Genomic DNA, 60,705 nt, shown 5'->3' with positions numbered 1-60,705 from the left:
TCAGATCATAGATAGATAGATGGATGGATGGGTATTGTGGAATGTGGTGTTCTTTTTTTTTTTGACTACTATAGTATGTTGTGATGGTGGTAGTGGTGGCATCACCATCAATGGACACATATTAGCCATCGGCCCAAACAAAACACAAACATGAATTTTGGTCGTCAGCTATGGCAATTTCTTTTTTTTTTTGTCGTTCAATAATATCTCAACAAACAAGGTGAGAGCGCAACTATCATCATCATCATCATAGTTGTCGATTGGTGGTAGGTCGTCGTCGTGGTCCACGACAGAAAACTTTTCGAAACCAAACGAAAAAACAGATCGACTTGAATTTCAAGTCTTGCATGTTTTTTTTCCAAAAAAAAAAGAAAAGAATGTGACCATGTTTTCTAGTGTGTGTGTATATGTCTATAGACCAAATGCACATATATACATGTGAATACAATTTTTTTTTCGCTTTTCTTATTCTTTTTTCATTGAATTTAATCATTCATTCAGATTCAGTCATTCAACAAGTTCATATCGATATTTGTTGTGTATTTTTTTTTTCTTTGCCATTGTGAACATATGTGTCTGTAATTTTTGTGTGTTTCTAAATTTTGAATGTTTAAATTTTTTTTTTTAAAAATTTTTCCTGTATTCAATGTTTTTTTCGTTTAGAAAAGATTTTTTGTTTTCGAATTAAACAACCACATGATGATTCTAGCATTCGATATAATCGATTGTTGTTGTTTTTTTCTGTAATTTTTTTTTTACCCACAATAAAATGAATCCAAAATCATTGAAAATGAAATCAATAATTGATGATGATGATCATCATTATAACCATCATACAATGATGATTACATCATCATATAGAACTCGTGGTCGTTACAAACGTTTGATGATGATGGATTCTTATGATCATCATCAAATGCAGCAGGTGTTATCACCATCATCAAAAAAATTGCCAAAATTCATCTCATCAAGTCATCGATCATTATCAACATCATCAACATCGAATATTATGTTATTTTTTGTATTGTTGTTATTATTTTTATCAAATTCATTATTGTTATTATTTTGTGCTGCAGCTGATAATCATTCAAAATCATCATCATCAGAATCTGGTCAATTAGAATTAATATTTTCAGTTACTGAAAATGTACCTGTTGGATCATTTATTGGAATAATTAAATCACCAAATGAAGCGATTTCGATTGAACCACCATTTCTAATTGTACCAATACCGGATGGTGATATTATTGATCAACAATCATCGATCATATCGACAAAACAAACATCAACAACAGCAATTCAACAACAACAACAACAACAACATTCATCAGGATCGGTTGATACTGATCTTAATATTGATCAATCAACAGGTGAAATACGTACGGCAATTGAATTGGATCGTGAACGTCGTTTATATTATTCATTTATTGCCATCTCATTGACTGGTATCAATATTCATATTCGAATTGTAAGTAAAAACAAAACAACAACAACAACAAAAAACATCACCAATGATACAGTGTGTGTGTGTGCATATATGGATGATGATTGTTCAGTTTTTTTTTTCGTTTCACAAAAACAATTCCAAGATGAACGTTGATGACCATTGTAGAGGAGATGCTTCTGTTGTTTCTCTATCAAACAATTTTTCTCTCATTCATACAAATTAAAAAATCTGAAAAAAATTTTCTACATCTCTCGTGGATAATAATAGATTTTTTGTTCTGATTTATTTTGACATTTTAAGGTTAAAATCTTTGAAAATCTTTTTTCTCGACCATGTGTATTTTAGATTTTTATTTTTTTTCTGCCAAGACAGGTAGCATTCTTGTGTGTATGGACAAGATAACGATGATGATGATGATAATGATGAAAAATTGACTACAACCAACCATTCTCTTGTTCGACAATGACAATGACAACATAGCGTAACAAGAAAAATAACGTGGTTTTTCAACCAAAAAAAAAAAAAAAAAAAAAGAAAAAAAACTTAATTCGATTCGATTTCTTTCTTTCTGGTTTTTTTTTAATAGACAAGAGACAACTATGTATGTATGTATGTATGTTAAGGTATTTGACCGATTTTTGATTTCTTTTACGTTGTTTGATTTTGTCTGATAATTGTGATGATTGATTGATTGATTGATGTGCGGTGGTGGCGGCTTTGGCGGTCATTCGTTCATTCGTTTTATTGAATGACCACTACTTATTTCTATGTATATTCAATTTATTGTCCGATGATAGATTTTTACATTTAGATTCAAATGATCATCATTTTGAAATTCATATTTTTTTCGGGTTGAATTTTGTTTTGTTCATCTTTTTTTTACATTTGACATTAATTGAAATTAATTTATGCATAATTATGATGATTACGAAAATTTTCTTCCAAATGGAATGATTTGGAATTTTGCTTCCTCATTTTTTTTTTTTTTTTTTGAAATCAAGATAATTTTTTTTTCTGGTTTAACTTTATTTGGAATCATTTTTGACATTTACTATAAACCGATTTTGATGTGTGTGTGTGTGCGTTTGTTTCGGGTAATGATGATGATCAAATGATGTTAATTTAATTTGAGTTTTGTTTGAGTAGATTGATGAAATTTGGAAATCCGGAAAAACTTGGAAAAAAAATGTGAATGACCCTGAATGAATGAATGAATTGAATTGAATGGAATAATAAAACCACGTGCTAAAAGTGGAAAAAAAACACACATACATTTTTTCCATTTGGTATCACATGCAATTTATAGCCTAGATTTGAATTTTCGATTTTTTTTTCTTTCCTTTTTTATCATCAATAATAATGATGATGATGATGACCCAAAGACATGATGTTTTTTCTTATTTCTAAAACCAATCAACCAATCGATTGTGGTTGTTGATATTTTTTTCTTTTGGTGCCTGTGGCTTCTGTATCCATTATTCAATATTATATTATATGACCACATGCTGTTTTTTTTTTATTTTGCGCCATAGGAATGATGTTTTTTCTTCGTTTTGTCTTTTGTTTATCATTTATTGCTGGTGATGTGTTAGTCTTGTTGTCTTGTTTAATTTCATTCGAGTTTTTTTTTATTCATTTTCGGATTTTTCTTTTTTTCCCCCCCCCATGATTCGATTCAATTCAATTTGATTCGATTCGATGATGATGATGATGATCGTGGTCATCATCATAATGATATAAGGCTTGCCAATATTTGTGATGTGTGTATGTGTGTGTGTTGGCTACTGTTTTTTTTATTTCTTCTACTTCTACTTCAAAGTTGTATAATCATAGGATTTTGATTCATTTGAATTCGATTTGTAAATAATGATGAATAATAATATTAACATCTAATGGCTAATCATCATCTTGTTTGTTTCTAATTTTATTTTTCTTTATTCACAGAACATTGAAGATGTTAATGATAATGCACCAAGATTTCCAACTCGTGAAATTGAACTTGAATTTCCGGAAAATAGTAAACCAAAAGATGTTAAACGTACATTACCACCGGCTATCGATTTGGATCGTGGTAAGTTATCATATCATTATCATTATCATTATTATGGGTGGTCATTTGTGAAAAAAAAACATATCAATAAAAATAATTTCATTCAACTTTTTTTTTCTCTCCACATTAAGCAATTTTTGGCACACAAACCTATCGTATTGTATCGGGAAATGTTGGAAATGCATTTCGTTTGATTAGTCACCGAGAAAAAGATGATATACTTTATCTAGATCTTCAAGTAAATGGTGTTCTTGATCGTGAAACATTGGCCAATTATAATCTTATTATCGAAGCAATGGATGGTGGTCAACCACCATTGAAAGATCAACTATTGGTTAAAATTGCTATCGTAAGTCATAATTAATGAATTAACTTTGATTACAGATTAACCTTTTTTTGTTGAATTTTTAAATGTTAAATTTTCATTTTTTTTCGAAATTTTTTTTCATTTGTATACTATAGCTTGATCATAATGATTGTGAACCAATATTTAGCCAAAATCATTATTATGGATCTGTATCGGAAAATGTTACATTAGGTACATCATTGCTAAAAGTAACGGCCATCGATAATGATGATGGTGATAATGGTCGTGTTGTTTATATGCTTCACACTAAACAATCTAATTCAAATCCAACATTATCATCATCATCATCATCATCGTCATCATCATCAGCCATAATGGGTAATGGTGGTGCAACGATAATGGATAGTTCATCATATTTTGCCATCAATCGTCATACTGGATGGATATATGTTATAAAACCATTGGATTATGAATCACAAGATCTACATGAATTAGTTATAATTGCACGTGATCAAGGTGTTCAGCCATTAGAAACATCAGCATTTGTTTCAATACGTGTAACCGATATTAATGATAATCAACCGACTATAAATATTCTATATTTAACATCAAATTCAAAACCAGAAATTGCTGAAGATGCCAAAATTGGTGATCTTGTTGCACGTGTTTCCGTTAATGATGCCGATATTCATGCTACATCATCACATTCATTACATTCATCATTTTTGAAAAAATCATCATCATCAAAACGTTTTTCACCATATAATGGTCTTAGTGTTTCATTGTTTGGTGCATCAGATGGTGAATTTGGTTTGAAAACCGCTGATCAAATTGTTTATCTAATTGTTGTCACCGGTAAATTGGATCGTGAACGTAGATCTAAATATCAATTAACAGTGATGGCCAGTGATAAAGGTTATCCACCACAAAATACTAGTACAACATTTGAATTAGAAGTGACCGATGTGAATGATAATGCACCTTATTTTGATCAATCTGTTTATCGTACAACATTATTAGAAACAGCCGATATTGGATCCAAAGTATTTCAAATGTCAGCTAATGATCGTGATTCAGATTCAATGCTTACCTATGCATTTTTAATACCCAAAAACAACAACAACAACAACAACGACAACAACAATGATGATGATGATGATGAAATGATTTATTTCCGTGCATTTAATGATAAAAATACAACACATCAAATGACAATGAAAACAAAATGGTTTCAAATTGATTATCGATCTGGTTTAATTACCACACATTCATTGATTGATTGTGAAATGGATCCTGAACCTGAATTGATTATTATTGTTTGTGATTCATTAAACATTGATTCAACTAAACAAAAACAACAACAACAACAACGAACAACGATAAATGAAAATAATCCTGATCATCAAATAGGATTCACAGCGACAACAACATTGATCATTTCAATCAATGATGTAAGTTTTGTTCATTTGATTTTTTTTTTCAATTTATAATTTGACAATTTTTTTGTTGTCGATGGGAAAAAACACAAAAAAATTTTTTTTTCTTTTAATTCTAAAGATTTTTTTCTTCTTCTTCTTTGCTGTACCCAATAATCGTAAAAGGGATGAAAAATTTGGTCATAAAATTAGGATTTTCTTCCAAAACACACACACACACACATACACACGGTGATTTTTCTGTGTGAACCCGGTTTTCCCGTTGTTTTTGATGCAACAAAAAAAAACAATTGAAAAAAACCTATGTGAATGAAAAAGTTATCATTATTTTTTTCAAAAACAAAAAAAAAATAATACACATTAAAAACTGGTTCGAAAATCGTTTTTTTTTTGTGTGATGAGGAACTTGCTGAGCTATAAGCCATATTGTGTCGTTTTGAAAAGAAAAACAAAAACAAAAACAAAAATAGACTTGAGGATTAAGCATCCGGAATTGAGATGGAACCATTTTTCAATTTGTTTTGATCTGAATCAAACAAGTTGCTGTTGTTATAATATCAAAATTACTTATTTATCACATACCTGAACCGAAACTAATAATCAATTTTAGTTTAGTAGTGGTGTTAGTATTGGTGTTGATTATTGATGTATTCTCTCTTCATTCATTCATTCATTCATTCATGATGATAATGATGGTGGTAACTCTACTACTACTATGCCATGTTTGACTGGTTTTGAATTTGAATCATCACACAATATAAATTGTTTATTATTATTATTATTATTTGCAATTTCAATTTTCAGGTTCTGTTGTTGTTATTCTGTTGTTTACAATCACACAATAAATATGATTTATTCATTTCATTCTGAAAAAAAAATTAAATAAAACCAGGTTTGATCATTACCAACGGGAAATATATTTAAAAAAAATGGATTGAAATTTTGAACGAACAAAAAAAAAATTCAATAATAATGATGGTGACTTTTTAAGGTCAAAGACATATATTAAGGGGTTTGCGCTACCATGGAATTTCTCTCTACCCAAATTGTAATAGTTTTTTCATTCATTTCACACACATACACACACACACACAAAAGTTGATTGAAATGTTGCATGTTGAATTGATTTTTTTCTTAAAATCAAATTCTGTGTTTTTTCTATAGAGCAAAAAAAAATCATTTGTTTGTCAACATAATTATCATCATCATTTTCATTGTTTGAGGCGTTAATGTTACCTATGTTACCTGTGTGTGTGTTTGATAATTAATTGTTGTTGTAATCATCAACGCTTGCTGATGGGTAATAATGGATAGCCATCATCATCATCATGATGATTGTGATGGTGCCTTGGTGGTCTCTCACACTTGTTGCTGTTGTCATCAAACAATGACAAATTTTTTTTTCTTCTTTTTTGATTATCATTCAAACATTGTTATATACATTGTAGCACATTGTATTCATTCTATCTACATTTGATTGAATTATTCAATTCAGTTCTATAATTAAATTTGAATGTTTTTGCTCGAAAATAAAAAAAAAAATTGTGTGTGAAAAAACGTGAACACCAAAAAAAGATGTAATCTATATATGACTACAAAATAGGAATAGTAGTAGTAATAGGAAGTGTAACCCTTTTTTTTCTTCACATCTTTCATTCATATAATCCTTGGTAAAAAAAAGTGTTTGGAATCTATTATTATTATTATTATTATTATTGCAACCTACATTTTTTTTTGTTTCTTTCTTTACCCTTAAAAGTTTATTATGAGATTTATCAATTTAAAAAAAGCCGATAGTATTTTATCATTATCATCATTATCATCATCATCCATAATTAATCGTTATAATAATCTTCAAAGATATAACTTTTTTTTTCTTTTTCTGGATGCTATCATACACAAACAGACACAAATTAAATCACTAAAGGTCAAAAGTATACGATGATGATGGTGGTAGCATTCGATCGAGATTATTGTTGATGATGATGCTCATAAACATTGCTTTTAGCATCATCATCATATCATTTATAGTACAGGTTTTTTTTTATTTTTGTTGATAAAATGAATCTTTGAGAAATAGTCGTAATGGGGAGAAATAAAAAGTTAAAATGAAAGGTAAAAAAAAACAACAACATACACAAAGGCCGTGAAAAAAAACGTGTGTGTGTGTGTGTGTGTATCTGGAGAACCTAAAAAGAGAGAGAGATAGCGAGACAAGAGAAAATTATGATGGATGATTGTAAATCGAAAATTAGACATTACGATTATCTTCTAAATTTCTAATGTGTCTTCTTCACTAAAAAGATTCACATTAGAAACAAAGATGGTATATCAAGATCCAGACATATAGACACACAGACACACACATATATAGAATGATGATAATGTCCATAAATGACGTAAAATTCTATCTTTGAGAGATAAAAATCTGATAATCAGAAATTTTTTTTTATATATAAAAACATCATGACAACTTTACCTTTGACCTTACCTTTTATGCACAGAATTCACTTATAATTTTGTTTTTTTTGTTGATGAAGAAAAAGTCTGAATTTTTTTTTGTTTCTAATCTAATTTTAATCTAATCAAAGCTTCTGATGTTGATGATGATGATGATGATGATGAATTCTTAGAATTTTGTCGATTTGTGAAAATTCATTCATCTTTTTTCTTTTCCTCTCCAAACATTTACAAAATGACAACGCCCAATTACAATGCCAAAAAAAAAAACAAAAACAAAAATGTGTAGTGGAAAAAGAATTTCATTCATTCGAATACTTTTTGGCAAATGAATTTCTTCAACATCATCATCATCATTATTATTAGGCTGGTGATGATGATGATGATGATCATCATCATGCCATCATTCGATAGCCATTATCGTTGAATAGGTTGGTTGATTGAGGAAAAGAAAAATTTTTCTTCTTTCTATGGTCGGTCGGTCGGTCACAGTCGCCACACCAACGAAAACGAAGAGAAAAATGAACGAAACTCACGAATTTGTTGCCTGAAAAAATGATGATGATGATGATGATGAAAAAAACCTGTATAATTCAAGCTTTAAAAAGAATCTTTGGCTCTCGCCTGAGTCTTGATGATCATAATTTTTTTTTTTCGTTGGTATTTTTTCATCAAAAAAAAACAAATTCTTTTCTGACCAACCAAGAATAACTTTTTTATTTCACAAAAAAAATTTTTTTTTTTTTAATCTCGTTCCTAATCGAACACTATCATTTTTTTTTGTTTTTTCTTCAAATTAATTAATTATCCCTGACTAATTAATTAATCAACTCACCATTTATCATCAATTTTCTTTTGTTGTTGTTGTTTTTTCGCTTTTTTCTTTTCTTGATGATGATGGTGATTTCTGTTATCATTTGAACACCATATTTATTCTATTCAAATTTTTTTATTTAAAGATTATGTAGTTGGCCAGATAGAAACTAAAACGAAAAAAGAAGAAGAAAGAAAATGTGGTAAATCACTTTGATTTTCTTTTTTTTTTTTTTTACTTTTTCCACTTGTCAGCGGTGATAAAAAAAAAATCTTTTCATCATAAATCTTTTATTTTGTTGTTGTTGTTGTTGTTTTTTTCTTCAATCGTCTTATTCTTCATTATCTATGGATGAGTTTTTTTTGATGTTTAAATTATTCGTTCGAATCATAATTATGTAGTTGATTTGAATTTGAACTCGAATTGCGAAAGAATTTGAATTTTGAAAAATTACAGATTCATTCACAAAGTACGAAAGTTATTCATATGATGATTCGATTTGTAATTTTTTTCTTTCTTTCGTTTTTTTATTTATTTATTTGAAATCGATTTGATTTGATTTGATTGATTGAAACTGATTTTTTGTTTTGTTTTATTTTCATTTTAATTTTTTTTTAGATCAACGATAATGAACCAATATTTGATCAAAGTTTTTATAATGTATCAATCATTGAAGATACACCTGTTGGTCATTGTTTATTACGTTTACAAGCAATCGATGCTGATTGTGGCATAAATGCTATGGTAAATTATTCATTAGAATTATCATCACCAATGACCATGATGATGGCCGATGATAATGGTAATAGATTATCATCACGTAAACCACGTCTATTACAAAATAATGATGGTGAAGAAAAATTGGATAATAATCATCAACAACAGCATGAACATTTACGTTTATTTGATCATTTCCGTTTGGATCCGAATACCGGTGAATTATGTTTGAAAAAACAATTGGATTATGAATCGATTCGTGTATTCGATTTACCAGTTATGGCAACTGACCGAGGTAAGTAGTTTTTTTTTCTTCGCATTTTTTCTTCGCAAAAAAAACAAATTTCATTGTAACATAAATGAAGATTTCATTTTTAACATAGTTGAGAACATAAAGCACACATATTATTCACACAGTAGTAAAGTTGATTCAAAAATTAATGGCTTCGTAAATCCAGTTATTCATCCTAAATTTAATCATTTCTTCAAATTGCTATTAATTTTCTCGCTTTTTTGTTGTTGTTGTTGTTGTCATTCTGGTATTTCTCTTTTTTTTCTTACCTTGAGATCATCACGACCAAGATAACAACAACAACAACAAAATTGAGGAAGTAACAATCTCAACAACAACAAAAAAAAATTCGATGATTCAATCAAAATTGAATCGATAAGTTGGACAGACACACACACCATAGTCAGGAGAAATGATTGAATAATCGAGAAAAAAATTCCTATTATGAAAATTATTAATGAATGTGAATTGAATGGGAAGGTACAACAGGTGTGTGTGAAAATTGTTTTTTTTTTTTTTGTGTGAATTGTCACCAATAAAAAAAAACAAAAATTCATTGAAAAATCCCGTTAACATATACAAATGATTGTTATTACCGCACACTATATATAATTATAGCATTTTCATTTTGACAAATTGTTTTTTTTTGTACTTGACAAAATGTCTAATTTATACGATGATGATGATGACAATTTTCTGTCAACGAATATGGATAATCATCATCATCATCATAATAATTATGACATTTGTTCGATGGATTACTGCGTGTATGTGTGTGTATCAGAATCCATTTTTGAATAATCTTTTTTGTTGTTGTTGTTGTTGTGGTTGAATTATTTTCCTTAACCGCGCCTTATCCATCCACCATACCATTACCACTACCAACATCAGGCTAGTAGGCTATCATTATTTGCCATCATCATCATCATCATCATTTTGATTTTGTATGGCTATTTTTCGATGATGATGTCATCATCATCGGATGTATGTTTGTTGTTGTGACATTGACAAAAAAAAAATTTTTTGTCTTATCATTCATTGTCATCATCATCATCATCTCAATCATAATGATTATTATTATTATTATTATTATGACCAATTTTTTTTTCAATTCAGGTCATGACATTTTAGCATGCACAAGACAAAATGTCATAATTTTTGTTTTTTGTTTTTTTTTGTCTTTTCTATAAAACTATAAAAAAAATAGTGGTAGATAATAATAATTTAGATTAGACATTTTTTTTATCGATTCTTGTTGTCCTGTTGAATATTTAGATGTCTGATGTGTGTATTTTTATTTTTTTTTTTTTTGTTTGTTTTTTTTTTTTTTTTTTTTTTTTTTTTTTTGGTTGAAATTTTCCAGATATATCTGATTATGATGGAAGAAAAAAAAATCAAATAAAATGTCATTCGGTTGGCCGATGGTCGACGATGGTGACATTTGGCTTGAAAGTAATAAAAAATGTTATGTAATGATGCCTTAAAGCATGAATGATGATGATGATGATAATGTAGATATGCAGTCTCGTTTGGTTTGGTACACACGAATGCTGTTTGTGTTTATGTGTGCACACAATGTGTTCAGGGTTGGTTTTTTTTCATGAAATTCTTCTTATCTTTTCAAGTTCGTTTTTTTTTTTTTTTTTTTGGTCCTCGACGATATTTAAAAACTTGAATTCACATTCGGTTCTTTCAATATTCCCAGTGAAAGTCTATTTATTGAAATATCTGTTATCTGTCTCAATGATCATGATCATTTCTTATTCGCATTCATTTTTGTTGTTGTTGTCCATTCTGATCAGATAACCACATAGTCAATAATGGTGATGATGATGAAAGAGATGGCCAAACTAAGAAAAAATTATGGAAATTTTCTCAATTTTCAAGCTAAAAATATTTGATTCTATCCTTTTTTTCTTGGATCATCATTTCTGGTTCATTTTATTTTCATTGATGTCACCTGTTGATTTTTTTTTTGTTGATCTTGTTATCATATTTTTTATCCTTCATCATCATCATCATCTTAATATTGAATTATTAATATCTCAATATTTTTTTAAAAAAAATTCATATCTATTTATCTTGACTGAAATATTTTTACAATTTTTTTTTATCTGCAACATAATAAAATCATCTTGCTATTTTTTCTGTTTTTACCAAAAAAAAAAAAAAAAAAAAAAAAAAAAAACACAGACAGACGATCAAAAAAAAATGAAATATGACAACATAGGATAATTTATGAATATTCAAAAATAAAAAAAAACAGATAACAACAAATATAGCAACAACAAAATGAATGGCTTTTGGATTCAAAAAAATCTCTGATTCCATCATTCATCAGTTTGTTCACTCTATGATGATCATGGTCAATCATCATCAGTGTTAGTGTGGTGGAAACATTGTCTTCATATAGACACATTGCAGGACCTCAGGAGGGGGGCCATTGCCAAAAAAAAAAAAAATCAAGTCATTCATTCATTCATTCATTTAGTCAGTCAGTCAGTCAGTAAATAGAGTATGTTTGTGATATAATTCAAATGTAGTCAAATCTCATCTCATATATTGGTTTATAATGTAATTTATCCTCGATGATGATGATGATGATGATGATGAAATGTTTATGAATTGTAAATTTCAACACCACAGCAGGTGGTAGTCACAAATGATGATGATGATGAGGATGTTGTTGTTGTTGGCTTGTTTGATATTTTAACCATTTTAAACCATGTGGCTTTTTTTCTATTAATAATACACATAATTTTGTGATTTCATCTTTTGATTTTTATCAATTCACAAATCCTAAGAAATTGATACATACCATTAATTTTTATTTATCTTTTATCATCATTATTAGCACAAAAATTGTCATAATTTTTTTATTTTTTATTTTTTTTTACTTTTTCAATCATACAGGTGGATTGTCAACAACCGCTATGATTAAAATCCATGTAATTGATGTAAGTAGTAATCCAATATGATTTATTTCATAGAAAAGAATAGATATAAACAAAAATTAAGATTGATGTGATTCACTATTATCATTACGGTAGCATCATAGTTTTCATATATCATGTATATATAAATTATATATTCCCATTATGAATTGATGTTGTTGTTTTTATAACATAAAAGGATTACATTCAAATTTGATTGATTGATTTATTTATTGTTTTGGTTTTTTTTTCACCTACATAGGCCAATGATAATGCACCAATATTCTATCCACGTGAATATAAAGTTAGTGTTGGTGAAAATGTTCAACCATCATATTCATCATCACAGTCATCATCATCGAAACAAATTAATCCATTAGTAATTGTGGCTGCTACTGATCTTGATTCACCGCGATCATCATTTGGACAAATTGAATATGAAATTAAAATGGGTAATGAAAAAGATTATTTTGATATTGATCGAAAAACAGGTGAAATTTTCCTATTGAAACCATTATCTGCATTACCTGGATCATTGTCACATACACAATATAAATTAATGATAACAGCACATGATGGTGGTGGTCGTGAATCATTGGAACCAGCAATGGTTTTAATTTCCGTTGTTCCACAACAATCCGATTCAATTGGCCATTTGATTCCAGCACCGATATTTCTTCAACGACAATTTAATTTTCAAGTAATTGAAAATGTAGCACAAGGTGCTATTGTTGGTACTGTTCGTGCTAAAATTGAATCATCCATTAATGACGATGATCTTCATCAGGAAGAACCAATTTCATATTCAATCTATTCTGGCGATCCGGATGGCTATTTTACTATTGATCCAAGACATGGAACAATCAGTGTAAAATCATCATTGATTGACCGTGAAAAACATTCCTATCTATTAGTGAATGTTCAAGCCTATACTGGTCGATATCCTGGTCCATATCGTTATGCTCATACACAGATAAACATAACCATATTGGATGAGAATGATAATGTTCCAATGTTTCCTAGTCCAACATTGAAAATTAGTGTACCAGAAAATATACCAATAGATAATGGTACCGTATTCGTTGCGTATGCAATTGATTATGATGCTGATAATTTTGGTCGAATACGTTATCAACTTTATCCAGCTACTAATCACGATAGTGATGATCGTGAACGATTTCCATTCACAATTGAAGAACATACTGGACATGTACGTTTACGTAGATCATTAGATTATGAAACAAGAAATGAATATCAAATACGTGTTGTTGCTATCGATGGTGGACAATTAAGTTCAGAAATGTTGGTACATATTTTCATACAAGATGTAAGTATCAATGTTATTTTTTTCACATTCAATCATTCAATCCACTCCCCTCCATATATATTCAATATTGAGTGAATAATTTAATCATCAAAAATACATTAATCAATTTTGAAAATGAAATCGTTGTAAGGAAGGATTGCCTGATAGGTAGATAGATAGATAGATAGATAGGTTGAGGATGTTAAATCATCCATTGCATAATCATCATCTGTGATTTCATTGCATTGATAATATAATCTTCTTTTTAGATCTAATTTCCATAATCAAATTTTTTTTTTGTTTTTTTGTTTTCTCATCTTTCAAAGTTCTGCAATCTAATTTAGAAAATTTAATTTAATGATAATAATAATTTTCAATAAGATTTTTGTTTTTATATCTCTAAAAATCAACATTTCTCGTTAAAAGCTTATCCCTATCATCATCTTTTTATTCATACGATTCGGCTATCTTTTTGTTTCTTCTAATAGTTTTCTTTTTTTCTCTCTCTCTCTCTCTCTGATGGTTTTTATCGTTTAATTCAAATTTTAATCTATGTATAAGCTTTCAAGTTATCTTTCTCTTTTGTACATTCTTTATTTCGAAATTATTGAATTTTATTTTTCTCTCGTCGGAAACTGTCTGTTGTGTCCATTTGAAATGTGTCAACCCCATATTCAGAATTTAGCTTGCACATAGAGAGAAAAAAATGATGATGATGATGATGAATTGAATGAGATATAGTTGGCGGTGGTGGAATTGTTTTATCATTATTTGTAACATTTGGAAAAAAATTTGTTTTTTTCCCATCATCATCATCATCATAAGATTATATCATTAGATATATGTGTTTGTGTGCGTGGTGTCCACCTGAAATGGATCGACGACCCTTCGGACATCATAATCACCAACAGCGATAATATAATGATATCATCTGCTTTCTTTTCTTGAAAATATTTGATTTTCAAATTCATGTCCATATCCAATGGGCAATGGGAGAAAAATTTTTCTCTTTTCAATTGAAAAACACAACTTCATTTCAAATTATTACCACCACCATCATCATTATTGATCTTTATCTTTATTGTTATGGTTATTGTGTTTATCTTTTTTTTAAATCTAATTTAGCTAATTTTTTTAAAGCTTTAAAAAAATACATATTACATAGACAACATATCATCAGGGTATGGATTTCTTCTATAATAAAGAAATATTCATTTCCTTTCACTTTATATTATTATTGGGTAATGTTTATTATTATTATGATGATGATAAACAAAGTGAATTTAAAACTTTGCAAAAGTGCAATGGATTCTTTATGATCCTTTCAATAATTAGTGATGAAAATCATTTCTTTAGACTCTCTCTCTCTTTAGTCATCATCATAATCATAATCATTATTTTTTCATTTAGCTTTCAAGAACAGCGATTTTGATTAAAAGAATGATGATGATTTTATTTATTTATCAAATGCCGCCAGTGTGGACAATATTTTATGATGTTGATGTAATTTTTTCAATGATTTTTTCTCAAATCTTGTTTTATCATTTTTGAATGATTGGTGAAAAAACATGGTGAAATTTTGTTTTGTTTGAATGACAATTTATTTACCTAGTTCTATTATATTTATCATTGAATGGCTAGAGCCGGATTCTTTTCGATTTCCATTTTGATATGGGTTATTAGTTGATGCATAATATAATCACATTTTTTTATTTTTTTTTGAATCTTTCAATTTTTTTTGTTGATTTGAAATACGATCACGGTCATGGTGATGATGGTCATCATCATCATCATCAGATGAGAAAAAAAAATTAGAAAGGCTTGATAATTCATGATGACGCCATATAGCCTTTATTATACAATTCATCATATTATGTTATAGTTTGTTGATTGAACAATGTTTGTGATGAAATTAAACTCATCATCATCGTCATCATGGCTCGATGTTGATATTTTCCATTATTTTTTTTTTTGCCAATAAAATCAGAACACAAATCTTGTTCACCCATTGTATAATTTTGGTTTCACAAAACATTGATTTGATCTATCTATTTGAAATGCCATTCAATGTTTATGTTTAGTGAAGAAAAAAAAAATTCCCGAATGACCGCGAATCGAAACCATGCATGTTTGCATGAAACTAACAATAACATTCATCTTGTCACACACACACACACATACATACATAATGATGGACATCAAAAGAAAAGATTGACAGTAATAGCTTACCTCATCATTGATGATGGTGGTGATTTGTGTTTCTTATTGGTAATATGATGATGATGTTCGCTCCTATAGGTAGATCCTCGATCTTGTTTTTGTTGTTGTTGTTCATTTTATGGCTACACAAAAAAAAGTCAATTGAAAATTCAAACCAACCAAACAAGTGTTGTTGTTTATACTTCAAGAGGTCGAATATGCTACTATTGGGTCATGTCATGTAAAAATAAAAACGAAAGAAAAAACATTGCCAATAAAAAAAAGAAATCCAATTTAAAGCAATTTAAATTCCTTATCTGGTTTTTTTTACTTAGAAATAATAATTGCTGTTCATCAAAAAGATCAAGGTTTTTCCTTTTTACTAAACTAAGAAAACCCCATGTTTGTATGTGTGTGTGTGTGTTTGATGCTGTCATTTTCAATTTCATCCATAGTCAACTGTACAATATTTTACGATCATCATCAATAGCTGATGATTAACCAGAAAAAAATCAGTTATAAATAACAACAACAACAACAACAACATTCTTAAAAAATTGAATTGTATAATATAATGATAAATTAGGAGTTTATCGTTTTATATTTAATTTACTCTTTTTTTCATTTTTTCAAATTTTTGATGATCCATGATCTAATTGATTTTCTTTTTTTTCATCAATCAAATACTCATACACAGGTGAACGATAATGCACCGATTTTCGTTGGTACCGCTCAATTATTAGATGTGTCGAATAATAATTATCAATATCAACAACAACATTACATCAATCATCAAACGTTCAAGAATAATGTACATCGTCAATCATCATCATCATCATCGTTACCGTTATATCGAATTCAAGTACAGGAAAATGTCGCAATTAATACAAATATCTATCAGATTAAAGCTACAGATGCTGATACTGGTAATAATGCTCGATTAACTTATTCATTATATCCGATGATGAATGATGGCCAAAAAAATGTTGATAATAATAAGCAATTACAATTACCAATTGATATTTCACCAAACAATGGTCAACTATTTGTACGAGATTTATTGGATCGTGAAACATTGGATCATTATGAATTTCTTATAACCGTTACTGATCATGGACTACCGAAACCATTGAATGCTACAGCTATTGTTCACATTACCGTACAAGATACGAATGATAATCGACCATATTGGAAACAATCAAAATATGTATTCAACATATCAGAAGATGCAAGTGTTGGAACATTGATCGGTCAAGTATTTGCATTCGATATGGATCTCGGTGGAAATGCATCAATAGTTTATAACATTTCGCAACAACAACAAGAATCCGTAAAAATGTTTGGTATTAATCCATCAAATGGACAGATTTATTTACGTTCAAATTTAGATCGTGAATCAAAAGATCGTTATGAATTCAATGTTGATGTTCGTGATCAAGGTACAATAGAATCATTGTATAGTGAAGAAAAAGCTACCATTATTGTTAATGTTTTGGATATCAATGATAATCGTCCCGTTTTTGATGATAATGATGAAAATGATGATGGTAGCAATAGATTGACCGTGCCTGTTGGTACATCACGTAAAAGCACCATTGCTACATTCCATGCATTTGATCCAGATTTTGGTGATAATGGAACTGTTTATTATAGTATGGCGGATGAAAGCGATCTTTTCACTATAGATCGTCTTACTGGTGCTTTAATTACTAAAACTGATATAAAAGAAACATTGAAACGTACAACGAGAAAAATTTCATTACTTGCAACCGATGGCCAAGGCAAAAAATCCAAAGTCAAAATGATCGATATTGAAATTGTCGATAAACGTACCTTGAATATTGATCTGGATTATGTTGAACAATATAATTTCAATGCTAAATCAAATGAAATTGATTATGGATATCGATTTGGTTCGATAGATTTACCAATGAAATTGATGCAACAACATCAATGTAATAATCGTTTCTTTACAAATTTTCATTATCAAATTAAGAATGGTTTGCCATTTTTCGTCGAAAATGTTGATACAAATGAACCAAAACTACATTTAATGACATTCGATCGTCTTAATCGAACAGCAAAAAATGAATACAATCTATTACTTTGCATTGATTGGTCACAATGTTTAGCTGCATTGTTGGAAATTACTGAAATCAAAATTCATCATCATCAAATGATTCAATGTGATCATTATGTTCGAATCAATATCCAAATTGAATCTAACGATAATGTTAATTGTCTTCCATTACCGATTGAAAATCCAGATCTATTCGATGTTAAAATACCGTATAGTCCAAATGAATCATTTAAGAATCACGATTTACTATATTTAAATCATTCAAATTGTCCAGCTTCGAAAATCGGTGACATTGAATATGAACTTTCTAGTCCAATAATCAATGATGATGCATTGAATCGAATGTTTTTGATCGATTCAAATAGTGTTTTACAATTTAAACGTTCACATGATACAACATTAATTAGCCAATATCTACATGAAGAATTTGTCCTATCTTTGATAGCTAAAAGGCATGGCAAAATTATACAAAGTGTACCTATACGAATGAAAATTATCGATTCCGATCAATCACAATTGGGAAATATTGCATTTTTGAATGAAAAATTTATTGAACTAGAAGAAGATTGTTGTCATATTGGCTCACCAATCATTCATGCTCGAATCAATATAACACATGATGATTTTAAAGTACGATATTTTCTAGCTAGCCATGGACATTTAATGTCAAATGATGAACAATTTACATTGAATTCGGATAATGGTCTATTAAGTTTGAAACGTGAATTTGATTATGAAAGTAAACATGAACATCGTGTCAATATTACTGCTGTGGTTTATGATTCGAAATTATTGCCAATCGCCACAATTTCGAATATCATTAGAATAAGGTAATTAACCTTCATGTTTTTTGAGATTGTTAATTGAATTTATCTATTTTTTTGAAAAACAGAATACTTAATACTAATGATGAGCCACCGATTTTTTTACGACGATCATATGAAAAAGAAATTATTGAAAATGCTCCAACTGGACAATTGATCGTTCAGCTTGAAGCTAAAGATTCTGACCAACAATCATCAAACATTACTTATTTGCTGCCTAAAAGTTATCGTTATGCCGATTATTTTGATCTCGATTCAAATAATGGAGAATTAAAATTGATGAAAAGTTTAGATCGTGAACAAATCGATCATTTCTATGTACCCGTTTATGCGTTTGATGAAAATTTCAAACACCATACTTCAACATTAGTCAATGTTAAGGTAAGATTGTTTTTATTGAAGAATTCATTAATTTAAATTCTCTTTTTTTGTCTAGGTTATTGATATCAACGATAATTCACCATATTTTGTTCAACCCAATTTCAACATTAAAATACCGGAAAATGTAAAACCAGGAACCACCATCTATACACTGGTGGCTATCGATCCAGATTTCACTGACCATAATAATCGATCAAGTAATTCCGGTCTTCAATATCGTATTTCCACCGGTAATGTTGGCAATAAATTTGTTCTACACGAACAACGTGGTGAATTGAGTATCAATTCTCAATTAGATCGTGAAATGCAATCAATGTATAGTTTAATCCTAGAAGTTTCAGATTCTTTGCATACTTCTACTTGTAATGTTACCATCGAATTATTGGACGTAAATGATAATGGTCCTATTTTTGAGAAAAGTGATTATTATGCCATTGTCAATGATGTTTCATTTGGATGGATTGATGTTATCACTGTACGAGCTATTGATTCTGATGGTGATAAACTTCTTTATCGTATTGAAAATGATTCCAATAATTTAACAAGATATTTAAGTATGAATTCAGAAACTGGAGAAATTCGTTTACATTCATCGTTTGTAATTCCAATATTCAATCAATTGGATTCGAATGTTTTTACATTCGAAGTGAGCGCCATAGAAGCTGGAAAAATTGCCTATCAATCATACGTATCGAAAACTAAAGTACATCTGACATTGATTACAAATGGAAATCATAATTCATTTGTTGATTCATTCAAATTGATTAAATATCCATATGTAATTATTGTGGATGAATCACGACATAGTATTCGTATTAATCAGAAAATTGGTTCCATTGAATTTACATCTTATCAAAATTATTTTAAACATGAAAAAAATTCAAATATATTATCATATCGTGTATTGAATGGTGGTGAAAGTTATCGTTCATTCAATGATTATTTCACTATTCAACCACAAACCGGAGCTATTCTTGTGAAACGTTCATTGAATTATAATTATTATGAAGCTATCATTGAAGTGACACAACATTTTGATCATCATCAACAACAACAATCGATCAGCACATCAACTTTGTTACAAATTTTCATCGGTGGCATTGATGATCGTAAATTTATTCAATCAATTCATCTGGATTCATTGGAAGTATCGGAAAATCAAATAATCGGTTACGATATTGTTAATCTTGGTTCATTCATACATAATCATCATCATCCACAATCATATAATTATCAAATATTCTATGCAGATATTGATCGCAGTTATTTCGAAATTTACGATAAACATCTAAAATTGCGAAAATCATTAGATTATGAATCACAACCAAATCGAATTCAGGTTTTAATTTTCGCTTATCGTCCATCAGATACGAATTTATATGAACATTCTTATCTATACAATTTGACCATACATATTGCAAACGTGGATGATAATTTACCTCAATTCACACAGAAACATTATATTGCTACAATCAGTGAAAATGAACAAACGGGCACGTTTGTTGCACAGGTGAATGCCATCGATATTGATGATGAATCTTTGATTTTTAACAAAACAATCGGTACACGTCATTATAGTTATTATATTGTGGATGGTAATAACGATATGGCATTCAGTATTGATAATGATGGCGTCATCAGAACAAATATTGTTTTAGATAGAGAAATTCATGATCGATATCAATTGAAAGTTATTGCAACCGAAATGAAACAAGATTTTTTCGGTGATTTTTTGGCTGATGAAGCAAGCTATCAACATTTAACACAATGTGTTGTTGAAATCATCGTTATTGATCAGAATGATAATGTACCGGTATTTCCACCGTATAAAGAAATTTCCGTTAGTGAAGATGCTGAAATTGGTTCGGCAATCGCCACATGGACTGCTAATGATGTTGATATTCATCCAACATTAAGTTATATGAAATTAAAAACAAATAATGATTTGAATGAAGATGAAGATTGTTTCGAAATGGGTCTTTATACGGGAAAAATTTATTTAAAATGTCCATTGAAACCTTTGTTAGGTGGATCTTCATCTGGATTATTGGTTCGTCGTATTAAACTATTGCTTCAAGCATCCGATCAAATGCATACAATCGAAACGGATATTACTATCAATGTTAAACGAAATTATTCAAAAATGGCTCCAGTATTTCGTGATGGGGCAAATTTCTATCAGAAATTAGATCTTGATGATAAACATTCAATTTTAATGTCCGACATTAATGTTGAGTTATTTCGTGCTCAAATGATTGAAGATCCAATGATTAAACGAAAAATTCTGTTCTCATTGAATTCAGAAGCAGGACCGGAAGGTTTTTATATTGATCAAACACGTGGAATTATCTACAATAATCGTACGATTCGTTATCGAAGAACCAAATTTGTAATGTTAACAGTGTTTGCACGTTATCAAGATTCCATTGAACAGGCACAAGCATCATTGGTATTGAATTTCAAACATAATGAATTAACATCATCATCATCATCAAATTATTATAGCAAAAAAGAATTATCATCATCATCTACAAATAGTTATACTATTGAAATTGAAAGTTCACAAATTGGTGTGCCGCTCTTGCGACTATCGCGACGATCACATGCTAATTATGTCATATTCAACGGCAATAGTAATAAGAATTTCATCATTTTACGTGGTAGAGAATTGGTTCTTATCAATCGTCCACTGACTGATCAATATCTGTTGAAAATCAAACCTATCGATGATAAAAGATCGTTATCAAATTCTACAATCATTTTTGTTCATATCAAAGTTCGTCCATCGAATGTAAAAGATTCGACAATGTTTGCCAGCCCTTTTAAATCGCAAGTGTTTGAATTGGAAATTAATGAAAACGAAAAAATTGGCGCTGAAATTCAGAAATTGAAAACTTCACCACCTGTTCTACGAACAATTTCACAACAATCTGAAAGCGGTGATAATTTTCATTTTCGTATTTTTAGTGGTAATGATCAAAATTTATTCCGTTTCGATTCGCGTACTGGAATGTTGATAGTGGATAAAAAGCTTGATTTTGAAACAAATCCCATCTATCGTTTGGGTGTGGTTGCCGAATCCTATCAATCTGGTGCACGTTATTTCACCATAATCAACATAAATCTTATCAATTCGAATGAATATTGTCCACAATTTCCAACGAATCATTTTAAATGTTTGATTGACGAAAATGTTGCTATTGGAACAAAAGTTTTACCAATCAAAGCTATCGATCAAGATCGTGATCAATTGAATTATACCGTGATGAAATTAAGCGAATGGAATGATAGTCCATTTAGATATGATTCAGATAGTGGTTTTATCATTACAGATGGGAAATTAGATTATGAATCAAAAGCATCTTCAGTTTATAAATTTATTGTTAAAGCAAATGATCTAAGTGGAAATAATCTGTATGGCGGTAATACAAATGATTTACAATGTAATACGGCTGAAACAATTATCGAAATACAAATTGGATCAATCGATGAACATAGTCCACAATTTGTAAATGATTCATATGATTTCAAAGTGGTCACATCTATTACACGTTCTCGAGTGAAAATTGGACAAGTATTGGCAATCGATTCGGATTCTGGTCCTGATGGCATCGTTGTTTATTCAATCAAAAATATATCACCACAAACATTATTGGAATTTGTTCATATTAATTCAACTACTGGAAGTATTTCGATGTCTCTCTACAATGCTAATATTCCCAAACAATTTTCAATGATTATATCGGCTCAATCTGGTCGTATGAATTCATTAAATTCTTTAACGGTCGTCAATGTTCGTCTAACACTGATTGGTGATGATAATAGTGAAATCGATTTGGCCGAAGTCATCAACAATATAGATGCTGGATTAGCGATCGCTGGTGAGCAGATTCCAACACAAAGAGACGCACCATTGCCTGGTTGGATTATATTCCTGATTGTATTGCTTCTATTGATCACTTTTGTTTTAATGGTTAGCGTTATCGTTATTCGTATGCATCAACAGCAACAAGAACAACAACATTATCTTACCGGTCATTTAAGAACATTAGCTGGTAGTGGTGGTAATCATCATGTTGGATCATTATTTCGAAAAATTGGTTCAGGTTTTGTAGAAGGTGTAGTAGGAGTACCAGGCGATCCGAATATACATTCACCTGCATATTCGGTTGCTCATTATGGAACAACCGGATCTGTTGCGCCAGTTGCACCACCTTGTTATAATGATGTTACAATAACAACAACAACAACACCGAATAATGTATGTGGTGGTGTCCCAATTATTGAAGGACATTCAGCTTCATCTGGTCGTGGTTCAGCTGAAGATGATGCCGATCTAGATGATGTTGATGAAGAAATTCGTATGATTAATGAATCAAGTAATTATTATGATAATGATGATCCTTCAGAAGAACCAACAACCATAGCTGAATATCTGGCACGTTTAGGTGTGACAAATCATTATGAAGAACCCGAGAATACATCATCGGTTGCCATCGATGATGATGATGATGTTGAATCAATCGATGTTATCAGCCAGATAAGCAAACTTGGACCATCAAAGCAAGGAATGACGAAAAGATTAAAATCACATCGTGGAACATCTGGATCAACCCATAGTGGTAGTACAATTAATGCACCAACAACAAGTAACACTAGCACAGCGATAACAAATTCAGGAAATATTCATATTCCAAATAAATCATCTACTTCATCAGTTCATCATCATAATGAAGGTGGTGAACTTGCTGGTTCATATAATTGGGATTATATTCAACAATATCAACCTAAATATCAGCCATTATCATCAGTGTTTGCTGAGATTGCACGATTAAAATCTACTGATGCATTGGTGACAATGGATCAACATGGAACAACAACAACAACAATGAATAATGATAATAATTTGAATAATATGTCACAAACATCATCATCATCATCAACGACAAAAATTCGTTCAAATCATCAAGAAATTCCATCATCGATGACAAATATGTATGAACATCATCATCATCATCATCACAATCCATATGTAATGGCTGATTATCGTTACCAGCAACAGTCTAATAACATTAATAATAATCTTTATAGTAGTGGTGGATATGGAACTGTACTTTCTAATAATGGTAGTACTAATCTATCACAAAAATCATTCAATCATCCTTTTACACAAAAACAACAGCAACCACAACTGCCGCCTACAACTTCTTCGTTGGTCGATCAAACATTATCTTCATCATCGTCGTCGTCATCGTCATCATCATCGTCATCATCATCGATTTATAATAAAGCAACGAATAATGGTTCTAGATTTCTATCTCAATTTCGATAATATTGATCAACTATAAAATGTGATATACTTATCAAAAGGTGTGTTTATTTTTTCATTTTTCAAATGAATGAAAAAAAAACTAATTCTATTGTAAATAACATGTAAATCATTTTTATTCACTATATATAATAATATAATATATGAATTGTGATATTTGTATGAAGATTTATATTTTGCATATCTTGTAATTTTATATTTATTTTCAAACTAAATATATGGATTTTTGTACAATTTGTTTTATACATACAATTTTTTTTAATTAATAAAAAAAAATAAAATTTTCAAATTGTGCAATTTTTTATTCCACCAGATGGTAGTGTTTGTCACACTCATACATCATCAAATCCAAATGAGATTTAATAATCGAATTTAAACATTAAACGTCGACTATATGACAAAAAAGATTATCTTTGATTGATTGATTAACATTTATATAACCATCTTTAATTTGATTTTTATTTCATTAAATTCTTGATCAATTGATCATTTGATTTTTTTTTTCTTTCTTGTTCAGTGATGAATTTTGTTTGAATTTTCTTATATATTCCGGTGCATCATCACTTTGGAATTAAGTTATGTCATCATCATCATCATCATCACCACGTGATTCGATTCTCATTTTTTTTTTGTTTTGTTTTATTTTTGGTTATTATTAAATTTATAATTGTTTCACATTCATTCAATTCTCCAAAGAAAATTCGATTATGGTAACAATTTTTATTCGCTGATTGTGAATAAAATGGAAATTTTGCATGACAAGCTGCTACTGAACAAAAAAAAAATATGATGATGGAATTTTTTCTCTGCTTTGCTGTTTCTCTTCCCCTTGCTTTCTCTCTCTCTCATATGACAAGTTTTTCATTTGATGACAAGAATAATTCTCGACTGATGATACATTTTTTTGGCCTGAATAACTTATTGATAGTAACAAAACATTTCATTTTTCATCAATTAATTATGATTAATTTAATAATTCATTTTTTGTAATTTGGAATAACTAAAGTGTGAGTATATATGTTTAAAAATGAGTAAAAGACGAATGATAAAATTCCAAATAGCGATTCTTTGAATAATAATTTTTTTTTAATTCATTTTTTTCAGATGTTTCTCGAAAAACAATCAAACAAGATAATACCATCTGGTTTCATTTGAGTGTAAAATAGTATAACTGATGATGATGATTCATTTATTACACATTCGAAAAACTATCGATAGTCGATGGTACAAAAAAAAAGAATTGTTTCATCCAAAATCTAGTTACTAAAACATGAATCGATTACAAAATATTATTGATTTTTTTTTCGGGACAAAATTGTTATCGATTTGGCTCATTCATTATTATCATTATCGAACGGCATCCAATTTTGATATCCGACCAATGAAGAGATATGTGTGTATGTCGCTGGTAAGTACAACAAAATTGAACATCATACTCATTTTGATATTTTTTTTTTTACAAACTTCAGCAAAAACTAGCCACTTTGATCCATAAATGACCACACAAACATGGTCATCATAATGTTTCATGGTATATCCATTAGTGTTTCGAAAAAAATATCAATTATGTGACAAAGCTTATTAAAACTATCAATTTAAACCATATATATAACAACAACAACAATTCCAAAGATGATCCCGAATCCATTCAAATAACGTCAACGAAGGAAATTGAGATAAACACTGGAAGAAATAAAAATCTCAGAAAATATAGTAAGTAATATAGTAACATAAAAACATACTTAATGTTTGTGTGTGTGTGTGTTTTTCGTCCACCACCACCACCACATTACATATATATACGTTTATTGTTATTACTGTTATATCTTGGTATATTGATGGTTTTTTTTTCTTATATAACCACATTTGACAATCATCTTCTGTGACACAGCTGGTTGGTTCCACACATTTTTCTTTTCACGTCCATTGCTTTATCTGCTGTACGCGTGTGGATTGATAATCGAAGACTAATATAAATCACAAATCAAGAAGAAATTTGAAAAATGAATAAAGGATATATATTCAATTTTCGGTCAATTGAAAAAAAATGGTTTGCTTTCCTGAAAAAACCATTTATTTATTTATTTTTTTTAAGAATAATTTTATTGAAAATTGAAACTTTCAAATAGACGACGAGAATGGCTTACAAATGACATCTGCCTATATATATTCATATTTCAAGAAAATGAAAGTGAAAAAAAATCAATTTTCGTTTTTTACACAAAAGCCAAAATGAAATTTTGGTTATATTTTCTTCCGTCTGTGTGTGTGGTGGTGGTGGTGTGTGTGTATATATAAATAATACCAAGGCAACAACAATGGTCATAATTAAAAAAAAAAATGTAACAAAGAAAAAAAATCGAATAAAAAAGAAGACGACAACGGCTGGAAAAAAATTGAACCAAACAGAAAAACAAAATCATATCTAATCTATCAACTGAAAAATAATTTTTTTGCGTTCTTATTAAGAATTTTAGAATCTGAATTGAAGTGAAAAAAAAACAAATTCAAATCATAATTAATCAAAAAATAAGACAATTGATTTTTTGAATCCGACAAACAAACAAACAAACAATCAATCGATCGATCGATCGATCGATCGATTGTAACAAAACATTCATCCAATTTTGTCATTTGTGATTTTTTTTGGGTGGTGGCAAAGCCATTTATTTTTATATATATTAACAAGACAAGAAAATTGTTTTTTTTTCTCAATTCATTGATTGACATTTTCATTCATTCATTCATTCATTCATTCATCATGAATTTTGAGAATAATATATATATATTTATGACATACAAACAAACAAACAAACTAAATATATATAGAGAGATGATTATGATGATGATGATAGCAGAGAAAAATTTATCATTAAAATTTTTGTTTTTTTTTGTTCTGTTGTTACTGCTGACATCTAATCTGCCACTACCATCATCGATTTACTAAATGGTAATGGGCCCAAGTAAAAAAAAAAAATCTATATATGGTTTTCTATTCTGGATTCTCTATTTTATTTTTGGTTGGTCTGTCGGTCGGTCGGTTGAATTGTCTTTGTCTTTGTCTCTCTTTCTCCCGCTTTGTCCATATTTATATAATGAAAATGATTTTAGTTACAAATGAAAAAAAAACTTGAATAAAATCAAAAATAGTTTTCTGGTTAATGATTAGTTTTCTTTTCTTTTTTTTTTTTTTTTTTGATTGAATCAAAAAATACATTTAGATTTATAGATCAATGAAAATGTATTATTAGTGTTTCGAATAATATTGATTTATGATTCGTATCAAAATTTGCAATCTAATCTAATCTTTAATGATGTGGAAAAAAAACTGAATTCAAACTGCTGCATGAAACGATATCGTTTATATTTTTTCCAGTTATAAGCGTTGACATATTTTTTTTTCTTTTAAAAATTTATCCAATGTTTTCAGGTGTTATGAACATGAAATTTTTGTTGTTTTTTGTTGTTTTGTTTTTGAATTATTTCTATAGGAGAAAAAAATTTCGTTTTTGTTTCTGTTCTCCATATATCTATTGCGTACACAAGATATATAACAGGACATTAACCAAGACGACCAAATAAAAATTTACGATTCTTGTTATATGAACTATTGATGGTGGTGGTGGTGGTGGTTGTTGTGAACTAATCTTTTTTTATTTGTTTCTCCAATTAGATCCTGTATGTTTTTGTATTGGTTTCGGAGCATGATCATCAAGAAATTCTGGTGGTAGTAGCCGTCAACTAAAGAGCAGTAGAACTTCTTTTTTGTTTGTTTGGAATGAATGAAAGTTAGGTCTGGTGAAACAAACGAAAAAAAAACTGTGTCGATTCTATCCATATCATATCCGACCGACCGACCAGCCAGCATTTGAGGAATGTTTTTATTTACTGCAAATTCTGCTATGCACAAATGTATTACTGTATTTATAATGGGAATGAGAATTTTTCCTTTTTCTATTCGGAAAAGCCAGAATTGACGACCAAGAAGCAAATGAAAATGAGAAAAAAAGCCAGGCTCCTGAATCGATTTTCTATATATTGAAGAACTAGGAAATACTATGTATGTGTATATGTGTGATGGAGAATGAGAAACCGACCAAAAAATTATACTTTCACATCGACCTAACCAACAAAAAATCCGCACATACACAGACCATCATCATCATCATCATCCTGAAACCAAATGAAAAGAAGAATAATAATAATGAAAAAAACGCGAAACACACACACACTCTACAACCAAGAATAAAAATGAGTAAAATTGAATGAGTGATAAAGAGAACCAGAATGGAAAAAAAAGAGAGTGAGTGAGTGAGTGAGAAAGAGAGAGAGAGAGAGAGAGAGAGAGAAAAAAAAATCAAAGAATCAAGAATCCAAGTGTCATCATAGGACAATATTTATTTGTTGAAAGTTACATAATACAAAATTGAATAAGGATTATAATGATTAAATGATGGTGATGGTGATGATGATGATGATGATCACCATGATCACCACCATTGGTAATGATGACGATGATGATGATTTTAGAAAAGAATGATCAACATTTTTTTTTGTTTATAAAAATTCAATTCATCCAAATGATGATGATTATTAATGTGACTGACACACATAATATGAGACCGTATAACAATTGTGATTGCTGAATTCATTTTGTTCTCATTTGTTTTTATTTTTTGTTTTGTTTCGCTCATCATCATCATCATCATTCATTCATTCATTCATTTATTCATTCATCGATGGCGGTCAACATTTCAAACAAATTGGTGGTCATACTCATCATCGTCACATAAATTAAGTTCGTAAACAAAACCATCAAGATGAAATTGAAATTTTTTTTTGTATGTGAATCTGTTTCAAAATGTGATGTCGATTAGTTGATTTATTGTTTCAGTTGATGATGAATATGATTTTTTTTTTGTTTTGGCTGTGCAATTCGATTGGCTATCGACAGATGATTATAACAATTTTCATTTCGCTTTGGATGATCTCGAAGACCCTTAGCCATCGTCATTGAAAATTTAATCATCATTCAACAATAAACAAAACCATTCCAAAATTTGATCCGAATACGAATAATGAATTCATTTTAATCGCTTCAAATATATTTTTTTTTTTTTGATAGAAAAAATTTGCGTCAAAATTAAATATATGTGAATTGATAACATTTAACGCTGCCAACCAATTTACAACAAAAACAACAATAACAACAACAATTCAAAAGAATATTTTTATTTTCATTGAAAATTTTCATATTCATCCATCAAACAAAAAAAAAATACCTGAAAATTAGCTTAAACCAAAGCCAAGACCAGTGAGAAAAGTTCCGAATTGTGCCAAAACATAGAAATATATTATTGGTATTGATGAAACATACACACACACATACACACATATACATTCAAAGAAGAATGGTAAATTCTTATTCATTTTCTCCAAAGAAAAAAAACTACTAATCTAATGCATTTTCTCCTATAATCATTGTTCATCATCGATTCGATCTACAAACAACAATCATCATCATCAATTATTATTATTATCATCAGGAAATTGCAAACCAAAATAAAAAAAAAATTCTACTAAAATAGCAAGCAAAGTAGACGGGAAAAAAAAGCTCAATCCACATTTTTTTTCATTCGTGTTTATTATTTTTTTTTTTTTTTTTTTTGAAGAATCCATATAAAATTGCTGCGATAACATCAAATGAATTAACAAAAGAGAAAAACAAGAAAGTTAAACATTTGTGACATTCATCTTGGATCATTTATGACAAGTTGATTTTTCCATCATTATTCATCATCATATATATAAATAGTTTCTCTCAATCAATCAACTCTGTTTTATCTTGTTTTATTATATGAATATTTTATTAATTATTATTAATTATATATAAATAGAACGAAAAATCTAATTTAATCAAATTCTTTTCAATCATGGCCAACAATGTAAACTTATCACGGATATCCGGATCAACGGTTGAAAATCCTAGCCCAACATCTGATTCCGGTGTTCCATATGATCAATTTGGTCATGGCCATTATTTTTCAAAGAAAACATTCCATAAACCAACTTATTGTCATCATTGTACCGATATGTTATGGGGTCTTATTGGCCAGGGTTTCATTTGTGAAGGTATAGAGTAGAATTGAATTTGCTTTCTATTTTATCAAATCTAATTTTAACAATTTTTTTTTCATCAAATCATTTAATAGTTTGTAATTTTGTTGTACATGAACGATGTTTAAAAACTGTAGTTTCACCATGTTCAACCGTTGCCACCAATGTGATAAAGGTAAAAGATATTGGAAAATTTTGCTGCAATTTTAATCAATCAATTTTATTCTCGATTTTAATAGAATCCTGTACCACATTGTTGGACTGAAGGACATTTAAAACGAAAATTTTGTAATGTTTGTCGAAAAAGAATTGAAGATCAAAGTGCCGTTCGATGTGAAGTATGTGAATATTGTGTACATGTTGAATGTCAGGATTTTAGCGTACCTGATTGTAAAGAATGTGCCACTTATGTACCGGAACAAGAGCTCGTACGTATCACTGATCAGAATATAGTGTTTTTTTTATCTATCCAGATTCTAATTCTGAATTTTTCTTTCTCAAAACAGAAAGAAGTTGTTCAAACTCATCATTGGAGGGAAGGAAATCTTCCAGCTAATTCGAAATGTCATTATTGTAAAAAAACTTGTTGGTCTACTGAGTGTTTAGCTGGTATGCGTTGTGAATGGTGTGGTATTACTGTAAGTGAATTATTATTATTATTATTGTCTTTTAAAAATCCATTATGTAAATTAATCATCTATCAATCAATCAATATATGAATGAATCACAGGCACATGCAGCTTGTTATCGACATTTATCGATTGAATGTAATTTCGGTTGGCTACAATCAATCATGTTACCACCATTTTCTGTCAGTATACCACGTACCGATGTACCATTAGAAACTATTATTGGTGTTCAACGTAAAAAAGAATCACAAACACGTAAGATTATTAAATTCTTTTTAAAAGATGTATAGAATATTTTAATAATAATATTTGAAATTTTAGCCCGAATATTGCCAGAAGAAACACCTGAATTCGATAGACGTGGTGACAAAGATTCTGATGAATTTCCATCGCCTAAAGACAAAGACAAAGATGAAGGTATTGATGTTTTTAATGATGATTGTAAAGCAATTCAAATTGTTTTGTATTCATTACAGAAACAATCAAAGTATTTGATGGAAATGCTTCAATGAAGCGTAAAACTTATCGTACGATAACTATATCTAGAAATGCTAATAAAGATCAAATAGTAGCTGCTTGTTTACGTTCATTTCATATTCATGATGATCCTAGACATTATATCATAACAGATGCTTATGGTAAGTGTTTTAAATTTGTGTCCAGCTTACTTAATTAATTTCTCCTCATCTTTTTAATAATAATTAATATAGCTCGACCAGAAAGAGAAATTTCTGATTTTATGCCCGTACAAAGCCTAATTAGAACCGAAGGCAAAAGATGTGGTCTATTTTTTCGTTACAAACCACCCAACCCAGATGAAGGAACGATTCGTGTTTATCCTGGACGATTAAAGTAATTCAATCTAGAAATCTAATATTTTTTCATAAATTAAAAATTTTTTCTTCTCTAGTGTCACAGATACTTATCGTGTTATTACGGTAACAATCGATACCGGTGTTGATGAAGTAATGGTCGAGGCATTAGATCAATTTGGACTTGATTCATCCGATTTAAATCGTTATCGATTAGTTGAAGTATCGTTGGAGAAAGGATGTAAGTTTTAATAATAATTATACTTTGAATTTGAAACTTTACCATTTTCATTTTCAATTTTCAAGGTGTTCATGAACGAACCATGGATAATAATGAAAGTCCTTGGGCCATAATTAAAGGATTGGCTAGAGTATGTATTTTGTAATGATTGTTATCTTTTTCCTTTTTTTTCATAAATACTTTATGAATAATCTAGGAATCGATTCGCCAAAAAGAAAATACTCGATTCTATTTACAACAAGTAGATGAAGTTTATTGTTCAAGTGTAGCCATATTTGTTGGTAATCTACCGGCCAATCTTTCTCAACGTCATTATGAACGTATTCTTGTCGAGTTCCTTGGAAAACGTAAGTGTTTAGTATTTTGATACGTTTTTTTGTTGTTTCATGCCAACTTTTCTTTTTTTTTAAATATTCATTCATTCATTAATATAGCATATAAATATCGTCAAATTGGTCCAATCTATTATGAATATGGTTCAATGATATTGACATATGATAATGCCGATATCGCTGTCAAAGCTTATTATATGTTAAGAGAAAGTGTTTATGATGAAAAGAATTTATTAGTTTTATTATTACCAAATATAATGCCCGAAATGGTTCCAAAAGGTGTTCGTGTAAGTGATTATTATGACTATATCCTCTGCAAACAAACTGCAATTATAATTTTATTCTATTTTATTACTCGCGATTAGCCTTTGTTGGTATTTGTTAATGTTAAAAGTGGTGGTTGTCAAGGTTTAGAGCTGATATCATCATTCCGTAAGCTGCTCAACCCTTATCAAGTGTATGACCTTGAAAATGGTGGTCCATTACCCGGGTATGTTTATTTATTCATTACTGGATTTTATATTTATAGATTAATGTTGTAATTCATTTTGTTCATAGTTTGTACGTATTCCGACACATCCAAGATTATAAAATATTGGTCTGTGGTGGTGATGGTACCGTTGGATGGGTACTACAATGTCTCGATAATGTTGGTCAAGATTCTGAATGTCAATCACCTCCATGTGCAATTGTTCCTCTTGGCACTGGAAATGATTTGGCTAGAGTTTTACGTTGGGGTCCTGGATACACCGGACAAGAAGATCCAATAACCGTATTGAAAGATGTTATCGATGCTGAAGAGATTCGTTTAGATCGTTGGACTGTTGTTATACATCAAGAAGAAACGGGTCGTTCAGCCGATCCTACCGGTGAACGTCAATCATCGAATCAAGAAGATAGTACAGCCATTATGGTTATGAATAATTATTTTGGGCTAGGAATTGATGCCGATCTTTGTCTTGGATTTCATAATGCTCGTGAAGAAAATCCGGAACGTTTCAATAGTCGGTAAGTGTTATTCAGTCCAAATTATTATTTATTTTGATTTAATTTATTTTCAATTTTTTAAATTTTCAAATTTCAGATTACATAATAAAGGTGTTTATGTTAAAATGGGCTTGAAAAAAATGGTTAGCCGTAAATCATGGCAAAATTTTAATAAAGATATACGTCTAGAAGTGGATGGTAAACATGTCGTATTGGATTCAAAAGTCGAAGGAATTATTATTTTAAATATTTTAAGGTAAATAATCAATTATGATGATAACACATTTATAATTTTTCATTTAAAAACAACTAGTTGGGGATCTGGTGCCAATCCATGGGGACCAGAAAAAGATGATCAATTTTCGAAACCAAATCATTATGATGGAATGTTAGAAATTGTCGGTGTAAATGGTGTTGTACACATGGGACAAATACAGAGCGGTCTTAGCAGTGCAAAACGTATTGCTCAAGGTGGACATGTAAGTATTTTACACTGACAATCTTCATTATTATATTATCAATCTTTTTTTTATTATGAATCAATATTGATCAATCGAAATTCTAGATTCGAATAAAAATTTTAACCGATATGCCAGTCCAAGTGGACGGCGAACCTTGGATACAATCACCTGGTGAAGTCGTGATACTTAAATCTGCTCTCAAGGTTATTATTCTTCATTCATTTGATTAATTATATTTAATTAAAATCATTACAATTGTTTAGGCCACAATGTTGCGTAAATCAAAAATGAAACGCCGTAATACTGAACCATCATTACCGGGTGGTTCAGAACCGGGATCATCATCATCATCGGTAACCTCAGTAACTTCAACAACAACAACAACAACTGCCACCGAAGTAATAGGATCAACTGGTACACGTCGTATACGTGAAAAAGATGAAGGAGGAAAACTAGAGAAAATATTCTCCGAAACTGAATGAGCATATTCTAATTTTTTTTGAACAATTGATTGAATCAAACAGATCAATCAACAACATATGTGTCATTGATCGGTTTGATTCATTTCCATTAATTGTGATCACATATACATTTTACTTGACCTGACCTGAGATCATATTAAGCCTAAATCGACAGAAAAAAAACAAACAAACAACAAAGACAAATTCAAATCAAGGGAAGGTCAAATTGATTCAACCAATAACTTAACTTGTTTCATCCAATTTCATCATTAATTCATGTGTGTTTGAGTTTGATCTAAATTCATCATCATAACATTTGACTGTCATTACATCATTCATCCTCATCATCATCATCATCATCATCATCAATGATAAATTTCAACAAAATTCTTATAAAAAAAACTTGTAAAACTTTTCAAGAAAAGAAGTTATACTTTGAAAAATCAGCAAATTTTTTTTTGTTAATCATTTTTCTGTTTCTCTCTCTCTCTCTCTCTTTCGCTTGTTTCGTCTTAATATTTGTTGCTGTTTTCTTTCTTTTTCCTCCAAATACCGCGATGAGTACATAACTAAACAACACACACACATCCATTTGATGGTACGGGATTTATATTATAAACAGACTCACACACACCCCTTCCTTTTTACTATAATAATAATGCACAAAATCCAATCCTCTCATGCATAAAAAAAGTGTCATTATAATTTTCCAATTAAATAATTTGATTTCAAACGATGAGAAACAGACACCAATACAAACAGAAACATACGGTATACATAGAATCATCATCGAATCAAAATATAGATTTGTCTCAATGCTTCAACCAAAATTTTTACTTAAACAGTTGAAACATTATTACACACACACACACACACACAATTATTTCATCAACAAAATTATTTACATAAAAAAATTACATCGATATAAATAAGAAGATATGCAAATTTTTCAATTTATATAAATTGAATTGCCCCCATAAATACCGTTCAATCTGGTTCCTGTTAACAGACATGACTATTGACAATTTTTTTCCTGGTTAAATTCTTTCCTTTTTCACTTTCAAACCTCTTTTAAATCAATAACTACAAAAACAAAATCGTATTGTTCAACCAAGAATATCCGGTGATATCAAACATCATCATTTGTATTTTGGCTGTTTTGATTTCGTTTTGTTTTTTTTGTATTTTTTTCCCATTGCCATTATTCATTCATTTGATGTATGTTACACGGTTGATTGACACATTTACACAAGAAACAAATATAATTGGTTCAAACATTCGACATTTTTGTTTGTCGTTATGTGGGACCCTACTGATAATTTTTTCAATGAAAAAAAAACAAACAAAACATTACCACCACCACCACCACCCCCCAAAATCTTATCTAAATCCGTGCTTTTCCCATTGTTGACAAGTTATGTGTGTGTATGTGTGTGTGTGTTATTATTATTATTGTCATTTTATTATATAAAAAACAAAATTTATGGCTGATTTTCATGTCCCGATTTTTCATTCATTCATCATTTCAATCATCTGATGACCAATTGTATTTTGAAAATATTATTATCCATTATATAATATTTGTGTTTGATAATAATGTTTCGACAAACATACGCCCCTCATCATCAATCATTGTCATTGATTATGTGTATGGTCGATCAAAAGTTTTTCTGTTCGATTGATCAAACAAACAAACAAACAAACTAAAAACGCTAAACCAAACCAAAAAAAAAAAAACAATAATTACAATTTTGTAAAATATTTATCTTTATTCTTGATTATTTGATGATTATTATAATTATAAATTATTATAAATTGAATTTTAACAAGAACAAAAAAAATGTAAGTCTCGATTTTTTTTTCTTCGATAAAATGAACAAGGTGATTTGTGTGTGTGTGTGTGTCTTTGGAAGAAATAAGTTTTTACATTGACAGGAAAAAACCTTTTTTTTCTTCATTCTACATACATCATTGGCCGTGTTCAATGTTTTAGCATTCTTTTTTTTTCAATGATCTTTTAACACATTAGGTAGATCAATGTATTGATTATGTTTTTTTTCAATATTGTTCTGATCATGGATCATTATCATCATCATCATCATCATCAACATCAACATCACCGTTGAAGATCATTGAACGCCATTAGTTACCATTATTTTTTTTTCATTTCTTGATCTATTCAATAGTCTATAATGTCATTTTTTTTTCTTCAAAAATAGAAATACATACATAATCAATGATCAAGGATGAAAGGAAATCGAATAACAACAGCAACAACAATGCTTAAAGACAAGATTGTTTTTTTTTTATTTTGGTGTCAGCTATCCCAACAGCAAGACAATGTCAATTTTTTCAATGAACTTGACGTGCCAACATGTTGCATGTGCATATGTTGTGTGTGTGTGTGTATATTCGATCATTATTATCATTCATTTTTTGTTTTCCTATACATTTCATTTTTATTTTGGGTTTCCTGTATTCATCCATGTTATAAAAAGCCTGTGATCAATATGAAAATATTTTTATATCCACCATTCAAAAGTTGATAATTCTTTTGATCAAATCGAACATTGACAAACGTACAACAATAACAAGAAATTTCGAATGTTCTGTTTGACCGCATTTATTTTGTCAGGTGTGGTGGGATCTTCGATTGTTGTTTCCAGATTAAATGATAATAATTTTAATGAAATCATCAATAATAATAATAATAATAATGTTTTCGACGAAACCGATCCATTATATTGGTATGTACAAGCATATCGAAATCTTAAACAACGACAATATTCGGTACCGATACCGAATCGAGCAGCTAAAAATGTGATATTATTTCTTGGTGATGGTATGGGCATCAGTACTATCACTGCATCTCGTATTCTTAAAGGCCAACAACAGCTTCGTAAAGGTGAAGAAGCAATGCTTGAAATGGACAATTTTCCCTTCACAGCTTTAATTAAGGTAAGTGGTTCATTGATTGCTTATAATATTACCAATTCTAAATTGTCATGTTATATTATAGACCTATAATGTTGATCAACAAATACCGGATTCGGCTGCCACAGCTACAGCATTTTTATCCGGTGTTAAAAATAATTTCAATACAATAGGTGTTTCGGCCAAAGTAAAACGTAATGATCCTGATTGTGATTCCGTTAATCGAAATTCGATTGATTCAATATTTACCTGGGCATTGAATGCTGGTAAAGTGGCTGGTGTGGTTACAACAACTCGTATTACACATGCAACACCGGCTGCTGCATATGCACATATACAGAATAGAAAATGGGAATCCAACATTGATGAATCGATCATAAATGGAACCCTGAGTGAAACAGAATGCAAAGATATTGCTTTGCAATTGATCGAAAATGATCCGGGTAAAAGATTAAGTGTTATACTTGGTGGTGGCCGTAAAGGTTTTTTGCCCGAATTCATTAAAGATCCTCGAGGAATTAATGGTGAAGAAAAAGAAAAATTTGGCGAACGAAAAGATGGTCGAAATTTGATTGAAGAATGGCTAGAAAATCAACGTTATTCAGGATTGAATGAAACTGAATATGGTTACGTCAACAGTACTCGTGGTTTACGAACATTAAATTATTCCAAGATTAAATCTTTATTTGGTTTATTCAATTATTCTCATATGGAATTCGATCAATTACGTGATCGTAGTATTGATGGTGAACCTTCATTGTCCGAAATGACTGAAGCAGCTATAAGAATTTTATCTAAACATGATAAAGGTTTTGTTTTGCTGGTCGAAGGCGGTCTTATTGATCAAGCACATCATCGTGGCTATGCATCATTATCATTGTATGAAGTTTTGGAATTTGATCGTGCCATACGAAAGGCACGTAAATTGTTACCAAAACAAGATACATTATTTCTTGTTACGGCTGATCATTCACAGCCATTAGTGATTAATGGTTATTCTGTACGTGGTAATCGAATTAATGGTTTATCACGACGTAAAGATGGCAATCAATTGCCTTTCACAACATTATCATATACAAGTGGTCCAGGATTTCAAACGACTATTCAACGTTCGAATATGACTAATGTTACTCTAGAACAAGCTACACGTAAGTTTGTGTTATTTTATAATCAATTCAATTATCATTTGACTTTGCATTAAATTTTTCAGATGATCTCAAATATCGATTTCATTCGGCTATGCCGACAAAAAAATCATATCATTCAGGTGAAGATGTAGCAATATTTGGTATCGGTCCGATGTCGCATCTTTTTGGTGGTACATTAGAACAATCATTTATTGCACATGCAATTGGATTTGCTAGTTGTATTGGACCATATGAAAAAGAGATTCATTGTCGACAATTATTAAGATTATCATTATCATCATCATCTACAACAACAACACGATTACCTAATGCTGTAGCATTCATAATGGATACACCTGAAATGCTAATTATTTTTTTCATTATTGCTGGCCTTGTATTTTTCATTACGATATTAATAATCGCTCGTATCTTGTTTAATGTGACGCGATAATGACGATCGCTTTTTTATTTCATCAAATGTTTGGACCATATTCTTTTCTTTTAATATTTTATTTTCATTAAACTCGGATTAAAGAACTGATTATAGTTTTCAATTCATTTAATAATAAAATTATGGGCTAAAATTGCCGGTATTTGATTTAAAATTTATGAAAGCGCTGCCATCTATTGACAGTGAAAAAAAACTATCGTCAATTCATCAACGAGAAAACCAACGATTTGATCGAATGAATGAATTCATTGCTGGTCAATTTATCGTCAAAAAGAAAAGTTTTTAACGCCTTATCTCTCTCTTCTCTCTCATGATTTATTATCTACTCATCGCTTGGTAAGTTTTTAACGCCTTATCTCTCTCTCTTTCTCTCTCTCGAGAATAAAACAAAAAAAAAATGAAACTTTAAAATGTTTTTCACTCAAAACAAACTGGATGAATTTCGTTCAAAAGAATGAAATCAATTGTCGAAAGATGACGGGATGTCCGCAAGACCAAACGAAATAGAAAAATAGCTGTGATTATTATTACATACATTCTATATAGCTAACTACATTTATTATATGGATATTTTGATAAAAACCATTGGAACACGAAGAGTCTATATTCAATGTGTGTGTGTGTGTGTGTGTGTGTGTGTGTGTAACTGCAGTGTATTATGATGTATTCGATTTAGTCATGAAACGAATTATTATCATTATCAAACACATCGTCTGCATCAAAATGATGAACATTTCCCTTTATATAGAACCTTGTATGGATGACAAACGAAAATTCCATTTTCGGCTAGCCAATATTGGCCCTCTCTATTTTTGTTATCATTATTTTTCTATGCTGCCATGTTATTGTTGAATTCAATTGTTCGATTCCACTACCCATATTGTTCATTCAATATATCAGAAAAAGAGTTGTTTATATAATTGACTTGCTTATCCATTATTATTATCAAAATTGATGAATTGATTCATTACAAACAACGATTCAACAGCAGCAGCAGCAGCAGTATTATATGACAAATGCAATCACATACTTTTTTTTCTTGAATGAGACATTGAAACTTTTGTTCATTATTTGTTTTATATATTATTATTATATATCGTATCGGACAAATCAAATCATTCCATTTTTCAAATAATTTATTCAATCATTTCAATCTTGTGACGACAATCTTTTTGCAGAAATTTAACCATCCACAAACAACATCTTTTGATTTGATTCGAGCTTTTTTTTATAACATTTTCTTCCTTCAGATAATTTAATGCAATAAATGAAAAAAAAATTATTAATCTTTGTATGTGATAGATAAAAGTTTGATGATCATTCATTCATCCTGTACCGAATTAAATTATACGACAATTTTTCAAATTCAAATACCAAGGTGGTTACCAAATTATTCACACTAATACTAATCAACCGAACAAGTAAATATTTTTTCATTTACAATCACAATTTAATCATGCCATTGATTCATTGATTGATTGATTGATTGATCGACAAACACCATAAACGATATATGAATATAATCAATAAAGACCAATGAACAATATTTTCCTTGTAAATGGTTGTTTAAAAAGCATTTTGATAAATTTATCAATTGATTGTTTCAAACATTGACATTTATCAATGAAATAATCAATATGATTTGGTAAAAAAAAAATACTTGACGAATAAAAATAGTGAAGGCGATAAAAAATTGACATTGTCATTGTCATTTGCTTTGAGTTTTTTCTTCGTTTTGTTGCCACAAAAAGTTTGTTTTAAATTTCATATGTATAGTTGATTGAAATTTCAAAAAAAAAATTCTTGAATTCTAACTAATTAATTCATTCTTTCCATAGATGTCATTCGAAGATTCTGACTATATTTCGGCCAATATAGTGCCGGTTATTGATTTGCCGGATAATTTACGTCAATCTGAACGTGTTCAACGTATATTCAATGAATATAAGAAACATTTTGGTTCATCTCGGCCATTATTTTTGGTTCGAGTACCAGGACGTGTTAATTTGATTGGTGAACATATTGATTATTGTGGCTATTCCGTATTACCAATGGCTGTCGTCCAGGATATTATGATGGCTGTTGGTCCAAGTGATTCTGGTCTATTACATCTAGCTAATTTTGATAATCAATATCCTGAAGTGACTATCGAAGAATCGGATATAGAATTTCCTAAATCAATAAAATGGTATCACTATTTTCTATGCGGATATAAAGGCATTGTAGATAAATATTGTATAGATGGACCAGTTCCATCAATGAATGTTCTTGTTCATGGTACGATACCTGCTGCATCCGGCTTGTCCAGTTCTTCGGCAATGGTTTGTGCCTCAGCATTATCAACGCTTATCTCTTACCATCAATCTATTTGTAAGTATTGTATAAAAATAAGATCATCGTACATTAAATTAGCTTCATAGACATATGATTTATTTTTGTTGACCAATAACAAAGTGGAAAGTGATGTAAGCTGAATTAATTGAATTAACAGAATCCATTTTCGAGCTGAACATTGGTTGAATTAATTAATTCCGTTTTTTTTTGACATGACAATGAGATTATGGAATCTAGATTGACAGAAATCTAATTCAGTTTGTTTAATCACTATTTTTATTTTTTTTTTTTTTTTTTTTTTTTTTTTGATTAATATTTACCCCAGTTAAAATATCGACCCCGATTCCTAAATTGGACATTGCTTTGTTGTGCACTAAATCTGAACGATATATTGGTACCGATTCGGGTGGTATGGATCAAGCCATTGCAATGTTAGCGGAAGAAGGATCAGCCAAGATTATCGATTTCATTCCACAATTAAATGCGACCAATGTAGATTTACCGGAAGGTGTTTGTTGGTTTGTCGCCCATTGTGGTGTATCAATGCAAAAGGCAGCAACAGCCCATTATAATACACGAGTTGCCGAAACACGTTTGGCAGCTGCTGTTATTGCACGGAGATGTAAAATTGCTGGTTATAAGCTTGGTGATCAACTATGGGTAGTACAACAGGCAAGTGCTATTCCATTAGCAGAAATGGGTGAACATTTGGCATCGATTTTAGATTCGGAAAAAGAATTTTATACTAAATCCGAAATCTGTTCCATACTTGGTTCGTAATGATTATTTTGATTGTTTCAAATATTTAAAACTTTTCATCTTTATTTTTCAAAGGAATCGATTCAAATGAATTGCATAAAATATTTCTATCCCGTGTAAGCGAACCGATTGAAGAATTTAAACTTTATCAACGAGCCAAACATGTTTATGAAGAAGCATATCGTGTACAAGAATTTCGAAAAGTTTGTGACACAACCAAAGATGTTGAACATCTTGGTCAGCTGATGATTGAATCACATGAAAGCTGTCGAGATCTGTATGAATGTTCGTCACCACAATTGGATGAATTGGTGGCATTAGCATTGGAAAATGGAGCCATTGGATCACGTTTAACTGGAGCTGGTTGGGGTGGATGTACCGTAAGCCTTGTATATGAGGAAAATGCTCAAGATTTTGAATCAGCTTTATCACGGCAATGTAAATTTCTTTGTCGAACGAATCCAAGTGGTGGAGCAATAATTTATCAAAATTAACATGATCATTCAATCAACAATTTATGCCCTTTTTCATGCAAAAAAATATATTGTCAATTTGAAACAAAAAAAAAACTTTTTTGTGTTCGATTTCCAATTTCGATTTGAATAAAAATTCTAGAAAAAAAATATTCACAGATCACCCGATTAATCATCAGTTTGTTTATGTGTGCAAAACAAGATAATATTCTGTAAAGATGGAAAAAAGTTGAATAATAAATAAATTAATCACTATTTATGGTTATCATTTTTTTCGACTTGAGAATACTTTCATTATTTTTTTTTTATTATTATCAAAAAAAATTTACGGAAAATTTTCCGTTTTATGTTTGTTATGATTTGTAGAGTGCACGTGGAAATTTCTTCAAATTCAAATGTCTGATTTGATTAGTATAATAACATGTGTTAGAAATTCGGAAAAATATCTTCAAGAATGTCTTGAATCGATCGAAGCTCAAAATTATGATCATGGTCAATTGGAATTGTCCATTTATGATGATGGTTCTTCAGATCGTTCATTGGATATCATCAATTCATGGTATAATCGATATCGACTTTCGAATAATGATGGCATTCGATTGATAATCAATTCAAATCCAGAAAAAGATCAACCAAAAGGTGTTGGTGGAGCGAAAAATCGTGCCATTGCACAATCAAATGGAAATTATTTATGTTTTTTCGATTCCGATGACATAATGCATGCTGACAGGATTAGTAAACAATATGAACTTTGTAAAAAAAATCCCGATTGTATTGTTGGCTGTAAAGTGAAACGTATTCCAGAAAATTCAACACAACGTTATATGGAATGGGTAAACAATTTAACAGCCGATCAATTGACGAAACAAGTGTATACTTGTTTCGGACCGACTATACTGATGCCAACATGGTTTTGTACGCGAAAATGTTTCGATAAAATTGGTGCATTCGATGATTCTGATCCTAAAGGTGTTCCAGAAGATTTAATTTTCTTCTATAAACATATCTACCACGGTGGTGGTATCCTAAGAGCTGATGATGTTCTGCTTACATATCGTTATCATCAAGAGGCGACAACATTCTCGGTTACTGATGAAGCTATCTGGAATATTCGCTTGGCTGAACTAGAGAAAAATGTTCTAAACAAATGGGATCGATTTATGATATGGAATGCAGGCAAAGAAGGTCGTCGATTTTATCGATGTCTTTCCGAAGAGAATCGTAACAAAGTTGAAGCATTTTGTGACGTTGATCCGAAAAAATTGGCTAAAAAATTCTATATTTATGAGAATTGTATCAAAGGTATCAAAGAAAAACCAAAAATTCCAATTATACATTTTTCCAATCTAAAACCACCAGTTGTTATTTGTGTAAAACTAGGCCTAACAAATGGTCAATTTGAACAGAATCTACGATCAATGAATCTTCATGAAGCAATTGATTTTGTACATTTTGGATGAATTAAATAATTTTTATATCACATCCACCCATACATATTCATTCATTAATATATATTTAAATTAAGCCGAATCAGATGAACGTGTTAGTGTATCACTATCTTTCATTGTAAGATCTATGATTGAAAACTTGCCGGCTGTTTCTTTTGTTGGTGATGGTCGTCGCTCGAAAAATGTTCGAATTTCTTCATAGGATTTGTTTTTAGTTTCTGGTAATAGAAATACCGCAAATAAGACGCTTACAGCAGATAAAGCGGAAAATAGATAGAAAACACCATGTTTGGTTAATAATTCTTGTAGTTCTTTAAATGTTTTAGTCACGACAAATGCTAATGTCCAATTGATACAAGTACTCATGGCTACAGTTGAACTTTTCGATTCATGTGGTGTAATTTCGGCCACCAATAACCATGGAACAGGTCCCCAGCCAATTGAGAATCCAATGATGAACACAATCATGCTTACGACGGGAATCCAACCAAAAAAATCTGCGGTTGACATTTGATAATAGATACCAAATACAAACATACTAAACACATGTATTGAGCCCGAAATAATCAACAATAAACGACGGCCAGTAAAATCGACCATTATTGCTCCGGCAAATGTAGCAATCCATTGAGCCAGACCAATCAATATTGTACCTAAACTTGGTGTTATAGTACTGCCAGATTCATTAAGTATGGCTGTTGCATAAAACATAACAGCATTGACACCACATAATTGTTGGAATGCCATCAATCCTAATGATAGAAATAATGGTATTAAATGTTTTTTATGAAAATATAATTTCCATTTCGAATCTGTTTTCTTTTCAACATTGTTCGATGTTGCCGTTGTTGTTTGATTTGATTCTTTCATTAAAATTTCAAATTCTTTTTCAACATCACTTTTACTACTACGAATTCTTGTCAATGCTTTTTTCGCTTCATCATTTCGTTTATTTTGTAGTAGCCAATTAGGTCCTTCTGGCATAAAATATATTAAAATCGTTTGTATTATTGTTGGTGTAATCGATACAACCGATGCCATACGCCAAGGTAGAAAGGCACCAATAACATAGGCAAATAATATACCGGTGACAATAAAAAGTTGAAATAATGCTCCTAAAGTTCCACGAATTTTTGTGGTAGAAATATCAACAATATATGATGGTGCCGTACCAGATAATGCTCCAATGGCCAAACCCAATATAATTCGACCAAGCAAAAACATGTAGCCATTATTTGAAGCAATAATCAATAGCCATCCCATTGCAAATGGCAGTCCATAACCGACCAATGCTTTACGGCGACCGTATTTTTGTACAACTAGATCGGAAAATAAAGCACCAAACAATGCGCTCAAAGGCATCGATGAACTAATCCATGTTAATAGTTTTAAATCTCTTGGTTCATATAGATGTGGTACACTTGTATTACGTGATAATTGTTCAAATGCTGGTGCTGACCATCCAATACCAAGACCGAAACCAATGGCACCAAGTAATGCCGAAAATGCAGCCAAATACATACAAAATGATGCTTCCTGATTGAATTGTGGTGATATTTTTGGCAAATTTTTTTTACTAGATAATTCATTGCCAGCATTAACAGCGTTAATAGTATTTTTTGCTGCTGCTGCTGCTGCAGTTGCTGTTGTTGTTGTTGTTGTCGTTGCATCCGTAGTATTCGTAGTTGATGAAGGACTTTGAAGCTTAATCGATAATAAATGCTTTCCCGATTCTGGCCCTGTTGACGACATTTTGTGTGGAAAAGATTTTAATACAAAATAAAAAACAAATAATCGAAAATTACGATAATTTAAAATTATTTTAAATGCTATTTATATATGAATTTTTATGTTTGAATTATGAAATAAAAAAAATAAAAAAAAATGTACGATTCAATTACATTCAAATCGATTTTTATAAATAATTAAATTGATTGATTTTTTTTGTAAAAGAAAAAATTTGTTCGGTGGGTATGTGACCGTCATTTAATAAAACATTGATTGATTGGAAAAAGATTATTATCAAAGTAAAAAAAAGTGATAAACAATTGAATGAATGAAAAATTTTTACAATTATAAACGATTTGATGATTTATTCGATGATGATGATGATGATGATGATAAGATTGAATTCCGTTGATTCTCTTCGTTAGCCATAATCATCATCATCGCAGGTAATGATCCATCTTGGTTACGATAATCAGATAATTGTCGCCGTGCAATACGATACCAATCATCCAGACAATTCGAATAAATTAATGAACATTTATCGCATGATTTATGTCGACCAAATTGTATACCAAGTTTATGTGCATCGGTCATTGTTGATTCACCAATACTATGGGTTAATGAATCGATTAATGATGCTTTTGTTGTTTGTTTAGCTAATTTAGCACGTATACAGGTTTTTTCACAATTATAACGATTCGTACAAGCAATGGCAATGTTTCGATCCAATCGAAATGGATCATTATCATCAATATCGGATGAACGCGATATAAATTTCAATGCATTCGATGATCGTTCCATTCGATGACATTGAGTGATTGATAACGATAAAATTATTATGGTAATCATCAATATTACCATTGAATATTGTAAAGTCATCATGAAACGGATCATATTCACAAGTTTTATTTTCAAACAATCAATTCAGATGTTATTGACCACCACCACCATATGAAATGTATTTGTAATGACGGATGATCATCAATTGGTCATTTACAAAAAAAAAATTATCATCAACCAACCTTTTTATACAGGCCATTTCAAAATGGCATGTGTTTGTTTGTTTGTTTGTTTGCTGAATTGCAAGAATAATAATTAGATAGATGAAAAAAATAACAAATGAATATGAAAAAAAAGCTGAACCGGACAAGCAAGATTTATCGGAACGAAGAAACAAAAAAAAATCAAGTTATATTTCTATTATCATCATCAGCAACGAGAGGTTCAAATTCAGGTTGTGATGAACAAAGAAATGCGATTTTTTCTCTTCTCCACACACACACACACACACAACACCAAAAAACAACTGGTCCTACATTACGACATTCGATTCCGAGAAAAAAAAGACCAATGGATGAATTTATATCGATAATGCATCGGTGAGTGAGAGAGATAGAGGCTCTTTTTTCTCGTATGATTTGGGGGCAAAAAACTTTGTTGACATTTTTTCTTGAACTTTGAAAACAAAAAAATTTACAAGTTTCAATGACCAATCGATATAATTATTATTAGCCATAAGTTATCACAGGAATCATTCAATCAATGCCATTATTGACCTTTATTATCTTGAATTCTGATGATAACACGAAAAGATAAGACAATGGAAAAAAATGAAAAAAAAACTTTTCTTCCGCATCCATATATTTAAATTAAATTATATAAATTAGTTCTGATATTGCAGAAAAAGAAAGCAAATAGTAGTTTGGCCAGATTTGACTAGTTTTTTTTCCAAAAGAATGACATTTTCAACGCTTTTAATAATTAATGATGATGATTTTAAAATACTAAAGGCAAATGACTTTTGACTGGCCATATGGACATTGACCTAAGCTAAGAAAACCAAAAAAAAAACATTTCATAACATTAGTAAGAGGGAAACCACATTTCATATATATATATAGGTTCTTCGAACTAATAAGAGAAAAAAAATTCGAAAAATTAAGGGAAAAAATGTACAAATAATTCGATTTCGAACCAAAAGAATGTTCTTATGTGGACAATTTTATCATCACAATCAATAACCAATAATAATGTGTGCAAACAAAAGTTTAGAATCATATAATTTTACATCAAACACAACAACAGCAACGACAACGACGACGACAAATTCCACAAAACAACCAATCAAATTGATGATCAAAATGATTGCCATAATGATTTTATTGATGATATTGATCACATTTATTGAATGGATTGGCTGGAGATTAGGATTACAGCCATCATCATCATCATCATCATCATCGAATATAATGATTAATGTTGATGATGATGGTGGTGGAAATGTTCATCATCATTATTACAAAATGAACAAACAATCTAACGATGATAATAATGATCATCAAGTTGAAACAACAACGGCAACAGTAAACAACAACATCGCCATCTAGTAGTATAAAAGAATTATGATTATTATGAATTTTTTATCCAATAATAAATTTTTTTATTTATTTATTTTCAAATAAAATCAATCAATCAATCAATCAAATTATAAATTAATTAAAAACTTTTATTTTTTTTTATCTCTTTCGTTTTGCTAAAGAATAATATTAATATAAGAAGAAATATGGTGGTATAATAATAATAATCATAATAATGAGAGAGAGAGAAAGGAGGTGAAAAAAAAGAAAGAATAATGTTTAGAAAAAAAAAATTCACATCAGCAAGAAAAAAAATGAAAAAAAAACGATTCTTATTTGATATATATTAAAAGACAGGAGAAGAAATTTGACATATAAATTATCATCATCATCATCATCGGTTGATCATTTTCAAATCATCATCATCCACAATTTTTCAATCAATTAAAAAAAAAAATTTATCAATGATCACCAGGCCTTTATAATAATAATAATTTATATATATAAAAAAAAAATTTTGAAATGAAAATTTTTTCATTTATTATATTTATGATTTTTGCATATGCAAAACGTAGTAATAAAAAAAAAGAAGAAGAAGAAAATGAAATCAAAATTCAATCATCATCCTATATTTTTATATGTAAATGAGAATCATCCATTATCATCTATAGCGCCAATATCATCATTATATTTTGTTGTATTGTATTGTATTGTATTGTATTGGTTGGTTGGTTTTTATTTATTTTGTTGTATATATAATAAATCTAGAATCATCACAATTTTTAAAATAGAGATATATACTAAATATAATGTAAATGAAAAAAAAATTGATCAATGTTTGTTTGTGTGTGTGTGTGTGTGTATGTATGTGATATATCGCGAAAGAAGATAAAAAATATTAAAAATATGGATTTTACTTATTTTTCAAAAAGAAAAATCATCATCATCATCTTCATTTCATGATTCACCATTTGTTCATCACCATCATCATCATCATCATCATTAGTATTATTTTTGATCTTCATTCACATTAACAATGGTGATGAATTATCAGATTAGATATTGTAAAACGAAAACAAACAAACAAACAAAAAACAATGTAATAAGCGGCTGTGTGTGTATGTGATGTATATTATTGTTGCGTTCTATTAAGAATGGCCGCCAATGTGTAAATATAATGATGATGATGATAATAATAATAATAATGAAAAGAAAGACTGTGTTTGTCTGTGTGTGTGTGTGTGTGTGCGTGTGTTTGTGTTTGTGTATGTGGGAAGAAATTGAAAAAAATTTTTCATCATCAACAAAAGAATTATATAATGATTCGAAAAAAAAGAATCAAATCGAAAGAATCCTATATTTATACATTATTGTGTATTTTTTTTTTTTTTTTGGAGAGAAAAAAAACATCAAATAATCAGTGAGAATCATTTTTTGAAATGAGGGATGAAAAATAATTTAAAGTGTATGTGTGTGTGTGTGTGTATGTTCAATCGATCAATAAATGATGAGATTCTAAGAAACAAACAAAAATTTCAAGATCATGAATGATGATGATGGATGATGATGAGAATCAATAAATGATGAAGAGTGTGTGGGTGGATGAAATAAATTTTCATTGATTTTTTTATTGTTGTTGTTGTTGTTGACAAAAATGGATGACACATTTAGAATTTAAAATTTCATTTGTTTTGTTTTGTTTTGTTTGGATTCTTTTTTGAAAAGAAATTCCCAAAATTATTATTAATGTTTGATGATTAAAAAAAGGAGATTTTTTTTCGCCAAACTTTTCAGTTCTATATATACGTAGTTTTAGTTGATTCATTCATTTTAGATAGAAAAAAAAATAGTAAAAGTTGAAGAAGAGTGAATTTTTGCCATTAATTTTTGTATGTGTATATTACGATGTGATGATAATATTTATATAAATATTATGTAATGAGAATTATCTTCCAATTCAATGTGAGAAAAAAATGGATGTAAAATGTATAAATGCACCAAATATAGATAAGATGATTTAGATTTGATTTGATTTTTTTTTTTTGGATTGAAATTGGCCATCTCAACGATAATGTTTTGTTTCATTTTTTGTTGTTGTTGTTGTTGTTGATTCAATCGTTGATTGATTTGTTTAAATATATTTAAAAAAAATTTCGATTAAAAAATAATAGAAAAATTGATTTGGGATCAAGCCGAGAATAGATAATAAATGTTTGTTTGCACCAAATTATTAAATATTTTTTTTCATTTTGAGAATCTTCGTTCTGATTTGATGAAATATTTAAAAAGAGATAAGGAAGGCGGTGGTGGCGGCGGGAGATTTCGTTTTTTCAGTTTATTTTCATCTTGGATCAATTGATATTATCTTGATAAATTTCATAATCAACATTATTAGCGATTAGCCTGCTGAAGAGCAATTTCAGCTAATGCAGCAAGACCATCACATTGGTTGATCGAACCTTGTGATGAGATTACTGTGGATAGAATATTTGCCGATTCACCAGATGATGATGATGTAGTCGAAGAAGCTGGTGATGTTGCCATTGGTGGTATCACTGATGACGACGATGATGTGGATGATAAAGATGATGACATAACGGATGATACAGATGTCAATAGAGTGCTTGTTACAGATGTTATTGGTGGTGGTTGTGGTGCTGCTGCGGCTGCTGTTTGTGGCAACGAGATCCTTTGAGATGAATGAGGGGAAATTGACAACAACAATGGTGTTGGCGATGATGCAGCTGCAGCAGCAGCCATTACCGCTGCAGCTGATGATGATGTTATCACTGCAGTGGTTCCAGCGGCAGCATTCGTTGATGTAAGATATGATTGTTGTTGCTGTGTAGCTGATGATGATGATGATGAACATATCGCAACACTTAGATCCATCGGTTTATTATTTGAATGGCCAACCAATGGAGCCGTTGTCATTATAATTGGTTGAGCTATGGTTGAAGCTCCAGACGAGACATTTCCAGCAGCATTGGTGGCCGCCTTACTTATATAACCAATTGAAACTAGATTGCCATCCAATGTTTGTACCGGAATCGTTTGACCGGTACCGAATTTGATAACAACAGAAGGGCTTTGTGGCATTCTTGGCGATACCGATGCTGAAGCTGATGTAACAGTAGTCGGTATAGCACCGGCAGTAGCCGCTGTAGCCAAACGTAAAGGCAATGCATCCATATTCAATTCGGAAGACAACGATGAAGTAGTATTCGTGGCGGTGATAGTTGTCGGTCGTGATAATGATGCATTATTGTTTGTTGATGTGGATGATTGTGTCGTAATGGTAAGATTAACTGCTGATGTTGCTGTTGACGATGACAATGATGATGATGATATTGGTGGCTGAGATAATTTGGTAGTGCCAATTAGTGAGGTTATTTTTTGGCCATTAAGATTTAATTTAAGATTTTCCGGTTGTATTGAAGATGTTGCTGTCGATATAGGTACAAATGCGGAATGTGATTGTTGTTGTCCATTGCTCGTAGAGGCCATCGTCGTTGGATAAAGAACAGTTTTGACCAATGTCGATGATGAAGATGATGTCGAAGTAGTTAAATTTTGAGCATTTGTATTACTCGATTGAACAATCACCAATGTTGGATTCGTATTGGAACAACTGGTGGTATTATTGTTAGTCAACGACGATGATGACGTTGTTGTTTTGGTCAATTCATGTTGATTACGAAGATGAAGAGCATTTACCAAATGATTATTATCCAATTGTGGTAATGCTCGAATATGTTCTTCCAAATCAAATGATCCAGTAACAAATTTTGAATGACCATTATCAGTGACCAGTTGATTGCTAAAACCACCTTGATTAATAGCATGATTATTATTATTATTATTGGCATTAGCATTAGCAGCAGCAGCAGCCATAGCAGCCATCATTTCATTAACACCAATTACAGTTCCATTAATTCTTGAGCGTTTTGATGGCAACGATTCCGTACTAGTCAATTTTGTCGATGATTTTGCTGACAATTGATGAATTCATTAACAATGCTGTGGTAGGTGTTGTAGTTGAAGTTGATAGAATTTTTCCCGGAGATCCATTATTTACGATCAATACTTGATTATCTGAATGTAATCTTTTTGTGCCCATTTGATTGAGATTATTACTACCAGAAGCATTAGCAGCCGTACTACCAACACCGGTGATTGATCGTAGACTAAAATCTTTGGCAACCAATAAAAATTTTGAATTGGATTGATTAGTTGTTGTTGTTGTTGTTGATAATGAATTTGATGTCGGTGTTGTCAGATTTAATACACCAGCTGTAGTAGATGTTGCTGTTGATGAAGATGATGATAATGATGATGATTGTGTATTATTATTATTAGAATTAGAATTGCCATTAATCGAATTGAGATTTGGTGGCATTGGTTTAAAATCTAAAAGTTAAAAAAAAGTAAAATTAGTAAAAATGAATGGTTCGCAAAACAATCAAATACGAACCACAAATTTGACCAGAACTTAAAAATTTATCAATATAATGATCAATGATTTGTTGATTTGAACGAGTTATAGTTCGTTCCATAGTATTATTATTATTATTATTATTATTGTTTGATGTTGCTGTTGTTGTTGAAGACTGATTACTGGTGGCGGTATTTGATGATGATGATGATGAACTTAGATTTAATGGTTTAACATCTTCATTATTATCATTCTTTTCAACAATTGATTTCATTGCTATCGTTGCCGACCTGCTGTTTGGATAGAAAGTCAAAGATGAAGTATTCATAGTAGTATTATTGTTCGATGATTGTTCATTTTGGCCAACATTATGATGATGATGATGATGAATTTCATCATCCGAAGCTGTTTCTGAACCGGAATCACTATGATGACTTTTAGTACTTCCAGTACTACAATTTGATTCATTGCCTGTACTACCAGTTGTAGTACCCCCAATCAATGCAGATGTGCCGACACCGGATGCAGCCGATGCTATTGCTAACATTGTTTTTGCTGCCTTCAATTCTGATGAACTATTATTAGATGTGATGATTGTATTATTATTATTCGAAACGGAAGAGAAGTTATTATTATCAAATTTAGACTGGCTGTTTGACGATACGTTCGATTGAAATGACAATGCACCAGTTTTACAACCTGATTCATTTTTTGATCCATTAAACAATAATTGTTGTTCAATTACTCTTGATGCTGTTTCCGTATCCAATAACAAAGGAGGATGAACCACTTTGAAATGACCACCACCAATGCCACCAGTAGCACCGTTTGATACTTGGGAAATTGCACCATTGCCCGATTGATAATTAGTTGCAATGTTGTTGTTGTTGTTGTTGTTGGTGGTGATCACCACTGTTGAACATGTTCCATTCATTCCAGTGAGATTAGCTGTTGTCGCCGGTGTTGTTGTTACTTCTAATGAATAGAAATCAATCAATTATTTTCAAAATTATCAAGATATTTCTAGATACTCACTTTTAGTATAATCTCCACTTGATTCTAATGACTCGAGATAACGTTTTTTCGGTGGTTTTGGTGTTGTACAACTTGTTGTTGTTGTTGTCGTCGTTAATGAGTTATTGCCAACAGTAACACCACCACCACCACCACCAACAGTGTTTGAAGATTGCGATGTGACATCTAGGGTTGTTGATGATAAAGTTGGCGATATGGCCACATTTCCAACAACAATAACATTATTATTGTTCGTAGATGTTGGCATAGATGAGGATTGCACCGTTGAATTAGCTATCGGTAAAGATGAACCGGAAATTTCCGAAGCCAATGTTGCTGTTGTTGACTGTTGTTGTTGTTGTTGTTGCTGAGATGGATTGCTATTCGTTACTGTAGTACCCGTATTGTTTGTGTTGTTGTTATTATTATTAGTCACTAGGACCGTATTAACCGTAATATTATTATTGGCATTTTGTACTTGATTGGAAGGCATCATGTGAGTCGTCACCGATGATAATGATTGTGTTTGGGATGATGATGATGATAGTGGTGGTGGTGGTCTAGGTGGTTCTGTTGTCTTATACCATTTGAAATGTGGATTAGCCTTCATAAAAGCTTCTTTATATTGCCGAGCTAAATCCGTATAATCATGTTTCTCTTCAGCTTTCAATGCTGCCCACCATTCGCCCAAGATTTTTGTTATCGAACGATTCTCTAGATGTGGATAACGTTCGCGTACGACACTTCTATGTCGTTTACAAAAAATTAAAAATGCATTCATTGGACGTTTTTGTGCTTGTTGCTGTGTCATTGACGCTGAAGATGGTGAACCTAAATTATTATTCAAAAATGGTGTTGCAGATAATGCTGTTGATGTTGTCGATGCGACTGCGGCAGCCATTTGCTGTATAGTTATATGTTGTTGATCGTTTCCATTATTTGTTGGTGTTTTTGGACCACCATTGCTAGTCATACTATTGCTTTCAGCAGTAAGATTCCCACTAAAACCGTTTGATACTGTTAAATTAATGAAAAAAAAATTAGTTCAATACAAGTATATTTCCAATTGTAGAAACTTGTTATTACCGTTATTAGCAGCAGATTGAATGGAGGCCATAACGGATGATGCTGGAATTATACGATTATGGTTATTATGATGTCCGCCACCACTTGATCCAGATCGTGTAACGGTCGGAATCGTTGTCGATGATGATGACAATGTTACGGTCGAATTATCATTGCCACAACCTCCACTCAATGAAATGGGCAATACGAATGATGATATTGTGGCCACCGTTTTGGCTGGAGCCGATTGTTGCACATTTTGACTCATAATGGCCGTTGTCTTGACCATTTCATTATTCTGTTTCAATACTTCTGAACTGGTGGTCGTAGATGGAGAAATACTGTTATTATTATTAGATGTAGCAGTAGCCGTCATCTTTGCTGTATCAATCGGATTGATCACTTGATGAACAACAGATGATGTTGGAGCAATTGCAAATTGTGGCGATTTTATTCGATTATTGCCACAGTTATTATCAATATTAACACCATTAACAGTGGTTGTAGTTATATTAGTTCCAGAAACAATATTCGATGATGATCCAATCATAACGATTTGACCTGAAGTTTGATGATGATTTGGTGCCATCAATGAAGCTACTGTCGAAACAGCTGTTGTTGATGATGATGATGACGGCAACGACGACACCGTCGAATCAATAATCACCGAATTCGATGTTGTCACTGTTGTTGATGATTGTGGTGATGCTTGTGCTGAACATGATGATGATGATGATGACGACGACGACGATGACGATGATGATGGCGATGTTGGAGATGAAGCTAAAGACGATGATGATAAAGATGATGATGCTGAAACAACAACAACTCCAACACCAGCATGACCATTACCACCACCTACTACTAAACTCTGGTTAGTGGCCGTCGATGGTGCAACTAATGTTTCCTGTTTGTCAAAGAAAAAAAAAACATAAAACAAAGAAATTATCGATCAAATATCATTCAAAATGGAATTCATAACAAAATATATAGTACATATGAAAAAAAATAGAAAAGAGCAAAAAAAAACAAAAAAAAATTATCTAATAAATATCATAACGGTTCTTGAACAAAAAAAAGGCCTTTTCATTGAATTTCACACACACGTTTTGTGATGTGACAGTTTTAAAAGTTAAAATTTACCATAAAAAAATCGACGTACAAAACGTACGCGTAGGAAGCAAAGAAGGAAGATTGTAGTGTGAATAAATCACACATACACACACACACACACAGTCAGTCTAAGTGATTTTAATTGATATTTTCATTTCGTGTTTCTTCCAACCGGAACCGAATAAAATAAAATAAAAAACAACGTGTACAACACACTGATCTAAGTGTGTGTGTGTGTGTTTGTGTAGATATCAAATGTTAAAAGAGAAAATTTTCAGAAAAAAAATAGAGAAAGTAAACGAATGAAACACAGGCAAGATTGTCGAATGAATGAATGAAAAACGTTTTTATTTTTTTTTTCTTCATATTCAAAATGACACGGTTATCTATATTTTGTTGTTGTTTTTTTGCTGTGTGTTTCTGGAATTATTGAACGTTGTTTCCTTCCATGCAAAATGGAAGGGAAAGGAAAAGAAAAAAAAATAACGTTATAAATGTGTGTGCAATAAGAAAAGTAGAAAAAAAGAAGCCATTTAAATAATAAACCATAGGACAACATACACACACACAGGTCGAAGGTCTTTTTCTGGTGTTTTTTCTATTGAAAATGATGTAAATTTGATCAGTTCAATCAAACAAACAAACAACCAACTAACCAACCAACCAACCAACCAACCAACCAATAGACCGGCCCATAGACTGAATGAATCAATGGAAATAAATTGACCATGGACCTCTATCATGGTCACATATTGTTACAACACCATATAGGTGTCATGAATAAATCAATCCAATGTCTGCTGTGATACAATGATCAGTAGTGGTCAGGGAAAAGATAACAAACAAAATGAAGAAAACTCTAAACAAAACAAAGCAAAACACGCACCTGGATTCAAGGTTTGTCGTTATAGTCGTTACATATGGTTGACAATTTATACAACACACACACACACACAGACACACACATATGCCACGTATTTGTCATCAGAAAAAAAATCAAAGTGAATCATAAGGAAGAAAAAAAAATTTGACCGGATTAGACATTTAAACAGAAGAAAAAAAATAATTCATTCTTTGAACACAAAAAAAACCTTGGTCAACTTTTTTTTTTTTTTTTTTGAAACACCACCAACAATATAAATGTACAGTAACATTAAACAATAACAAAAAAAAACGATATCAAAATCAATAAATCGATACTATCAATCACCTGATTCAAAAAAAAAAACAGAAAAAAATCTTTAAAAAATGATGTAATCAACAACACATAGACACAATCAACGATAAAATGGAACACACAAAGAGACAGTCAATCAGAGAGAAAAAAAATGGGAAAAAACAAAAGTAGTGACATGATGACGTCATAGTCAATTTGGCGCCAAACTAAATACTGAAATAAGAAAAAAAAAACATTATATAAAAATGTACAACAAAAAAACACACACACACACAATGTAGATCGTTGTCCTGTACAAAACAACAGGATATAGAAAAACTGACAAAAAAAAAGAGACAGTCACTTAGTGAGTTTATGATGATGAATACAACATTCAGTACATCTATCAAACAAACAAACAAAAAAAAATGAAAATCTTTATAAACCACCGACAAATGAAAGAGAAATTGAAAGTCAGAAAAAAAACACAAATAACAGGAATATAGATGAATCGAGAGAGAGAGAGAGAAGAATGTCATCAAACGAAATGATTAACTAACTATTGATGATAATGATTCAATCAATAATCAATTGATGAACAACAAGAGAGAGATAGTAAACACGTTTGTTTTTTTTTCTGGGGTGTGTATGTGTGTGTGTGTGTATTGAGAATTTTAGATTTTACTTTTTTTTTACCATTTCATTTTTTTTATTGAAAACATTTTGACTTTCTCTCTTTGCCTCTCTCTCTCTCTCTCATATATAAAATTCGGAAACAGTATTTTTCTTTAGATGCTGGTTGGATGATGATGAACACAACAGAGGAAAAAAAATACATTATCCATGGATATATTTTCATATTATGATCAACATGTGTGTGTGTGTGTGTGTGTATTTAATAATCAAATCGAAAAGTTGTTGTGCAACATGTGTGTGAGTGTGTGTGTGTGTATGTGACATAAATCTAGGTCATAAATATTATATCCTAACAAATTTTTTTACACACAAAGAGTGAATGAACGAACATCATCAACAACAACAGCAACAACAACAACAACAACATTCAGTTTATAATATAAAATTCAATTGGTTCATACGAAACGATCCAGAAATAAAGATGAGAAAAAAAAATAATGAAAAAGAGAGAAAGAAGCTCACTCGCTTTCTTTCTCTCTTATTGTAATAAAACACATGACATAGCAAGAGAGATATGTATGTATTAAATCCTATGCTGTTATGTGAATGAATGAATGAATGAATGAAATCGACAAAAAAGGGCTAAAGCAATCAATGATGATGATGATGATGATATTGGATATTTGCACACACTGTTATCCTCATGTTATATGTGTTCAATGAAATGATAATGGATAGAGAGAGAGAAAGAAATTTTTTCTGTTTGTTTGTTAGGTCGATCTCCTCCCTTTTTTTTCTTGTTGTTGTTGTTGTTAATTCTCACATGTTGTTGTCACTGTTATTATTGAAACTTTATTGAGATCAATTTTAACGATATTTGATGAATTTGTTTTGAATTTCAAATCAAAACAGAAAAAACATAGCTATGAAATTTCACCCAAATGAATGAATGAATGAATAAAGAGAAAAAAATGAGAGTGATAAACACATTCATAATAATAATAATGAAAATGAAATGGTTAACAAATAGCAAAAAAAAAATTATGAATCTTCTTCCAATGAGTAGTAATAAGAAAAAGGCAAAGTGATTTTTACTTTTCTTTTTTTTCCTATATGCAACATTTTGGACCAAACAAACACACAACAAATTCGGAATCAAGGCTTTCTAGTGTGGTTTTTCTATTTTATTGTTCAAAAAAAAAAAAAAAAATGAACAATTGAAATATCAATCAATCAATATATAGAATCATTATTTATTCATAGTTTGCATAAAAAAACAATTTTTCAATCGCCAAATAGAGATAAGTGAAAAACGAATAAAGATAGGACTGGACACAAACCTCTCAGTCAATCATATAAATGCAAATAAACAAACAAATAAACCGAAAATCGAATAAAATGAATGAATGAGAAAAACTATCGATGAGGATGATGCATATCATCATCATCATCATCATGATCATTCGTCAGCATATAACATACACGTTCCAGATCCAGTGAAATACAGAAAAAAAAATATTGTCTATTTGTCCAGACGATATTATAATATCATATATCTAAACCATGTCATGCATGATTTTTTTTTCTTCCATTTTTCAAATCATCATCATCATCATCATCATCATCACATAGCTATGAGACAACACTGCCACCATCATCATATTATATCTCCATAATAATTATATATGATGATGATTACCATTATATATACCATTTTCATTTAGGAAAATAATGTCGATATATATCGAACATTATATGTTGATGATGATGATACAACAGAAAATCATCATCATCATTAACAGCATGGCAAAATTGGGTTCCTTTTTTATCTTTCTCTATAACATGATAACTTTCAAAATTAATCATTAAATGGCCCAAAATGATCATCAATATTGGATCCGGTAGTTGTTTTTTTGTTTGTTTGATGGATCAAACAAGAAGTGACCAAAATAATGAAATGATTTTCAATAGTGAAAACAGAGAAAAAGTCAGTCAACGATATATAAGAGAGAAAACACCATATGATGATGATGATGATGATGGAAGATACGACGAGGCCATTTCATTTCTCATTTCATTCATCCCAACAAAAAAAAGCGAAACAAAATAAAATAGTGAAAAAATCTAGGACATACACACACACATACAAATAAACAAACACGTATTGTAAAATATGATGAATATGAAAATCCATAATTCAAAATGGCAGCAGCGGTTTGAGTTTTGTTGTTGTTGTTGTTGTTTGTTTGTTGGAACACCATGTCTATGTGATATATAGCAAACTATAGCGATATATACAAACAAGTGGGCGCCATTTCATTCAACAGGCTAGAAAATGGTTGTGTGTGTGTGTGTGTGTGGTTGATGATAATGATGATATATCCTTCACGTTACAATAGTATCCGTATTCATTTATTTATTTTTTTTTTTTTTTTGAAAAAAAAACACCAAAACAATATTGTTGTTGATGAACATGAAATATGAAATGACATTGTATATATGATCATCGTCATTCAATCAATATAGAATCGTCCATTCACAAATGTCATTGTAATGTTATAAAATAATATTTAGTTTCAAATAAAAATTTAATCATACCTTTTTATGTTGACTGTTTAGAATTTAACTTGAATAAAAAATTTTGAATAGGAAATAAAACATCACACAGAAACCAGAATATAGATATAATTGTTGTGATAAATGCAATATTAGAATTACAACCAGAAAAACAAATTCAAACGTTATTAAATAAAACTTTTGCAAAGAAGAAATGGAATGATTTGTATATGTGTCCAATTTTTGTATTCTTTTATCATTGAATAAGTACAAAAGACAACTATCTTTTCTAGTCTTACGAGTATATATTATTGGTTGTTGTTGTTGTTGTTGTTGTAAAGCTGGTTTTCAACGACGGCGACGACGACGACGACGACAACAACAACAACCGTACACCTGTAACCGGAATATAACTATAAAACCCCACCACCATGGTATGACCACCGGATCCTTCATTTCATTCAATATAAAATATGGGGGTACCACACACACACATACACAGTA

General features: G+C 30.3%; 8 protein-coding genes across 10 annotated transcripts; 5 read left to right on the top strand and 3 right to left on the bottom strand.

Annotated features, from left to right (window-relative positions):
* Nucleotides 1-495: 495 nt before the first annotated feature.
* On the top strand, nt 496-24,864 carry LOC124494819 (protein dachsous). The gene is made up of 10 exons (XM_075729441.1): nt 496-1,468; nt 3,392-3,518; nt 3,629-3,846; nt 3,960-5,255; nt 9,133-9,526; nt 12,437-12,480; nt 12,719-13,783; nt 16,659-18,871; nt 18,934-19,246; nt 19,302-24,864. The coding sequence occupies exons 1-10, from the start codon at nt 770-772 to the stop codon at nt 24,576-24,578; spliced, it is 11,646 nt and encodes a 3,881-aa protein (XP_075585556.1). The 5' UTR covers nt 496-769; the 3' UTR covers nt 24,579-24,864.
* Nucleotides 24,865-24,998: 134 nt separating this feature from the next.
* Nucleotides 24,999-36,106, top strand: LOC124494868 (diacylglycerol kinase theta). Its single transcript, XM_075729442.1, has 21 exons — nt 24,999-25,582; nt 25,680-25,983; nt 26,045-26,288; nt 28,249-30,707; nt 30,788-30,867; nt 30,932-31,120; nt 31,199-31,330; nt 31,423-31,576; nt 31,643-31,738; nt 31,798-31,959; nt 32,032-32,173; nt 32,232-32,374; nt 32,440-32,504; nt 32,571-32,721; nt 32,809-32,993; nt 33,072-33,196; nt 33,265-33,714; nt 33,791-33,949; nt 34,007-34,172; nt 34,259-34,357; nt 34,418-36,106. The coding sequence occupies exons 4-21, from the start codon at nt 30,509-30,511 to the stop codon at nt 34,634-34,636; spliced, it is 2,916 nt and encodes a 971-aa protein (XP_075585557.1). The 5' UTR covers nt 24,999-25,582; nt 25,680-25,983; nt 26,045-26,288; nt 28,249-30,508; the 3' UTR covers nt 34,637-36,106.
* Nucleotides 36,107-36,595: 489 nt separating this feature from the next.
* LOC124494869 (alkaline phosphatase-like) lies at nt 36,596-39,226 on the top strand. Its single transcript, XM_047058139.2, has 3 exons — nt 36,596-37,573; nt 37,635-38,697; nt 38,760-39,226. The coding sequence occupies exons 1-3, from the start codon at nt 37,220-37,222 to the stop codon at nt 39,125-39,127; spliced, it is 1,785 nt and encodes a 594-aa protein (XP_046914095.1). The 5' UTR covers nt 36,596-37,219; the 3' UTR covers nt 39,128-39,226.
* Nucleotides 39,227-40,089: 863 nt separating this feature from the next.
* On the top strand, nt 40,090-42,958 carry Galk (N-acetylgalactosamine kinase). Of its 3 annotated transcripts, none has more exons than XM_047058140.2 (4): nt 40,090-40,548; nt 40,966-41,497; nt 41,787-42,233; nt 42,296-42,958. In XM_047058140.2, the coding sequence occupies exons 2-4, from the start codon at nt 40,966-40,968 to the stop codon at nt 42,712-42,714; spliced, it is 1,398 nt and encodes a 465-aa protein (XP_046914096.1). In that variant the 5' UTR covers nt 40,090-40,548; the 3' UTR covers nt 42,715-42,958. The 3 variants fall into 3 exon arrangements, with proteins under 3 accessions (XP_046914096.1, XP_046914097.1, XP_075585555.1); XM_047058141.2 differs by having other exon boundaries at nt 40,090-40,877; XM_075729440.1 differs by lacking the exon at nt 40,090-40,548 and adding an exon at nt 40,606-40,897.
* Nucleotides 42,959-43,045: 87 nt separating this feature from the next.
* LOC124494990 (queuosine-tRNA galactosyltransferase-like) lies at nt 43,046-44,178 on the top strand. The gene has a single exon (XM_047058293.2). It carries the CDS (start codon nt 43,089-43,091, stop codon nt 44,151-44,153), a length of 1,065 nt encoding a protein of 354 aa, XP_046914249.2. The 5' UTR covers nt 43,046-43,088; the 3' UTR covers nt 44,154-44,178.
* Nucleotides 44,179-44,213: 35 nt separating this feature from the next.
* Nucleotides 44,214-45,989, bottom strand: LOC124494992 (facilitated trehalose transporter Tret1). The gene has a single exon (XM_075729438.1). It carries the CDS (start codon nt 45,891-45,893, stop codon nt 44,214-44,216), a length of 1,680 nt encoding a protein of 559 aa, XP_075585553.1. The 5' UTR covers nt 45,894-45,989.
* A 111-nt stretch (nt 45,990-46,100) lies between these two features.
* On the bottom strand, nt 46,101-47,163 carry LOC124494991 (uncharacterized). Its single transcript, XM_047058294.2, has one exon. The coding sequence runs from the start codon at nt 46,761-46,763 to the stop codon at nt 46,215-46,217; it is 549 nt and encodes a 182-aa protein (XP_046914250.1). The 5' UTR covers nt 46,764-47,163; the 3' UTR covers nt 46,101-46,214.
* A 1,578-nt stretch (nt 47,164-48,741) lies between these two features.
* On the bottom strand, nt 48,742-55,973 carry LOC124494987 (uncharacterized). The gene is given in 6 exon segments (XM_075729439.1): nt 48,742-52,206; nt 52,208-52,636; nt 52,701-53,636; nt 53,697-54,692; nt 54,762-55,647; nt 55,884-55,973. Coding segments are annotated over 6 exon segments (4,911 nt in total). The 5' UTR covers nt 55,959-55,973; the 3' UTR covers nt 48,742-50,617.
* Between the last annotated feature and the right edge of the window lie 4,732 nt (nt 55,974-60,705).

Source organism: Dermatophagoides farinae, chromosome 3 (assembly GCF_024713945.1).
Source record: "Dermatophagoides farinae isolate YC_2012a chromosome 3, ASM2471394v1, whole genome shotgun sequence".
Lineage (NCBI taxonomy): Eukaryota > Metazoa > Arthropoda > Arachnida > Sarcoptiformes > Pyroglyphidae > Dermatophagoides > Dermatophagoides farinae.
This window is presented reverse-complemented; position numbering and strand designations above follow the sequence as displayed.

Excerpts from the sequence above, each read along its gene's own strand:
- LOC124494819 (XM_075729441.1), top strand. The coding sequence starts at position 770 with ATGAATCCAAAATCATTGAAAATGAAATCAATAATTGATGATGATGAT. Across the intron at positions 3,519-3,628 it reads GGCTATCGATTTGGATCGTG|CAATTTTTGGCACACAAACC; the intron begins GTAAGTTATCAT and ends CTCCACATTAAG. Across the intron at positions 12,481-12,718 it reads TTAAAATCCATGTAATTGAT|GCCAATGATAATGCACCAAT; the intron begins GTAAGTAGTAAT and ends TCACCTACATAG.
- LOC124494868 (XM_075729442.1), top strand. The coding sequence starts at position 30,509 with ATGGCCAACAATGTAAACTTATCACGGATATCCGGATCAACGGTTGAA. Across the intron at positions 32,994-33,071 it reads TGGTTCCAAAAGGTGTTCGT|CCTTTGTTGGTATTTGTTAA; the intron begins GTAAGTGATTAT and ends ACTCGCGATTAG. Across the intron at positions 33,197-33,264 it reads AATGGTGGTCCATTACCCGG|TTTGTACGTATTCCGACACA; the intron begins GTATGTTTATTT and ends TTTTGTTCATAG.
- LOC124494869 (XM_047058139.2), top strand. The coding sequence starts at position 37,220 with ATGTTCTGTTTGACCGCATTTATTTTGTCAGGTGTGGTGGGATCTTCG. Across the intron at positions 37,574-37,634 it reads CCTTCACAGCTTTAATTAAG|ACCTATAATGTTGATCAACA; the intron begins GTAAGTGGTTCA and ends GTTATATTATAG. Across the intron at positions 38,698-38,759 it reads TACTCTAGAACAAGCTACAC|ATGATCTCAAATATCGATTT; the intron begins GTAAGTTTGTGT and ends TAAATTTTTCAG.
- Galk (XM_047058140.2), top strand. The coding sequence starts at position 40,966 with ATGTCATTCGAAGATTCTGACTATATTTCGGCCAATATAGTGCCGGTT. Across the intron at positions 41,498-41,786 it reads CTCTTACCATCAATCTATTT|TTAAAATATCGACCCCGATT; the intron begins GTAAGTATTGTA and ends TATTTACCCCAG. Across the intron at positions 42,234-42,295 it reads CGAAATCTGTTCCATACTTG|GAATCGATTCAAATGAATTG; the intron begins GTTCGTAATGAT and ends TATTTTTCAAAG.
- LOC124494990 (XM_047058293.2), top strand. The coding sequence starts at position 43,089 with ATGTCTGATTTGATTAGTATAATAACATGTGTTAGAAATTCGGAAAAA.
- LOC124494992 (XM_075729438.1), bottom strand. The coding sequence starts at position 45,893 with ATGTCGTCAACAGGGCCAGAATCGGGAAAGCATTTATTATCGATTAAG.
- LOC124494991 (XM_047058294.2), bottom strand. The coding sequence starts at position 46,763 with ATGATCCGTTTCATGATGACTTTACAATATTCAATGGTAATATTGATG.